We start from the raw sequence: 72,089 nt of genomic DNA on the forward strand, positions 1-72,089 counted from the left end.
TAATCCCCCCTAAGACATATGACGCATGCAGGTTATTAGTACCCAGATGCATAACTTTACATTTATCCACATTGAACCTCATTTGCCAAGTGGATGCCCAGACACTTAGTCTATCCAAGTCATCTTGTAACTTATGCACATCCTCTATAGACTGTACCGTGCTACAAAGCTTGGTGTCATCTGCAAAGATAGAAAAAGAGCTGTTAATACCATCCTCTATATCATTGATAAATAAATTAAACAACAGCGGTCCCAGTACAGAACCTTGGGGTACACCACTAATAACCGGGGACCAATCAGAGTACGAATCATTGACCACCACTCTCTGGGTACGATCCATGAGCCAGTGTTCAATCCAGTTACAAACTAAAATTTCCAAACCCAAAGACCTTAACTTACCTGTCAGACGTCTGTGAGGGACAGTATCAAACGCTTTAGCAAAATCCAGAAACACTATATCCACAGCCATTCCTCTGTCAAGGCTTCTACTCACCTCTTCATAAAAGCAAATTAGATTGGTTTGACAACTTCTATCCTTAGGAAACCCATGCTGGCTATCACTTATAATACAATTATCCCCTATGTATTCCTGTATGTAATCCCGTATAAATCCTTCAAACAATTTACCCACAATGCACGTTAGACTTACCGGTCTATAGTTTCCTGGAGAAGACCTAGTGCCCATCATGATAAGCAGAAAATATACGTGGACACACCCACTTTTACAGAACTGACGCGAACGGTGTAAACCGCGGCACAAAGCTCTTTGAAATGTGTTCAATACTTTTTGCGCCAAAATTTTGGCGCAAAATTGATTTTTTTGAGCCGCAAAATTCTTTGAGAATCTACCCTCTGTGTACTTTATAGATATTTATGATTTTACTATTGTGCAGAGTTTTGTTCGGCGCACACTGCTGCTCCAGCACTTCTAGCTATGTGAGCAGTGCCGTGGAGGTAGAGAAGGCGTGCACTGTAGAGCCAGGGGGGGAGGGGTTATATATTTACGCAAAATTTATCAAACGACGTGCACAACTTTTGTAAATTGTGTAAAGGGGCAGATCTGTGTCTACAACAGACCCTAATGAGAAATCTCCCCCAATGATTCTATAAACTGGCGGTCGATAATGAGTATATAGTTTATATACATTTTTTGTGTAGAGGTTTTTTTTTGTTTAATATAATTTTTAATAGGAAAGAAATAAAAGACATTTTTGAAAAGGTTTCCAATCTCAGTTTTCGTTACTCAATAAAAAAGATTTACACCATTTTCTGAACAATATAATTTCAGTAGTATGTACCGTATATAAAGTATACAAAAAATAAGGTTGCAGCAGCAGCAGCTCTCTTTATCAAAAAATTCGAGGCTCTTAGCGCACTTTTTGATCAAAACGTGTCCCCATCCACCACACGGAGGTGGCCTCTTGTCGGATGAGACCCTAACATGCCTAATCCACTCACCTCTGCTGGGCATATGGCCTCTGACATGCAGGATCCTTTTATATTATGCATGTTTTGTGTATATCTATGTATCTATCTATCTATATATATATATATATGCATTGTACTATATGCACTATATCTCTGCACTTTTTATATCTTTTGTATATGTATGTATTGTATTGCATGCTCTATATATTCCTGCACTCTTCAGGCACTGCTCCTATCCATTTGGATTTAGTATACATCATTCCTGCACACTAATCAAGATTCATTTACCGTATTTTTCGCCGTATAAGACGCACTTTTTATTCTGCAAAACTGGGGGGGGGGGGGGGGAAAGTTGGTGCGTCTTACACGGCGAATACACACACCTATCGCGGCGGTACCGGTGGCCATCAACGGCCGGGACCCGCGGCTAATACAGGACATCACCGATCGCGTGATGATGACGGCGACGGAGAGCGTGGATCCCAGGGAAGAAGACGTCCGGAGCGTCGGGGATACCACGGGGACGCGGCGACAGCGAAGGAGCGACATCCAGGGCAGCGGTGACGGGTCCGGAGCGGCAGGGACACGTGAGTATTACCTCCTATCCAGTGGTCTTCAACCTGCGGACCTCCAGTTGTAGCAAAACTACAATTCCCAGCATGCCCGGACAGCCAACAGCTGTCCGGGCATGCTGGGAGTTGTTGTTTTGCAACATCTGAAGGTCCGCAGGTTGAAGATAACTGTTTGGTTCAGAATTTTTTTTTTCTAGATTTTGCGCCTTTAAAATTGGGTGTGTCTTATATACCGATGCGTCCTATAGGGCGAAAAATACGGTATACACTTCTACAAATATATTTTTTTACAAAAATATTTTTCTCATTTTTGTTTATGTTGCATGCGCTATTTACGGTATTTGTTTTACCATTATGCATGTTATCACATCCTTGTCATTTTTTTATGCTTTCATATGCCCCTGGATTATTATAATAATCATTATTGCTATTATCTCAAATGTATATGCATTATTTATAGCCATGTTATTGCCTTCACAGTCAGTTCTCCCACTATATATTTTCATTCTTTGTATTATTTAGCCCTGGGTCTGATGTTCAACTTATTTTGTATATCCCTCCATTAGCAGCGATCTGTCTTTCCCCCTAGAATTTTTTTGTGCACGCATGCGCAGTATGAGTGACTGTGGCCATGTTTTCGTTGCCGAACCCACTCTATAATGTGAATGCGCGTTGCGTGCTCCATCACACGAGTGCCGCGGTGTCCAACGTCACTTCCGACCCAGCGGCTTACTATTTGGACAGGTGTGTTATTCCTTTTCTATTGGGTCACTATTATATAAATTCCGAACCTGTAGCCATTATTTGCAGCCAAATGTTTTAACACATATTGATATATATTTATTTTATTTAGTCTATTATGTACATTTTTAGAATCATGTTCTTTTATTAATAAAAAAAAATATACATTTTCATACATCGATTTGTACTTTATTTGGTGTCGGGGTTACGCTTTTGGCGTTTGTAGGTATATATGCAGAAGGAATAAGTTGCAATATATAGGGGAAAAAAAGAAACATGGTGGTTGGGGTGCTGGTGACTACTCCCAATGAAGCAGAGCTGTAGTGTTCTGATCAATTCGGGAGCTGTGTATTCTTCCCCCACCATCACTTTCCTCCTCCTCCTATTCTCAAAAATGAGGAATCCTCCTGCCAGACTACCCAAATCTGTAGATAACGTTGGACTTTTTGTCAGAATTTTATTAATATTTATATTTGTATATTATATTATATTTGTTTTGTCTATGTTATAAAGTGATGTTCGTTCCCACCCAAATACCCAGTCCTCCGTATAAAGTCACCGCCCCCCCCCCCAAAAAAAAAACACCCTATACCCCGAGTTTTCTATACCTTTATTTAATAATAAAAAGCTTATTTCACCCTATAAAACAAATGGATGTAAATGTCCATGTTTACACCTGTCCTCAGAGCAGTGACATTCCGTATGACATCACACATGTGACTTCACAAATGGTGATAGCTGGAAAAAGAGGTGCAGAGCCCCAGAGGCCTTACTCTGAGGACTGCAATCTAGCGAGCACTAGTGTTTCTATATTGTTTCCTTGCGCTTTTTATTTTATTTTATCATGATTCGAGGGGACCACATCAGCAGGGATGAGGTCAATTTGGCCTGTAGCATGTGCTGGACAGTTACCATCCTCCTGGGTTCCCTCTTCACCACCGGCCCGAGTTTCTGGTTTGAAATCACCAGCAACCAACCGAGCCGGAATATCACCTCCAGCCACCTGCAAGGGCAGAACGATACCATCAGAGATCTGCCCAGCTTGAATACTACCAGCAGCGACATGAAGTGTCCCATCTGGACGAGGACCAGGATCAGAAAGATCACCCCTGTCCTGGTGAGTAATCAAACCTCTGCCAGCAGCGACATGAAGTGTCCCATCTGGATCAGGACCAGGATCAGAAAGATCACCCCTGTCCTGGGGAGTAATGACACCACTGCCAGCAACGACGCGATCAACTGGGATTCCATTACCAACAACCTGCAGAGCGGGGCGGCCATCATCAAAAACTATCTTGGCTGGATCAGCACTTATGGTGACATGATCATCTGCCTGCTATGCTATATTCCCATCGATAACAACCTGCTGGACCGGTTCATAGATGCTGTTGACGACCTGATCTCGTTTGCTACTATCATCAGTGACCTGCTGTCCTGGATAGACACCACCACTGATTTGATCTTCTGGATCCCCACCATCACCAGCAGCTCCCTGCTTGCCTGGATGAACCCAGTCAATGAGTTTGTGACCTGGATTACCACCAACAGCACTATAGAGCTTCTTTACGTGATCTGTAACCCCACCGCCATCAGCTGGATCGGCTTCTTCAGTGACAGGCTCACCTGGATCGCCATCACACTCCAGCTTCTGACGTGGGTTATGCCAAGGGGGATAGTGACCAGCATCACCGGACCGATGGAATATATTAACTCGGTCAGACAGTTCCTGGGACGGGTCACCGTTGCCATCCTAATTGTCAATATCCCCGAGATTAAAGGTGTCATTACCATCATCGCCAGTATACTATGGGTATTCACCACCAACCTGTATGTATGAACACTGGAAAAGATGAATAAACATTTTTATTAGACAAATATTCCAATAGTTGTAATTATTGTTATAATAGACAAAGTAGGGAATTTATTATAAATCAGTGTTTTATATGTCAGTGAGAAACAAAAATATCTCGGAGTAAGGTGCCCCAAATGTATGAAGAGCCGCAGTTGAATATGATTTCACATAACTACAACTCCCAGCATGCCCAGACAGCCAATAGCACTGCTCAGCCTCTGATTGGTGGAGCACTTTGTCGTACGGTAATAACTCAACTAACCCCTTCCCACAGAATGCCTTATATAAACGGACGATTGGGCAGGTCCTTCGCGCATTCCGCCGTTTATAAAAGGCATTCAGTTAACCCGGCGATGCGCGGCATCGCATGGGTTAGCTGGCAGAAGTCCCGCTGTTACCAGCAGGAGACAACTTCTGCAAGCCTCCCCCAGGACCATCTGTGGATGGTCCTAGTCAGCAATCCCTGTGATTGGTCCCTGTGGACCAATCACAGTGTGTCAGCTGACTGGGGGGGGGGGTGTCTCAGCTGACTGGGGGGGGGGTTTAAAGTTCATTTCCCTCAGTCTGCCCGTTCCTAGAAGTCGGGCAGAGCGGGGGATGATGAGTGCTGTGGGGGGGGGGGGGGGGGGGGGGTGATGGGGTGGCCCACGGCACATACCTGGGACCGGCGGCAGGCACAAGTGGAGGAGGCAGCTGTGGCATCAGATGCAGCAGTGAAGATCGCTGTAATGTGATCTTCACTGTTGCTTCTAGGAGTTTTAAAACTACAACTCACAGCATGCCAAGCCTTTGGCTGTCTGGGCATGCTGGGAGTTGTAGTTTTGCAACATCTGGAGGGCCACAGTTTGGAGACCACTGTGCACTGGTCTCCAATCTGTGCTCTTCCAGATGTTACAGAACTACTGTTCTGCTCTCAAAACACTGACTATGTGTGGTTCTAAACGGACAGCTAAACACTTGTTAGAGACTCCAGTAAACAGAAGCCCATGCTTGTATTGTCCACCAGAGGACTCCAACTTTATTTTAGTCTGTGAAACTGCAATACAATACAATAACAACATATCAGTACACATGGAATCATTAGCCTAGCATAAATGACAAATAACTAAGCAAAAAGGCACTTACAGGTGATGATGTCCCAAACCTCATGGGAGAGATAGATACATGCTGCCTGCCCAGTGGAAGAATGACCTCAAGATGGTGGAAGAGCTTCCTGGAACAAAGGTCACTTCCTGTCTGTATAAACTATCTGTGTAAGTAAAGCTGATATTAACTTCTGCCACTAGATGGCAGTGGTACACTACACAACCTATCATTATAATGCAGTTAACCTAAAAAGGCAGCACACTCCCTGCCTGATATAATACATTATATCACTACCTATACATATCTGATGTACAGGGAAAAACATATTAATAAGATATTGTATTCCTGACCAGAACTAGTAACAAACTATAACATAAGTCCACAATATCAGTGTCTCTTGGCTGTGGCACTTCAAGCCGGTAATCCACATGAAGAAATAGTTCTGTCCATAAACCCATCTTCAGATAGGAGAAGCCGCACTAGGCCAAACTATCTCCTACCCCATTTGTAATCCACAGAATGGAATTCAGCTCGTGGCAAGTGTCACATTTGAAAACTCTCAGTGACAAGCTCTTAGTTATGTATTGAGCCAATAACAGAATAGAAATACTCAAAGGAGAACAATGACATCAGAAACTGGTCTGGCGTACACTTTAACAGTCCCTTGTTTCGTGACTTTTACTTCAACCTTTCTGACATTACCATCTTTACTTGGCAACGTATTTGTGACAATTCCCATAGGCCAGTTATTTCTGCTTTCTTGAATATCTTTAAATAACACAACATTTCCCACCTTGACATTGGGACCAGTCTCTGCCCATTTCTTGCGACTTTGTAAGGTAAATAGGTAATCTCTCCTCCATCTCTTCCAAAATGTATCAGCCAGACATTGGACTTGTTTCCATTGCTTTGCATGAAGTTCTGTTGTACTAAAGTCTCCACAGGGGGCTGATAAAGAGTCTACCTTTTGGGTCAAGAGCATAGCAGGGGTAAGAACTGTTGGGTTATCTGGATCTGTAGATATTGGTACCAAAGGTCTTGAATTAATGATGGCCATAACTTCTGCCATGAAAGTACTCAAAGTCTCATGAGTCAGGTGAGTGGGTTTGGATTGGAGCAACATTGCATCTAAAATTCGTCTAGCCACACCAATTAATCTCTCCCAAGCACCTCCCATGTGAGATGAGTGTGGAGTGTTAAAGAGCCATGTACATCCTTTGTCTTGGAGATAATCTAGAAGTTCTGCATCATTTGAACATATATGCAGCTCCTTGCATGCTCCTACAAAGTTCGTACCTCTATCTGAGCGAATCAACTTAGCCGGACCACGCACAGAAAAGAGTCTTCTCAGAGCATTGATGAAACTGGATGCTGACATGGACTCAATCAATTCTATATGCACTGCTCTTATAGAAAGACATGTGAAAAGAACAGCCCAGCGTTTGCTGTCAGCGCTGCCTCCTCTAGTTCGGCGTGTTACAACTTCCCAGGGACCAAACACATCAACACCCACACTAGTGAATGGAGGTTCAGGATTGACTCTATCTTTTGGTAATTCTGCCATCTTTTGGCTTTCAAATCTCCCTCTGAGCTTACGGCATACGACACATTTGTGAATGATTGCAGACACTAGACGTTTTCCACCAAGAATCCAGAATCCTGCAGCTCTGATTGCACCTTCAGTAATGTGTCGTCCTTGGTGTACTGTCTGACTGTGATAATATCTTATGATCAAGGTAGCAATGTAGTGATCGTGAGGAATGATGACAGGCTGTTTCTCTTCATCTGACAGCGTGGCATAAGATAAACGGCCACCTACTCTCAATAATCCATATTGATCTATAAAGGGACTTAGTTTTGTAAGACGGCTATGTTTAGGAAGCATCTTTTGCTGTTCAATACAGTCATATTCTTGTCTGAAACATGTGCGCTGTACAGAAGAAATTATAACTCTCTTGGCTAGTGAAAGTTCTTCTAAACTAACCCTTTCATGGAAAACTCTCCAACTTCCAGGTTGATCATCATTAGGTTTCTTTTGGAAGCTTTTGGTAACATGGATTAACTTCGCTATAACCCTGTTCAGTCTCTTCCAGTCCGAAAATCTTACAAAACGATGTGGCTGCAGTCTAGCGTCAAGGGCTTTAGTACTGAAGCTTACTACTTCTGACCTAATTTCAGGATCAGCTTCGGGCTCCACTAAAGGGTAAACATTGGTGTCAGGACTATCTACAGCCGTCTGATACAGAAAAGTTGGCCCTGAAAACCATATAGAGTTCTGAAGGCAAGCTATCTGTGTAGGCCTGGTAGCATAATCTGCAGGATTTTGTTCTGAGGGCACATAGAACCATTGCTCTGGACGTGTTGTTTGTCTGATCCTGTTCACCCGATTAGAAACATATAAAAAGAATCTCTTTGTAGTGTTGCAGATATAGCCTAGGACTGTTTTACTGTCTGTAAAGAATTTCACAGCATCTAGGTCTAGGTCTATCTCGTCTCTCACTAGCTCATACAGTTCAACCGCTAGTACAGCTGCACATAACTCTAGACGTGGGATTGTGTGTGCTGGCCTAGGACTTAGCTTGGATTTTCCCATAACAAATCCAACATGGCAGACATTTCCTACATCGCTTACCTTCAAGTAAGCAACGGCACCTATTGCTATAACAGATGCATCTGAAAAGATGTACAGTTCTTTTTTGCAGGCCTGTGACAATGAAAGAGGTACATAACACCTGGATATTTGTAAACATTGTAAGGCTTGTAAAGACTCTGTCCATTGGACCCACTCATGGAGTCTTTCTTGTGGAAGTAAGGCATCCCACTCACTTTCTCCACTTGATAGTTCACGAACTAAGGCCTTACCTTTTATGGTGACTGGTGCCACAAACCCGAGAGGGTCGTAGAGACTGTTAACAGTGGATAGGATCCCTCTTCTTGTGAATGGCTTTTCTGCTGAAGAAACCTGAAACACAAAACAGTCTTTATCTAGATCCCAGCTTAGGCCTAGACTTTTCTGCAATGGAAGGATGTCTGTTCCCAGGCAAAGGTCTTTGAGGTCTTTAGCTCTGTCTTCTGCGGTGAAAGCTTCCATGACTTGTTTGCTGTTAGAGGCAATCTTATGTAGTCGCAGATTAGACTCTGCCAGCATTTGTTTTGCTTTGTTGAGAATGTTAACTGCTCCTTCAGGTGTGTTCGCTGAAGCAAGTCCGTCATCTACATAGAAATGTCTCATCACAAAGTGCTTGGCATCTTGACCATAACGTTCTGCACCTTTCTGGGCAGCTTTCCGCATACAATATATGGCAACAGCGGGGGAAGGGCTATTACCAAAAACATGTACTCTCATTCTGTACTCTGTTACCTCTTTATCTATGTCGTTATCCTTGTACCACAGGAAACGCAGGTAGTCTCGATGGTCCTCTCTGACTAGAAAACAATAAAACATCTGTTGCACATCAGCTGTGAAGGCAATAGGCTCCTTCCTGAAGCGTAAGAGGACACCCAGAAGTGTGTTATTTAGGTCTGGGCCACTCAGCAGTACATCATTTAGTGAAATGCCTTCCTGTTGAGCACTGGAATCGAACACAACTCTTATTTGATCTGGCTTGTGTGGATGGTAAACGCCAAACATTGGCAGATACCAGTGTTCTTTACCTTTATCCAGTGATGGTGCTAATTCAGCATGATTATTGTCCAGCATCCTTTTGATAAATTCTGTAAAGTCTTTTTTCACTTCAGGCTTTCTTTGCAAAGTTTTGCGTAGTGTGTTTAAGCGCTTCATGGCTTGCTCTCTGTTACTAGGTAAATAACACCTTGGTTTGCGAAAAGGTAAAGGGGCTACCCAATTGTTGTTCTTATCTTGGAAAGTCTCTTTATCCATGATGTGGAGAAAGGTTTGATCATCTATGGACATTGCTTGTTTGTCATCATCTTTTGTCTTCTGGAACACTGAGTTCCCTAAATTGTCGGTCTTCAGACCACTACTAATATTCCTATCATAACTGGAAGGAGAGCCACAGTATGGTTTTAGGGTTTCTTTAACAACAAAGCTGTTTTGGCATGGACTGAGAAGGGACGTGCGTCCATTTGTTAACACAGATGTCTTAGAAGTGTTGACACTGTCAGGCCGATGAGCTGCTCCCAAACAAACTTCTCCTACTATAACCCACCCCAAGTCAAGTCTTTGCGCATAGGGGGCATTAAATGGTCCATTAATTTGTTGGCGTACCTTATGCACCTGTAGAATGTCTCTTCCAAGAAGTAGAAGAATAGAGACGTCTGTCTGGACAGCTGGAATAAGGTGAGATATTGCATTAAGATGAGGATGATGAAGGGCCACTTCTGGTGTAGGGATCTCTGATTTATCATCTGGTATCATATCACACTCTATCAAAGTGGGAAGTGAGAGATGGATCCTCTTGTCAAGAGACTCAATAGTAAAGCCAGTAGCTCTTCTCCCTGAAGTTTCTATCACTCCTGCACATGTCTTTAGGGTGTATGGAACTGCCCTTGATGTAATGTTGAAGGCATCAAAAAAGTCTGACCTTGCCAGCGACCTGTTACTTTGTTCATCCAGAACCACATACATCTTTACTGCCTTTTCTCTTTTCCCTGTGGGGTACACTGTTGCTAGGCAGATCTTGGAACATGAGCGTGGATTTGTACTGTCACCACAGATTTCAGTGCATTTGGACATTACTGGGATAGCTGATTTATCTTTTTGCTCCCTGCCCTCATCTTTTGGGGTTTCAGTGACCTCTAATGGTTGATGCAAAGTATTGGGGTGCAGAGCTGAGATGTGTCTGTCACTGCCACATTCTGAGCAATTTGCTTGTATTTTGCAGTCTTTAGCTATATGTTTGGTGGATTCACAACACTTGAAGCATATGCCGTTTTGTCTAAGAAAGGCTAACCTTTCCTTGATAGGTTTACTTTTGAACCCTTTGCACTTGTTTAGAGGATGGGGCTTTTTATGAAGTGGGCAAAGTCTGTCAGGGCCTTCAAAGGTGTTTACCTTGTAGCTGCTTGAATCTCCTGGGTCCTCAGAGGGAACTGTTGTCTTGTGGGTGATCACTGAAGTCCTATTGTAGGATCTAGGTGGCTTTTCTGCCTTAGGCAGTTGGCTGCTGGTGATGAAGGAAAAACTGGGATCGCACCTCATCTTAGCTTGCTGCTGTACAAACCTAGAAAACACAAAGAAAGGGGGGAAGGGGACACCATGTTCTTCTTTGTATTTAGCTCCAACACTCACCCATTTCTCTTGCAGGTGGTGAGGTAGTTTCTCTACTATAGGCTTAGTACCGTTGGCAGTATCTAAATGTGCAAGTCCCCTTAAATAACCTTCTTCTTTGGCACACTGGACTTCCCAAAGAATATCACCCAGCTCTTGCAGTTTTAAATTGTCTTTGCTGTTTAGCTTAGGGAAAGACTCCAGTCTTTTCATCAGAGCACCTTCAATTGCCTCTGGTGATCCATATCTTTCTTCTAGCCTTTGCCAGGCCATATCGAGTCCTACTGAAGGGTTAAATAGGTGTATCCTGCGCATCCTTCTTGCATGCTCTGCAGACTCAGACCCAAGCCACTTTACCATCAGGTCTAGCGTCTCAGCTGCTGTTAAGTCCAAGTCTTTGACTGCATTCAGAAAAGAAGCCTTCCATGCCCAGTAATTTTCTGGGCAGTCATCAAACTTGAGGAAGCCTGTATTAACCATTTCTTTACGGATAAGATATTTAGTGACGTCTTGCATGCTCTGGTGTTTGGGTTGCTGCGGTGAGGATTCTTCTTTTATCACTCTGGTACTGCCAGCCTCATGGGTTTGTTTTCGTGCGCTCAGGAGTTCTGATGGTTTTGGTTTAAATTCAGCTGACTTTGGATTGAGAAACGGTATTGTTGAGCTGCCACTTGAAATATCTTGGACATACGCCCTAGTGCGTTCTGCAGAGGAAAGCGGTTTCTCGGGCACATCTGGGCCTTCGTGGATAGATTCCATTCCAGACCGCTCAATATCCGCATAAGCTGCTGCTTCTGCTGCTGCAGCAGCGGCTGCACACTGACGTTGAAGAATATGCAACTTTGCTTCCTGTTCAGTTTTTTCTTTTATAATGGCAGCCTCTTTCTCTGATCTTTCCTTCATAATGGCAGCCTCTTTCTCTGATCTTTCCTTCATAATGGCAGCCTCTTTCTCTGATCTTTCCTTCATAATGGCAGCCTCTTTCTCTGATCTTTCCTTCATAATGGCAGCCTCTTTCTCTGATCTTTCCTTCATAATGGCAGCCTCTTTCTCAGCAAATTCTAGCTGAACGCGAGCAGCCTCTGCTTTGGCGCGAGCCCTGGCAAAAAGGGCACTTGCTGATGAAATCTGACTGGACCTTGCTGATCTAGATGAGCGTGAGCGTACATCATCCTGCTGGACACTTGGCGCGCTCTCCCTGCCTTGATGTGTCCCGGGTAGCTGATCTTCAGCATTATACTGACTTCCTGATCTTAGACTCATTCTGTCTGTGCAGCAACTACTATCTCCAGGCTTGTTGTGCTATCACCTTTTCACTGTTCCGCTCTCAAAACACTGACTATGTGTGGTTCTAAACGGACAGCTAAACACTTGTTAGAGACTCCAGTAAACAGAAGCCCATGCTTGTATTGTCCACCAGAGGACTCCAACTTTATTTTAGTCTGTGAAACTGCAATACAATACAATAACAACATATCAGTACACATGGAATCATTAGCCTAGCATAAATGACAAATAACTAAGCAAAAAGGCACTTACAGGTGATGATGTCCCAAACCTCATGGGAGAGATAGATACATGCTGCCTGCCCAGTGGAAGAATGACCTCAAGATGGTGGAAGAGCTTCCTGGAACAAAGGTCACTTCCTGTCTGTATAAACTATCTGTGTAAGTAAAGCTGATATTAACTTCTGCCACTAGATGGCAGTGGTACACTACACAACCTATCATTATAATGCAGTTAACCTAAAAAGGCAGCACAACTACAACTTTCAGCATGCCTAGACTGTCTGGGCATGCTTGGAGTTGTAGTTTTGCAACAACTGGAGGCACACTAGTTGGGAAGCATTGTCTGTTTCCTAACTCAGTGTTTCCCAACCTGTTTGCCTCCAGCTGTTGCAAAACTATAACTCCCAGCATGCACTGACAGACCATGCATGCTGGGAGTTGTAGTTTAGCAACAGCTGGAGACACATGGGTTGCGAAACACTGAGTTAAGTAACAAACTGTGTTTTGCAACCAGTGTGCCTCCAGCTGTTGCATAACTACAACCCCCAGCATGATCGGACAGCCAAAGGGCATGCTGGGAGTTGTAGTTTTGCCCGTCCCCCATGTGAATGTACATTCACATGGGCAGGTGTTTACAGCAAGTTTCCTTGCTGTAAACCCCTGCCCTTGTTACATAAACCCCTGCCCTTATTATGTACCTTGAGGGGTGTAGTTTCCAAAATAGTATGCCATGTGGGGGCTTTTCAGCTGTTCTGGCACCATAGGGGCTTCCTAAATGTGACATGCCCCCCAAAAATCCTTTCAGAAAAACTCACTCTGCAAAAACCCATTGTCGCTCCTTCCCTTCTGAGCCCTCTACTGCGCCCTCCGAACACTTGACATACACATATGTGGTATTTCCTTACTCGAGAGAAATTGGGTTACACATTTGGGGGGATTTATCTCCTTTTACCCCTTGTTAAAATTCAAACACTGGGTCTACAAGAACAGGTTAGTGTAAAAAATTGAGATTTTGAATTTTCTCCTTCACTTTGCTGCTATTCCTGTGAAACACCTAAAGGGTAAACAAACATTCTGAATGTCATTTTGAATACTTTGAGGGGTGCAGTTTTTATAATGGGGTCATTTGTGGGGTATTTCTAATATGAAGACCCTTCATATCCACTTCAAAACTGACATGGTCTGTGAAAAATTCCGATTTAGAAAATTTTGTGAAAAACTGGAAAATTGATGCTGAACTCTGAAGCCCTCTCATGTCTTCCAAAGTAAAAACATGTCAACTTTATGATGAAAACATATTATATTGTATATAATATAATAATATAAAGATATCTCCCGTATGATGCAAACATAAAGTAGACATATTGTATATGTGAATCAATATATAATTTATTTGAGATGCCTATTTTCCTTACAAGCAGAGAGCTTCAAAGTTAGAAAAATGCAAACTTTTCTAATTTTTCATAAAATTTTTGAATTTTTCACAAAGAAATGATGCAAGAATCGACAAAAATTTACAACTAGGATAAAGTTGAATTTGTCACGAAAAAACAATCTCTGAATCAAATTCATAAGTACAAGCATCCCAGAGTTATTAATGCTTAACCTCTTAAGGACTCAGGGCGTAGCCCGGTGTGAAAAACAGGGTCACACCGTGTCGGTCCCGGCTGCTAATCATAGCCGGGACCCTGGGCTAACAGCGCGCAGCATCGATCGTTGTGCCACGCGCTGTTAACCCTTCAGACGCGGCGATCAAAATTGAAGCCGCGTCTGAAAACGAAAGTAAACGCTTCCCGGCAGCACACTAGGGCTGATCGGGACATCGCGATAAAATTGCTATGTTCCGATCAGCTGGGACGCAGGCGGAGGTCTCCTTACCTCTCTCCGCGGCGTCCGATCGTCGATTGATTGCTCCAAGCCTGAGCTACAGGCTTGAGCAATCGAGCCCCTATCTGACTGATCCGTGCAAAGCTATGGCTTTGCAGGGATCTGCATAGGAGATCAGTGTGTGCAGTGTTATAGGTCCCTATGGGAGCTATAACACTGTAAAAAAAAAAAGTGAAAAAAGAAGTTAACAAAGGTCATTTAAAAGGGGTACTCCGGTGAAAACCTTTTTTCTTTTAAATCAACTGGTGGCAGAAAGTTAAACATATTTGTAAATTACTTCTATTAAAAAAATCTTAATCCTTCCAGTACTTATTAGCTGCTGAATGCTACAAAGGAAATTCCTTTTTTTTGGAACACTGATGACATCATGAAGACAGTGCTCTCTGCTGACATTTGTGTCCGTTTTAGCAACCATGCTGCCTTGCAGTGCTGGAGACTTGGATTCAAATCCCACTAAGGACAACAATAAATAAAGTGTTATTATTATTATAATAACGTCAGCAGAGAGAACTGTGCTCGTGATGTCATCAGGAAGTATAGGAAGGATTAAAAAAAATTTAAAAGTAGTAATTTACAAATATGTTTAACTTTCTGCCACCAGTTGATTTAAAAGAAAAAAGGTTTTCACCAGAGAACCCCTTTAACTCCTTCCCTAATAAAAGTTTGACCCCTTTTCCCATAAAAAAAAAACGAAATAAACATATGTGGTATCGCTGCGTGCGAAAATGTCCGAACTATAAAAATATATTGTTAATTAAATCGCTCGGTCAATGGCTTACACGCAAAAAATATTCCAAAGTCCAAAATAGTGTATTTTTGGTCACTTCTTATATCATGAAAAAATGAATAAAAAGCGATCAAAAAGTCCGATCAATACAAACATGGTACCGATAAAAACTTCAGAACACGGCGCAAAAAATGAGTCCTCATACCGGCCTGTATGCAGAAAACTAAAAAAGTTATAGGGGTTAGAAGATGAGAATTTTTAACATATAAATTTTCCTGCATGATGTAGTTATGATTTTTTTCCGAAGTAATACAATATCCAACCTATATAAGTAGGGTATCATTTTAACCGTATGGACCTACAGAATAAAAATGATGTGTTATTTTTACCAAAAAATGCACTGCGTAGAAACGGAAGCCCCCAAAATTTACAAAAGGAAATTTTTTCTTCAATTTTGTCGCACAATGATTTAGCCGTTTCGCCGTGGATTTTTTGGTAACATAACTAATGTCACTGCATAGTAGAATTGGTTGCGCAAAAAATAAGCCATCATATGGATTCTTAGGTGCAAAATTGAAAGCGTTATGATTTTTTAGAAGGTGATGAGGAAAAAATGAAAATGCAAAAACGGAAAAATGCTGAGTCCTTAAGGGGTTAAAGTGACAGTGGTCAGATCTGCAAAAAATGCTCTGGTCCTTAAGGCCAAAATCACCTCGGTCCTTAAGGGGTTAAAATTATGAAATATGGTCATAAAAATATTAATTATGAAAAATTATGAAAATGTATCATTAGGCAGGTAGTACCCCCAAATTAGACCCCCCCATTAGACAGGTAGTACCCCCAAATTACACCCCCCCAGTAGACAGGTAGTACCCCCAAATTAGACCCCTCCCCCAGTAGACAGGTAGTACCCTCAGATTAGACCCCCCCCAGTAGACAGGTAGTACCCCCAGATTAACCCCCCCCCCCCCCTCTCCCGCAGTAGGCAGTGATTCCCAAATGGGGTGCCGCGGGATTTTGACGGCAAATATTTTATTTTTTTATTCACCGGCCTGGCCTGCGCGTCTGAAATTTATGGCGCCGCAGGGGGGAAGGGAAGTATGTGTGCGCTTTGCTGTGCGTGCACACATCGCAACCCCCTGCATTCCTCTCACCCTGCGGCTCAGTGAGTGAGTGCACTGGCGGTGCTCTGCCGGATTACCGTGCCGGTGTAGTGACCCGTGCCCCAGCATCCCCCTCCCCCCCCAGCGGCCCAGTGAGTGAGTTCACTGGCGGTGCTCTGCCGGATTACCGTGCCGGTGTAATGACCCGTGCCCCAGCGTCCCCCTCCCCCCAGCGTCCCAGTGAGTGAGTGCCCTGTCGGAGCCCTGAGTCGCTGCCCTGCCGGAGAGGGGAGGAAGGTGGAAGCTGCGCCTGATTACTGTGCCAGTGTAGTGAAGAAAAATGGCAAAAAGGTACTGTACCCTTTCCTACCCTCTGTTACCCCTTCTTAACCCCGTCCACCCCCCCTCACCCCTGTCATTCATGTCCACCCCCTGTCTATCCCTGTCACCCATGTCCACCCCTCCCTATCCACCCCCCTGTAACACATGTCTACCCCCCTATTCACCCCTCTATCCCTTTGTCACCCCTCTTTTATCCCCCTTGTCATCCTTGTCCACCCTCGTTATCCCTGTTCACCCCCATATCTCCCGTGTCCACCATCCTGTCATCCATGTCCACCTTGGCCACCTCTGTCCATTCCTCTGCAACACATGTTTCCCCCCCCCATCCACCCCTCTGACCACCCCCCAGTCTACATCTGTCACCATTGTCCCTCCACCCTAATCACCCCTCTGTCCCTCCTGTCATCCATGTCCACCTTGGCCATCCCCCCTCTGTCACCCATGTACACTCCTCTACCCCCCATTCCATAGACTTGCATACGGGGGGCGGGGGGGTGACATCACACGGAGGCGGCGGGGGGGGGGGGGGGGGGTGGTCATGATACTCTGGCCCCGTGGTCGCCACCCGGCTGTTTGTGAGCTGGCACCGCTGTGTGCAGCTCAAACAGGTGGGTGGCGAATACAAGATTGCGGGGGTCCCCAGCGGCGGGACCCCCATGGGGAGACATCATATCCCCTATCCTTTGGATAGGGTATAAGATGTCTCAGGGCCGGAGTACACCTTTAAGATGTTAGCCGAGCTTTCTTACAATCTTACTGAGGAACCTTCTGACAATATTTTACCATTTCTTCTCACACTGTATGGTCACTGCAATTCTCTGTAAAGACGAGGTTACTCATTCCATTAACCCCTTAAGGACCCGGGCTTTTTCCGTTTTTTCATTTTCAATTTTTCCTCCTTAACTTTAAAAAATCATAACTGTAAACTTTTCACCTAAAATTCTATATGATGGCTTATTTTTTGCGTCACCAATTCTTCTTTGTAATGACATTAGTCATTTTACCCAAACATCTACGGTGAAACGGGAAAAAAAATCAATGTGCGACAAAATTGATGAAAAAACTCTATTTTGTACGTTTTGGGGGCTTCCGTTTTTACGCAGTACATTTTTTGGCAAAAATTACACCTTATCTTTATTCTGTAGTTCCATATGGTTAAAATGATACCCTACTTGTATAGGTTTGATTTTGTATCACTTCAGAAAAAAATCATGAATACATGCAGGAACATTTATACGTTTAAAATGGTCATCTTCTGACCCCTATAACTTTTTAATTTTTCTGTGTTCCGGGCGCTATGAGAGCTCATTTTTTGCGCCATGATCTGAAGTTTTTAGGTGTATCATTTTTGTTCTGATCAGACTTATTGATCACTTTTTATTCACTTTTTTGTGGTATAAAAAGTGATCAAAAATGCGCTATTTTGGACTTTGGATTTTTTTTGCGCATACGCCATTGAACGTGTGGTTTAAAAAGCAGTATATTTTTATAATTCGGACATTTCTGCACGCGATGATACCACATATGTTTATTTTTATTTACACTGTGTTTTTTTTATTCTTGGAAATGCCGGGTGATTCAAACTTTTATTAGGGGAAGGGATAATTGAAAGGGTTAATGATTTTTTTTTTTTTTTTACATTTCTCTTATGCAATATTATAGCTCCTATAGGGGGCTATAACATTGCATTAACTGATCTTTACCACTGATTGATCCATCTCCATAGGAATGGATCAATCAGTGTTTTCGGCGATTGGATGCTCAAGTCTGGATCTCAGGCTTGAAGCATTCATTCGGCCATTGGACAGTGCAGGAGAAGGTAAGAAGACCTCCTCCTGTGCTACAGTTGTTCGGGATGCCGACATTATACCGCAATGATCCCGAACAGCTCCCTGAGCTAGTCGGGCACTTTTACTTTCGTTTTTAGCTGCGCGGCTCAGCTTTGAGCGCGCGGCTAAAGGGTTAATAGCGCGCGGCACTGCGATCAGTGCCGCGCGCTGTTAGATGCGGGTCCCGGCTTCACTATGATGCCGGGCCCGCCGCAATATGATGCAGGGTCCTTAAGAGGTTAAAGTGGTACTCCAGTGGAAAACTAGATTTATTTTTTAAATCAACTGGTACCAGAAAGTTTAACAGATTTTTAAATTACTTCTATTAAAAAATTTTAATCCTTCCAGTACTTATTAGTGGCTATATATTACAGAGAAAATTCTTTTCTTTTAGGATTTCATTTCTTTCATGACCACAGTGCTCTCTCCTGACACCTCTGTCCATTTTAGGAACTGTCCAGAGCAGCATATGTTTGCTATGGGGATTTTCTCCTGCTCTGGACAGTTCCTGACATGGACAGAGGTGTCAGCAGTGGGCACTGTGGTCATGACAGAAAAGAAATCCAAAAAGAAAAGAACCTCTGGAGAATACAGCCACTAATAAGTACTGGAAGGATTAAGATTTTTTTTCAATTGAATTAATTTACAAATCTTGGCACCAGTTGACTTAAAAAAAAAAGGTTTTCCACCAGAATACCCCTTTAAAGTACTGTGCACAACGTATATGTGGTTTATTGCTGGGGTATGCGTGCTGTTTAACAAAACATGGTGGCCGGGAGCGACACATGGAGCGACATCAGCCACCATAGAGCCACATGGAGCGACATCAGCCACCATAGAGCCACATAGAGCGACATCAGCCACCATAGAGCCACATGGAGCGACATCAGCCACCATAGAGCCACATGGAGCGACATCAGCCACCATAGAGCGACATCAGCCACCATACAGCCACATGGAGCGACATCAGCCACCATAGAGCCACATGGAGCGACATCAGCCACCATAGAGCCACATAGAGCGACATCAGCCACCATAGAGCCACATAGAGCGACATCAGCCACCATAGAGCCACATAGAGCGACATCAGCCACCATAGAGCCACATGGAGCGACATCAGCCACCATAGAGCGACATCAGCCACCATAGAGCCACATGGAACGACATCAGCCACCATAGAGCCACATGGAGCGACATCAGCCACCATAGAGCCACATGGAGCGACATCAGCCACCATAGAGCCACATAGAGTGACATCAGCCACCATAGAGCCACATGGAGCGACATCAGCCACCATAGAGCCACATGGAGCGACATCAGCCACCATAGAGCCACATAGAGCGACATCAGCCACCATAGAGCCACATAGAGCGACATCAGCCACCATAGAGCGACATCAGCCACCATAGAGCCACATAGAGTGACATCAGCCACCATAGAGCCACATGGAGCGACATCAGCCACCATAGAGCCACATGGAGCGACATCAGCCACCATAGAGCCACATGGAGCGACATCAGCCACCATAGAGCCACATAGAGCGACATCAGCCACCATAGAGCCACATAGAGCGACATCAGCCACCATAGAGCCACATGGAGCGACATCAGCCACCATAGAGCCACATGGAGCGACATCAGCCACCATAGAGCCACATGGAGCGACATCAGCCACCATAGAGCCACATAGAGCGACATCAGCCACCATAGAGCCACATAGAGCGACATCAGCCACCATAGAGCGACATCAGCCACCATAGAGCCACATGGAGCGACATCAGCCACCATAGAGCCACATAGAGCAACATCAGCCACCATACAGCCACATGGAGCGACATCAGCCACCATAGAGCCACATGGAGCGACATCAGCCACCATAGAGCCACATAGAGCGACATCAGCCACCATAGAGCCACATAGAGCGACATCAGCCACCATAGAGCCACATAGAGCGACATCAGCCACCATAGAGCCACATGGAGCGACATCAGCCACCATAGAGCGACATCAGCCACCATAGAGCCACATGGAACGACATCAGCCACCATAGAGCCACATGGAGCGACATCAGCCACCATAGAGCCACATGGAGCGACATCAGCCACCATAGAGCCACATAGAGTGACATCAGCCACCATAGAGCCACATGGAGCGACATCAGCCACCATAGAGCCACATGGAGCGACATCAGCCACCATAGAGCCACATAGAGCGACATCAGCCACCATAGAGCCACATAGAGCGACATCAGCCACCATAGAGCGACATCAGCCACCATAGAGACACATAGAGTGACATCAGCCACCATAGAGCCACATGGAGCGACATCAGCCACCATAGAGCCACATGGAGCGACATCAGCCACCATAGAGCCACATGGAGCGACATCAGCCACCATAGAGCCACATAGAGCGACACCAGCCACCATAGAGCCACATAGAGCGACATCAGCCACCATAGAGCCACATGGAGCGACATCAGCCACCATAGAGCCACATGGAGCGACATCAGCCACCATAGAGCCACATAGAGCAACATCAGCCACCATAGAGCCACATAGAGCGACATCAACCACCATAGAGCCACATAGAGCGACATCAGCCACCATAGAGCCACATGGAGCGACATCAGCCACCATAGAGCCACATGGAGCGACATCAGCCACCATAGAGCCACATAGTGACATCAGCCACCATAGAGCCAAATGGAGCGACATCAGCCACCATAGAGCCACATAGTGACATCAGCCACCATAGAACCACATGGAGCGACATCAGCCACCATAGAGCCACATGGAGCGACATCAGCCACCATAGAGCCACATAGAGCGACATCAGCCACCATAGAGCGACATCAGCCACCATAGAGCGACATCAGCCACCATAGAGCCACATAGAGCGACATCAGCCACCATAGAGCCACATGGAGCGACATCAGCCACCATAGAGCCACATAGAGCGACATCAGCCACCATAGAGCCACATAGTGACATCAGCCACCATAGAACCACATGGAGCGACATCAGCCACCATAGAGCCACATGGAGCGACATCAGCCACCATAGAGCCACATAGAGCGACATCAGCCACCATAGAGCGACATCAGCCACCATAGAGCGACATCAGCCACCATAGAGCCACATAGAGCGACATCAGCCACCATAGAGCCACATAGAGCGACATCAGCCACCATAGAGCCACATAGAGCGACATCAGCCACCATAGAGCCACATAGAGCGACATCAGCCACCATAGAGCCACATGGAGCGACATCAGCCACCATAGAGCCACATGGAGCGACATCAGCCACCATAGAGCCACATAGAGCGACATCAGCCACCATAGAGCGACATCAGCCACCATAGAGCCACATAGAGCGACATCAGCCACCATAGAGCCACATGGAGCGACATCAGCCACCATAGAGCGACATCAGCCACCATAGAGCCACATGGAACGACATCAGCCACCATAGAGCCACATGGAACGACATCAGCCACCAGGCCAGTATTTTACCGGCACAGCCTTTATTTTGTCGACCCTGACGGTTATTTTTATATAAAAAAATACTGGCAATTCAATGGCCGGTATTTATCCAACCAATCCGACTCCTGGAATGGATCCAACCAATCAGATTCCCGGAATGTTGCACCATATACTATACCAGTGTTTCCCAACCAGAGTGCATCCAGCTGTCGCAAAACTGCAACTCCCAGCATGCCCGGACAGCTGTTGGCTGTCCGGGCATGCTGGGAGTTGCAGTTTTGCGACAACTGGAGGCACCCTTGGTTGGGAAACACTGGTTTAGAGTGGGCAGCAGAAGAGACAGCTGGAGCCGGGGGACAGACAAGTACCATCCGTGACATGAAAAGCACCTAAATAAGAATTGCTGAAGCAGCACAGGGACTACAAAGTGTTAACCCTGAAGTAGGATCATCTGAGAGAGATTAAGAGGTTGTATTATAATAGTCTGCCCCTGCTACGAGGGCCTAGAACTAGTATTAAAGGGGTTCTCTGGTGCTTACACATCTTTTCCCCTAACCAAAGGATAGGGGATAAGATGCCTGATCGCGGGACTCCCGCCGCTGGGGACCCCAGGATCTTGAACGCGGCACCCCGTTTGTAATCAGTCCCCGGAGCTGTCACGCCCCTTCCCGTAGGCTTGCATTGAGGGGCGGAGCGTGACGTCACACAGGGGCGGAGGCGTGACGTCACACGCCGCCGGCCGTGTGGTCGCCGGTAATCAGACCCGGAGCGAACACGCTCCGGGGACTGATTACAAACGGGGTGCCGCGTTCAAGATCCTGGGGTCCCCAGCGGCGGGAGTCCCGCGATCAGGCATCTTATCCCCTATCCTTTGGATAGGGGAAAAGATGTGTAAGCACCGGAGAACCCCTTTAATACTAGTTCTAGGCCCTCGTAGCAGGGGCAGACTATTATAATACAACCTCTTAATCTCTCTCAGATGATCCTACTTCAGGGTTAACACTTTTTAGTCCCTGTGCTGCTTCAGCAATTCTTATTTAGGTGCTTTTCATGTCACGGATGGTACTTGTCTGTCCCCCGGCTCCAGCTGTCTCTTCTGCTCCCCACTCTAAACCAGTGTTTCCCAACCAAGGGTGCCTCCAGCTGTCGCAAAACTGCAACTCCCAGCATGCCCGGACAGCCAACAGCTGTCCGGGCATGCTGGGAGTTGCAGTTTTGTGACAGCTGGATGCGCTCTGGTTGGGAAACACTGGTATAGTATATGGTGCAACATTCCGGGAATCTGATTGGTTGGATCCATTCCAGGAGTCGGATTGGTTGGATAAATACCGGCCATTGAATTGCCAGTATTTTTTATATAAAAATAACCGTCAGGGTCGGCAAAATAAAGGCTGTGCCGGTAAAATACTGGCCTGGTGGCTGATGTCGTTCCATGTGGCTCTATGTTGGCTGATGTCGTTCCATGTGGCTCTATGGTGGCTGATGTCGCTCTATGGTGGCTGATGTCGCTCTATGTCGCTCTATGGTGGCTGATGTCGCTCCATGTGGCTCTATGGTGGCTGATGTCGCTCTGTGGCTCTATGGTGGCTGATGTCGCTCTATGTGGCTCTATGGTGGCTGATGTCGCTCTATGTGGCTCTATGGTGGCTGATGTCGCTCTATGTGGCTCTATGGTGGCTGATGTCGCTCTATGTGGCTCTATGGTGGCTGATGTCGCTCCATGTGGCTCTATGGTGGCTGATGTCGCTCTATGTGGCTCTATGGTGGCTGATGTCGCTCCATGTGGCTCTATGGTGGCTGATGTCGCTCCATGTGGCTCTATGGTGGCTGATGTCACTCTATGTGGCTCTATGGTGGCTGATGTCGCTCCATGTGGCTCTATGGTGGCTGATGTCGCTCTCACATCTCTCCACCAGTGGTGTGACCTCACACAAGCCACGAATGCTGATGTCTCAACAAGTCACAGTTCACACCGGCAGTACACAGTCATCACTTTCCGCCTATTTTAAAATAAGCATATAGACCGGGGGTCTCAAACTGGTGGCCCTCCAGATGATTTAAAACGTCAACTCCCAGCATGCCTGGACATGCCCAGACAGCCATTTTCTGCAGCTAATGTCTGTCGGGAATGCTGGGAGTTGAAGTTTTGCAACATCTGGAGGGCCACCAGTTTGAGACATCTGATGTAGACCCAACAATGTAATGGTCATAGAATAAGTTCCTCATGCTATTGCCTGTTTACTACCAAATAGCCTCATGGTCAGACTTCCCGGCCACCATGTTTTGTTAAACAGCACGCATACCCCAGCAATAAACCACATATACGTTGTGCACAGTACTTTAAAGGGGTATTCTGGTGGAAAACTTTTTTTTTTTAAGTCAACTGGTGCCAGAAAGTTTAAAAGATTTGTAAATTAATTCAATTGAAAAAAAATCTTAATCCTTCCAGTACTTATTAGTGGCTGTATTCTCCAGAGGTTCTTTTCTTTTTGGATTTCTTTTCTGTCATGACCACAGTGCCCACTGCTGACGCTCTTTTTATTATAAATATATAAAAACTTAACAAAACAGAAAAACAGGCTTAACTAGCATTAACAAAACACAACACAACAAAACCTGCCTAACTGGCCAGCCCAACTTAACTAAACTAACTAAACACATAACATTATACCTACATATAAATTATCAAAAATACTAGCACACACACATACCCACACATTCTTTACATAAATATAAAAATAGCTTTACTTAGCTTTAACTAAAAACAACCAGACTTGGTAAAACTCAACCACACATTACATTCACAACTAACCCACCCCAAAACCCCCACCACCACCACCCCCCCCCCCCTTTTTTTTTTTTTTTTTTTTTTCATATGTTTATAAATTTTTTTTTTTTACTAAAATTTAATTTTTTCCCTCACATATATACACATATATACATATATACATATATACATATGTATATATATATACACATACACAAACATACATATACACACCCTTTTTTAATCTACACTACCATAATACAACCAATATTAAATTAAAGTAATATAAAAATGCTAACTAAATCTGATCCGACTGCCTATCCCCATCCCCTCAAATAAGATAACCAATCCATACTATATAATAATATATACAATACGAATATAAAAACACAAATACATAACCTAAATGCAAATACATACATAAACTATATACACCAACAAACCAAAATATACACCTACAAAACACATGACATCTTACACTAGACTAACCCATTACCCACACAACCACCCACATTGACATGGGTCAGAGTCCATAGTCCATGGATATCGAGTCCAGTCCACAACTGACCCATGCCAGCCCCTCCAAACATCCACCAACCCACCAATTCCCCCACCCAACCTAATCTATACCCAAAACCAACTATACAAATACAACTTCATAACATAACATATACAAAACAATACAACCCACCTTAGGCCCAAGTTCGGTCGCCTGTAAGCCCTTTACGCAATCCATATTCTGAAAACAAAACAAAAAGACTAGGGTGTACATGCATAGCCCACCACCAGGAAGAAGGATGGCAATCCTGATGTTACTTTATAAACTCTCTCCACTAACTTTTCCCTACGACTCACCCTACTGTTATCCCTTCAACAAACTGACCCTGCACTCACCCTCTCTCTGTCCCTACATTGCTATCCCTAACCAGAAAAAGGGGTACTCTACCCAAGAGGTCTAGTACCTAGGGCACATCAAATGAAAAACCTCTGCACAGGAGAGAAGCCCTGCTGGTACCAAGACTGCCATACTCCAAAGACCTGATCTTCCCGAGGTCACCGGTGATGTTCCTACAGACCTCCACCTCGGAGAGGACTTTCCGCTGTGTAGATACTAGACACCGTGCGTTCCACGTGTAGTACCTAACTACTAAGCTGATTACAAATAAAGTGCCCCGGTCTCGGCCACCCAGGTTCCTGAATGCCCCATAAGCCCACTCCGGATAGGTAAGGCCGGCAAGTTGACTCCAGCCAATGGAAGCACCCACCCGGTTGTAGACCCCTATATTAAAGGGACAATGAAGCAGGAAGTGGTCCATGCTTTCCAGCATGTCCTCGCACTCTTCTCTGGGACATCCCCGGTCATCAGAGCTCCTACACTTCAAATTGTCCCTCACATATAGCTTCCCCTGAAAGCAGCGCCAGGCCAAGTCCCAAAACTTCTGGGGGATCCTTTTCATGTTTAAAAGGTACAACCCCACCCTCAGATCCCGACCTGGGCAGTCCCTGAGCGCCAGAGGCTTCTGGAAGTGGGTCAACAGAACCCGTTTGTCAAGGAACTGCCTTGACTGGGTCCTGATCTCCCACACTCCCAGACCCCACCGACGTATCGCCTTCAGAGTTGGGGTAGCATAAGCCGGAAGATATCCGTGTGGCGTACGGAGGTCCTTCACTTGCCCTCCTGTCTCCCATTCCTAGAAGAAAGGCCGAAACCATTCCCTGCAGGAGATTACCCACGGAGGAGCCCTCTCTGACCAGAGGTTTGAGATGTTAGCTTTCAAGAAGGTGTTTGTTAAGAACACCACAGGATTTACCATAGATAAACCCCCTAGTCTCCTCGTGCGGTACGTAACCTCCCTCTTGACTAGGTTCATCCTGTTCCCCCATAACAGTTGGAAAAACAGGCTGTAGATCCTAGTGTAGTAAGCCTCTGGCAAGATACATACGCTGCCCAGATAGATAAACAAGGGGAGCAGGTACGATTTGATCAGGTGTACCCTTTCCCTGAGGGTCATAGACCAACCCTTCCATTGGTCCACCTTCTGAGCGGCATCCTGGAGCTTACCATCCCAGTTTTTGGTGGGATAATCATCCTGGCCGAAAGTGATGCCCAAAACTTTTGCTGACTCTTGGGGCCCTGGAAGGGTGTCCGGGAGATCAAACGTGGGATCTCCCCCTCCCAGCCAGAGACTCTCACACCTATCCCGGTTGATCTTAGACCCGGATGCCTCAGAGTAGCGGTCCACTTCCGACATCACCACATCGACCTCCTCTCTCGAGGACACGAAAATGGTGACATCATCAGCGTATGCCACCACTCTCTGGGCGACATCCAGCTCCGCCAGACTCATCCCGACTCCCGCCAACGGCCCACAATCTACCCTCCGGACGAAGGGATCGATCGCAAACACGTATAAAAGCGGGCTCAAAGGACAACCCTGACGGACTCCGGACCCCACCTCAAAAGAGCGGCCAGACCAACCGTTCACAAGCGGGAAACTCTCTGCCCCTGCATACAAGATCTTAAGCCAATTAACAAAAGTACTTGGTAAGCCATATCTCAGTAGGACGGACCAGAGGTAGTCATGGTTCACCCGATCAAATGCTTTGGCCTGATCCAAGGACAGCATGTACCCCTTCCAGAGACCCGCACTACTCCGCTCCACTGCCTCCCTGACACTGAGGACAGCACTTAAGGTGCCTCGGCCTGGAACAGAGCAGTGCTGGGCCCCCGAAAGGAGCCGGGGTGCAAACTTCACCCGCCGATTAAACAGTATCTTGGCCAGAAGCTTCCTGTCCGTATTGAGAAGAGCTATGGGCCTCCAATTCTCAATCCGGCTAGGATCTTTACCCTTTGACAGGAGAATAAGGGCGGACCTCCTCATTGACTTCGGCAGAGTGCCCGAGGAGAGACACTCATTGAATACCTCAGTCAGGGGAGCTAAAGACTCCTTAAAGGTCCTGTACCACTCGGATGTTAAGCCATCCGGACCTGGCGACTTCTTAGGGGCAAGCCCCTCGATCGCCAGTCTCACTTCCTCTTCCCTGATTTCTTCTGCCAAAACATCAAGAGAGGGGTCTACCCCTGGCTCAGGAAAGGTTTCAGCCAGGAAAACCGACATCCTGTCTCGATCTAGATCCTTCCTTCCCAAGAGGTGCGAGTAGAAGGATCTGACGACCTCCAAGATCCCCGATCTGGACCGATTCAGAGATCCTGTACTATCGATCAGTCCTGAAATGACTTTACTACTCACTGACATCTTACAGTTTCTGTAAGGGTCGGGCGAGCGGTACTTCCCGAAATCCCTCTCAAAAACCAAAGATGCGTGCCTATCGTACTGACACCTCATCAGCAAGGATTTCACTCTGGAGATATCCTCTCGGCTACCTCCAGTCGAGACAAGAAGCTCGAGTTTCCTCCTCAGACCCTGATACAAGCGATACCTGTTCAGGGACCTGAGGCTCGAGAGCTGGCGGAAGAACCCCGCAACACGCTTCTTGAATATCTCCCACCACTCCAGCTTATTACTACAAAGATCCAGTAAAGGTACCTGACTCTGAAGAAAATCCTCAAAGGACTGTCTTACCTCCGCTTCCACCAGGAGGGACGAATTCAGCTTCCAATAACCTTTACCCATGCGGGGGGTCTCTGAAACATTCAGGGAAAACAAAATCATACAGTGATCGGAGAACTCCACCTCAACCACGGACACTGCGGAAGAGACGGCTTCCTCCTTTAAATAAAACCTATCTATTCTAGACCTGCAGCTACCTTGATGATAGGTGAAACCCGCGTGGCCCGAGGGGCTCCGGATGTGGGCGTCCTCTAGGCGAGCTTCTCTAGTTATGCTAATTAGTGCCACACTATCGCAAGTCAGTGGACCATTGGAGCCTCTCCTATCCTGGGACCTCGTGACATTATAGAAGTCCCCTCCAAAGATCACCTGCCGACTCGTAAAAAGAAAGGGCTTAATCCTCATAAAGAGATCTTTACGGCCCCGCTTAGTTTGCGGGGCGTAGATGTTAATGAGCCGGAGCTCTTGTCCCTTCATGAAGACATCAATGATCAGGCACCTCCCCATTTCTAGCTCAATAACCCGTCTGCATTCAACAGGAGCGGAAAAAAAGACCGCCACCCCACTATACGGCTCAGCCGCAAGAGACCAGTGGGAGGGACCGCGCCTCCACTCTCTCCTGGCTTTTGCCAGAGAGGCAAGATCTGACAACCTGGTCTCTTGTAAAAAGAAAATGTTGGCTTCAACACGGCCGAGAAAATCAAAGGCTGCAAATCTAGCCGTATCCGACTTTATACTGGCACAGTTAATAGATGCCAGCGTCAGTGGGGTGAGTGCCGCCATCATGGGTGATTGAGTTAGATGGCCTCACCCCTTAAACCTTCTTCCTCTCCTTCCCTCCACCCCCATCGGAATCAGAGGAAGACCCTTTACTTCTTTTTAAACTCTGGGACATATCCATCCTAGGATCTTTACCTCCGGCACCTGGTGTTACCTCTCCCCCTGAGGAAACTACCCCAGAGGAAGGAGGCTCGGTACCTCCTGGAGGCCGCACTGCCTCCTGACCCTCGAGAAGAGGAGGGGAGATGGTATCCCCGAGGGCCTCATATCGATTCGAAAGGACGATCAGAGGGTCAGAGACTGAGTTGTTCCTTCTATGGTCTGAGGCTACAATTGAAGAGGAGGACAGCGCCACCTTACTCTTACACTTCTTCCTCCTCTTCTTTTTCTGGCCACCATTTACTGTCTGCCCCTCCTCCTCCTCCTCATCCACAGTTTCGGATTCAGAGGTATGACTTAAGGAAGGAGCATCTTGACCTTCTTCCCTACGCAGTCTCCCTATCTCCTCGTCCAGTTTGGCCTCACCCAAAGCCTCAGAGTTATTCTGACCTCCTTCTGAGCCAGTGTCTGGAGTGGGACCCCGAGCTACCCCTGGCACCTGGGCATTCTCAAGGGCCCTCTTCAACCTGCGCTTCTCCTCTCGCCTCCGCATAGAGGGGGTCTTATGTTTTTCCTTCACTGGCTTTGGTGCCCCCTCTCCTCCACTGGTCCCCTCCCCCGCCGGGGCAACTGTTAGGCTTTCCCCAGACGGGGCGGTCACAGCATTAGAGAACGAGCGCGGACACCGGCTGAACGGGTGACCTAAGTCACCACACAAGTTACACCGAATCTGCCCACAGGTGGCCGCCAGGTGACCCACCCCACAGCAGAGGGCGCATATCTGCTGAGTGCAGTTGGCACTAAAGTGGTTTGGGTCACCACACCTGTGACACAGCTTCGGCTGCCCCTGGTAGAAGATCTGAATACTGTCGCGTCCCAGGAAGGTGGCCGAAGGAATGTGGGTGACCGTGTTCCCGGAACGCCTGAGACGGACGGAAAACGTCCAGGCCCCAGACCATATATTGTGCTCATCAAAGTTTTTCCGGGGGATGTCCATCACCTCCCCGTACCTGCCCAGCCAGGTCATAATGTCATAACAAGAAAGTGACTCGTTACGGGTCAAAACGGTCACTTTCTTTACCATACTCTGGCGAGATACCGCTTTTACAGCGAAATCTCGCCATCCGGGCTCGTTTTTCACCAGCTCATAATTAGACCAGAAGAGATCTAGTCCCTCCGGCCTAACAAAGCTGACGTCAAACTCAGAGGAGCCGAAAGGGTGGATCAGGGCAAAGATGTCCCTAGCCCTGAAACCCATCTGGAAGAGAAGCTCCACCACCTTGCCCCTTTGGGGGCACGCATCTTCGCCTTTCCAGACCAGACGGGCCACATTCCTGCGACCTACCTCCTGCCCGGGTGTCTGGAGGGACCATACAGTCTCCCCATTTCTCTGTCGGAATGCTCCCAGATCATGTCTCTCCACCCAGAAAGATAGGTCCATCTCCTTTCCCTCTACCTGGAGCGTCCTTTCTCCTCTCTTTAGTGCCTCCAGGAGGCGCCGTTGCAATTGACCGTCACCAGATACAGGAGGTAAAGATCCCACTGAACCCCCGGCCGCCACGCTGGCATAACTCCTGGCGACCGAGGGGGCAGCCGGACCAGACCCTGTCCCTACGGCCCCACCTAAGCCCCCTGCACTGCCACAAACGTCACTATTATACACACCACTACTACTCCTCTCATTCACTCCACTATCACTCCTCCCATCTGCACCACTCCCATTCACTCCACTACCACCCCGCCCATCCGCACCACCACCACTCCTCCCATTCAATCCACCACCACCACTCACTCCACTACCACTCCTCCCATCTGCATCACTGCCACCCCGCCCATTCACTCCACTACCACTCCTCCCATCTGCACCACTACCACTCCTCCTATTCACTCCATTACCACTCCTCACATTCACTCCACCATCACTCCCACATACACTCCTTTCATCCACAGCACTACTACTCCCATCATTCACACACCTTGTAGTGACATTGCTTTTGGTTTTATTAGCAGTGTTTTTGGGATCAGCCGCTGCTTCACCCACTACCTCTGGGCTGGCCAGGACGTGCTTTAGCTGGATCTCTGTCGGCGATGCTGATTCCTCCTCCATGTGGGATGTCACCGCAGACATCACATGCCCCTCCAAGCGCACCTCTGCCCCTCCACCTGCCACTGACTTGCAGGGACCCTCCTCCCTCACAGGGGAAATCCCTACAGCGTCCATGCCACACACTGCGCCTGACTGCACGGGATCAGCAGCGGGTCCCGGTGCCTGGACACTCCCCCCCCCTCTCAGGGGAGTGCCCTACAGAGCTGATAACAATGCCAGGGACACCCACCATTAACCCATCCTGCTCTTCCCTACCAGCAGGATGCGTGACTGTAGCACCCACGGCCATGTTGGATGCAGCACTGTACCCCCGTGCTGGTCCCGTTCAACAGCAGAAACTGGATCTGGCAGGGTGGGGGGCCCAGCAGTCTGAACCAACTTCTCAGGTGGCCCAGACTGCTGGATAGGGGAGAAAACAAACATGACTTGCTCCTCAGCCTTTTTCTTCCTCCTGTTCTTTTTCTTCTTCTGGCTCTCCTCAGGGCCCAGGTCCTGGCCAAAACTGAAATTTTCCAGACGGGTGGGTGACTCCTGCATCACTATGGCCCGCAGGAGCCCCCCACCGACTGGGCCGCTGTCACCACCATCACTACTGTCGCTTTCCTCTGAGGTGGTTGGTAAGGCGACTTGGGCAGGGTTAATATATTCTGCAGTTGGGGTGACAGAGGTCTTAGGGGTACACGGGGTATCACACACATCCCCCTCACTCTCATCACCCTCACTGCCGCCATCTCCCTCACCACCTTCCTCCATCTTCTCCTCTATATCACACAGGTGTTCTTCCTCCCCCTGGCTATCCTCTTCCTCCTTCACAGGGGTCCGCATGATTTTATAGCGGTCCTCGTTTTTTAATTTTTCTTTAAACATACCCGCTCCCTCTATGATCTGCATTCGGGCTCTCACCACCTCCTGCTCCTCTGCCTTCAGCTCGCACACTCTAGCAGCAAACTTAGCCCTCATGGCCTTGGCAGAGTTATCTGTCTGGTAGCGGGCAAACTTCAGATCCTCCCTTAACACTTTCAGCTTCTTTCCCAGCTGTTCGTATTCCACCAGCTTTGCCTGCATGCGGGATCCAAACGTGGCAAGCGACTCCCTGGGTCCCTTCACCCCCCATTGCTGGAGTTCCGTAACATTAGAAACAGTCCCTGAAGACACAACAGTTATCTTCCTACCGTATGCCTTGCGGTTTCCAGCGATGGACGGGGGAGTGGTCTCCACATTACTGCGGAGCCTGCTGGATCTTCTGACCCCGTCCGTGGAATCGGCTGTAACTCTCTCACTCCCACCCCCCGCCGGCCTAGTACGGGAGGTGGAAGGCCGTGGGTCCATAGCAGGAGGCTCTTCCCAGGAGTCTGCCACCCTCCTGGGGAAAAGGTTGCTGGAAAAAACTCCTTCTCTCCTCTCTCTCTGGACAACTCTGGAAGTGAGACACACCCAACAGCTGCTGTGTTCCACAGGAAGTGATCTCTGCTGACACCTCTGTCCATGTCAGGAACTGTCCAGAGCAGGAGAAAATCCCCATAGCAAACATATGCTGCTCTGGACAGTTCCTAAAATGGACAGAGGTGTCAGCAGAGAGCACTGTGGTCATGAAAGAAATTAAATCCTAAAAGAAAATAATTTTCTCTGTAATATATAGCCACTAATAAGTACTGGAAGGATTAAGATTTTTTAATAGAAGTAATTTACAAATCTGTTTAACTTTCTGGCACCAGTTGATAAAAAAAAAAGTACCCCTTTAAATGTTTCGTATATAACAGTCTGCAATCTTTCCTGCAAAGACCCGAATGGTTAACACAAATGTAAGATTTCTTGGCATTGCAACAAATAAGCTTTTTGTATGGAGGGCACCTGTCAATTCAAGGGGTTCTTGCACATTTTGCTGACCCCCCTCCTCACATTTCTTCCTCTCTAATATTCACTGTCTGCAGTGGTCTGTTGGTGATAGCTGGCCCTTGATTGTCCCTCACCCTGTCCTATCTGGTTACCAGTGCTCTCTCTGACGTGCCCACTGGCAGAAACCTTAACACTGACAGACAAACAGGCCTCCAGGTTCCACCACGTTGACTGCCCCATTGCTCAGTGCATTTTCCACCAACACAAACTGTACTCTTTTGGTTGGTAGTGTGGTAACCACGAGTGAAACCCGTGACCGCCACTATGCTGGGGTTAGCTACTTGGTTCTTGGGGGGGGTTATGAACCCAGGGTCGGATGGTATTAATCCTTAATGTCACGTGAAGCCACTGTAGTCTTGGTATCTCCCGGGGTACTACAGGTCCAGGGAACTCCGTCTCCCCACAGGCTAGCAAGGAAAGAATTGATTCCACACTAGGTTGCAGTTTAACGGAGGCTTTACTAACTTGAAGATAGGTGGTACAATCTCCACAGCGCTCAACCAAAGTCTCCCAAAGGTTTAACAGACAGTCTCTAGAGGACCACACAGCTTGCAGTGCCTGGACTTGATATTGCATATATGCTTGGCTCTTACGGCCGGACTAGGAGTTTTAGGTCTGCGCTATATTAGGTTTGAGATCAAAGTCACTTACTGAAGTGTCCGTAGATTTGTGGCTTTTCGCCGAAAGATAATGAATTGTCCTTTAGGAATTCTCTGATCAAGGCTGAAGTAAAGGCTTGATATTAGTTGGGGTTTCTTCATGCTTTTCTTATCTCTCTCTCTCTCATCTTTGCTCTCACTCCTCTGCGGATTCTTCACTCTGTACTCTGAACTGAATGAATTGCTTTACTCCTCCTCTATTCCTCTCACAGGAAATGCCACCCTTTATAAGGGAAGGCTGAACTAAAGCCCATTGGCCAGGCAGCTGTGGATCATAGAGTTGTCTGTATCCCCTTTAGGATTTACAATAAAGTTACATACAAGTGATAACATAATATAACACCTTACACAAAAGTTCATTCTAGCCCTCAGTCCTCCACTCTCACATACCCTAACTAAGCCTGAGGTTGCTAGGCAACATACTTAAAGCTACAGACACCTATTAACGGATTGCTAAATTATAACAGTGAAAATACAGATTAGAAATGGTTGAGTCCCTGCAGGGGAGCCCCCAGGACACTGGAGGTCTCAATCTGACAGGTCCTAAAATGCCTTGACACAATGTACCTTTACTGGGACACCACAGTAGCATGGTAGACATAAACATAAGGCATAACCTCCCATGGACACTCATAAGTAACTGTGCTTCTCCCATAAAGAACTTCACACCCCTAAAGGCGTATTCCACTGGAAATTAGTTCTATAAAAAAATCCTAATCCTTCCAGTACTTCTCAGCTGCTGTATACTACAGAGGAAGTTCTTTTCTTTTAGAATTTCCTTTCTGTCTGACCACAGTGCTCTCTGCTGACACCTCTGCCCATGTCAGGAACTGACTGGAGCAGAAGCATATTCCAATAGCAAACCTATCCTGCTCTGGACAGTTCCTGACATGGACAGAGGTGTCAGCAGAGAGCACTGTGGTCAGACAGAAAGGAAATTCTAAAAGAAAAGAGATACCTCTAGAGCATACAGCAGCTTATAAGTACTGGAAGGATTAAGATTTTTAAATGGAAGTAATTTACAAATCTGTTAAACTTTCTGGTACCAGTTGATTTAAAAAATAAATCTAGTTTTCCACTGGAGTACCACTTTAACCTCTTAAGGACCCCGCATCATATTGCGGCGGGCCCGGCATCATAGTGAAGCCGGGATCGGCATCTAACAGCGCGCGGCACTGATCGCAGTGCCGCGCGCTATTAACCCTTTAGCCGCGCGCTCAAAGCTGAGCCGCGCAGCTAAAAACGAAAGTAAAAGTGCCCGGCTAGCTCAGGGAGCTGTTCGGGATCATCGCGGTATAATGTCGGCATCCCGAACAGCTGTAGCACAGGAGGAGGTCTTCTTATCTTCTCCTGCACTGTCCAATGGCCGAATGAATGCTTCAAGCCTGAGATCCAGGCTTGAGCATCCAATCGCCCAAAACACTGATTGATCCATTCCTATGGAGATGCATCAATCAGTGGTAAAAATCAGTTAATGCAATGTTATAGCCCGCCCTGTAGGAGCTATAATATTGCATAAGAAAAGTGTTAAAAAAAAAAAATCATTAACCCTTTCAATTATCCCTTCCCCTAATAAAAGTTTGAATCGCCCGGCATTTCCAAGAATAAAAAAAACACAGTGTAAATAAAAATAAACATATGTGGTATCATCGCGTGCAGAAATGTCCGAATTATAAAAATATACTGCTTTTTAAAACGCACGTTCAATGGCGTATGCGCAAAAAAATTCCAAAGTCCAAAATAGCGTATTTTTGATCACTTTTTATACCACAAAAAAGTGAATAAAAAGTGATCAATAAGTCTGATCAGAACAAAAATGATACAGCTAAAAACTTCAGATCACGGCGCAAAAAATGAGCTCTCATAGCGCCCGGAACACAGAAAAATAAAAAAGTTATAGGGGTCAGAAGATGACCATTTTAAACGTATAAATGTTCCTGCATGTATTCATGATTTTTTTCTGAAGTGAAACAAAATCAAACCTATACAAGTAGGGTATCATTTTAACCATATGGACCTACAGAATAAAGATAAGGTGTAATTTTTGCCAAAAAATGTACTGCGTAAAAACGGAAGCCCCCAAAACGTACAAAATAGAGTTTTTTCATCAATTTTGTCGCACATTGATTTTTTTTCCCGTTTCACCGTAGATTTTGGGGTAAAATGACTTATGTCATTACAAAGAAGAATTGGTGACGCGAAATATAAGCCATCATATAGAATTTTAGGTGAAAAGTTTAAAGAGTTATGATTTTTTAAAGTTAAGGAGGAAAAATTGAAAATGAAAAAACGGAAAAAGCCGGGGTCCTTAAGGGGTTAATGGAATGAGTAACCTCGTCTTTACAGAGAATTGCAGTGACCATACAGTGTGAGAAGAAATGGTAAAATATTGTCAGAAGGTTCCTCAGTAAGATTGTAAGAAAGCTCTGCTAACATCTTAAAGGGGTACTCCGGCCCTGAGACATCTTATACCCTATCCAAAGGATAGGGGATATGATGTCTCCCCATGGGGGTCCCGCCGCTGGGGACCCCCGCAATCTTGTATTCGCCACCCACCTGTTTGAGCTGCACACAGCGGTGCCAGCTCACAAACAGCCGGGTGGCGACCACGGGGCCAGAGTATCATGACCTCCCCGCCAACCCCCAACCCCCCCCCCCCGCCTCCGTGTGATGTCACCCCCCCGCCCCCCGTATGCAAGTCTATGGAATGGGGGGTAGAGGAGTGTACATGGGTGACAGAGGGGGGATGGCCAAGGTGGACATGGATGACAGGAGGGACAGAGGGGTGATTAGGGTGGAGGGACAATGGTGACAGATGTAGACTGGGGGGTGGTCAGAGGGGTGGATGGGGGGGGGGAACATGTGTTGCAGAGGAATGGACAGAGGTGGCCAAGGTGGACATGGATGACAGGATGGTGGACACGGGAGATATGGGGGTGAACAGGCATAACGGGGGTGGACAAGGATGACAAGGGGGATAAAAGAGGGGTGACAAAGGGATAGAGGGGTGAATAGGGGGGGTAGACATGTGTTACAGGGGGGTGGACAGGGAGGGGTGGACATGGGTGACAGGGATAGACAGGGGGTGGACATGAATGACAGGGGTGAGGGGGGGTGGACGGGGTTAAGAAGGGGTAACAGAGGGTAGGAAAGGGTACAGTACCTTTTTGCCATTTTTCTTCACTACACTGGCACAGTAATCAGGCGCAGCTTCCACCTTCCTCCCCTGTCCGGCAGGGCAGCGACTCAGGGCTCCGACAGGGCACTCACTCACTGGGACGCTGGGGGGGGGGGGGGGGGGACGCTGGGGCACGGGTCATTACACCGGCACGGTAATCCGGCAGAGCACCGCCAGTGCACTCACTCACTGGGCCGCAGGGTGAGAGGAATGCAGGGGGTTGCGATGTGTGCACGCACAGCAAAGCGCACACATACTTCCCTCCCCCCTGCAGCGCCATAAATTTCAGACGCGCAGGCCAGGCCGGTGAATAAAAAAATAAAATATTTGCCGTCAAAATCCCGCGGCACCCCAGTTGGAAATCACTGCTCTAGATAGTCTGTATACGATATCCGAACCAAAGTAGCTTATGTTGTAACAAGTTACTTGCTACTCAATTGTATTGTTCTACTATAGTCAATTAACTAATAAGCTTGTAATGCTTTCTTACTAATGATATCTAATTGATATTCATTTATATATATCATTGTGTTTGTGAGGCTTCTTCCACCCTACAAAATTCTCAGTTTTTAAACATCCGTTCGAAGTTCCGTCTGAAAATCAGCTGAAAACGTCAGTTACAAAATCCTATACTGTCGTTAGAAAATCCCTTCATAGTCTATGGGGTTTTTCTAATAGCCATTTTAACCCGTTATAGCCCGTTATTAATAACGGACGTTATTTTGTGACGGAAGATAGACACGGGAGAAATAGTTCATGAACCTGCATATCTTTATAATACCTGTCAGGGCCGCAGGCTGGGCCGTCCTCCTGCCCTGTACAGTAACACGGGCCGGACTGGCCTATTTGTCAACCAGGAAATATCCCATTTCAGCCGCTTACCCTGTGGGCCAGGCTGGATAAGAGCAAGCACCGCTACGCGCGTAATGACGCTCGGTCACGTCACGCTCCCAGAACTCAAGGGCCTACGTTCTGACGCCGGCCCTAGGTATTCTGAGAGTGTGACGTGACCGAGCATCATTACGCGTGTAGCTGTGCTTGCTCTTATCTAGGGGAAGGTGCTGCCCTGAATCCCCGGCAACTAAAAAGGTACCAGCCGCGGTGGGGGTTGTCTAATCAGGGGGTAGTATCTGTCTACTGGGGGGGGGGTCTAATCTGGGGGTACTATCTGTCTACTGGGGGGGTCTAATCTGGGGGTTCTACCTACCTACTGGGGGGGGGTTCTAATCTGGGGGTACTAACTGCCCACTGGGGAGTTCATCTGGGGAGACTACCTGCCTACTTGTGGGTTAATCTGGTGGTACTACCTGCCTACTGCGGGGGGTTAATCTGAGGGTACTACCAGTCTACTGCGGGGGGGTCTAATCTGAGGGTACTACCTGTCTACTGGGGGAGGGGTCTAATTTGGGGGTACTACCTGTCTACTGGGGGGGGTGTAATTTGGGGGTACTACCTGTCTACTGGGGGGGGTGTAATTTGGGGGTACTACCTGTCTAATGGGGGGGTCTAATTTGGGGGTACTACCTGCCTAATGATACATTTTCATAATTTTTCTTAATTAATATTTTTATGACCATATTTCATAATTTTAACCCCTTAAGGACCGAGGTGATTTTGGCCTTAAGGACCAGAGCATTTTTTGCAGATCTGACCACTGTCACTTTAACCCCTTAAGGACTCAGCATTTTTCCGTTTTGCATTTTCATTTTTTCCTCATCACCTTCTAAAAATCATAACGCTTTCAATTTTGCACCTAAGAATCCATATGATGGCTTATTTTTTGCGCAACCAATTCTACTATGCAGTGACATTAGTTATGTTACCAAAAAATCCACGGCGAAACGGCGAAATCATTGTGCGACAAAATTGAAGAAAAAATTTCCTTTTGTAAATTTTGGGGGCTTCCGTTTCTACGCAGTGCATTTTTTGGTAAAAATAACACATCATTTTTATTCTGTAGGTCCATACGGTTAAAATGATACCCTACTTATATAGGTTGGATATTGTATTACTTCGGAAAAAAATCATAACTACATCATGCAGGAAAATTTATATGTTAAAAATTCTCATCTTCTAACCCCTATAACTTTTTTAGTTTTCTGCATACAGGCCGGTATGAGGACTCATTTTTTGCGCCGTGTTCTGAAGTTTTTATCGGTACCATGTTTGTATTGATCGGACTTTTTGATCGCTTTTTATTCATTTTTTCATGATATAAGAAGTGACCAAAAATACACTATTTTGGACTTTGGAATATTTTTTGCGTGTAAGCCATTGACCGAGCGATTTAATTAACAATATATTTTTATAGTTCGGACATTTTCGCACGCAGCGATACCACATATGTTTATTTCGTTTTTTTTTTTATGGGAAAAGGGGTCAAACTTTTATTAGGGAAGGAGTTAAAGGGGTACTCTGGTGAAAACCTTTTTTCTTTTAAATCAACTGGTGGCAGAAAGTTAAACATATTTGTAAATTACTTCTTTTAAAAAATGTTTTAATCCTTCCTGTACTTCCTGATGACATCACGAGCACAGTTCTCTCTGCTGACGTTATTATAATAATAATCCCAGAAGAAGAGAGAAAGCTAGCAGCCATATATAAATTGCACACCACAAATATTCAATATGTTCCAAAAAATATATATAAATCTTTATTTATCACAAAACAGACAGATGAGTACATACAATTAAAAACAATTAAAAACACATGATCCAAAAGCGGAGGAATATAATCCTACTACGCCCACCCTGCAGTGGGTACACATAACCCTAAGATGTAAACCAGTCCCGGACCAATGAAACACAAACCAATCTATGCAGCAATTTCTAAAGATTGTACCAATAAGTAGCACCTGGCAAATGTAAATATAATATATAAAACGCCTAGCAGCCTAACCAATGTCAGTGTAATGAAAAATATATGTGAGTCTCAGTGCATATAAATCTGACCAATGTAAGGTGCAAAAAACTAAATCTCAGTGCATATAATAAATCTGACCAATGTAAAGTGCAATACTACGACCTGAGAAAAGTGCTGTATGTCCATCAAGTCTGGCTGTCAGGCTCAGTGCTAAAGTGCTGCTACCGGGACTCCTCACATCCAAAGCAGGGAGAAGCTGACCCTTTTTTTTTCTATTTAATTATAATAATAATAACACTTTATTTATTGTTGTCCTTAGTGGGATTTGAATCCAAGTCTCCAGCACTGCAAGGCAGCAGTGCTAACCACTGAGCCACCATGCTGCCCTTAGCATACATCTGCTATGCATGGTTGCTAAAACGGACACAGATGTCAGCAGAGAGCACTGTGTTCATGATGTCATCAGTGTTCCAAAAAAAAGGAATTTCCTCTGTAGCATTCAGCAGCTAATAAGTACTGGAAGGATTAAGATTTTTTTAATTTTGTAATTTACAAATCTGTTTAACTTTCTGCCACCAGTTGATTTAAAAGAAAAAAGGTTTTCACCGGAGTACCCCTTTTAAATGACCTTTGTTAACTTCTTTTTTTCACTTTTTTTTTTTACAGTGTTATAGCTCCCATAGGGACCTATAACACTGCACACACTGATCTCCTATGCAGATCCCTGCAAAGCCCTAGCTTTGCATGGATCAGTCAGATAGGGGCTCGATTGCTGAAGCCTATAGCTCAGGCTTGGAGCAATCAATCGACGATCGGACGCCGCGGAGAGAGGTAAGGAGACCTCCGCCTGCGTACCAGCTGATCGGAACATCGCAATTTTATCGCGATGTCCCGATCAGCCAGAGTGTGCTGCCGGGAAGCGTTTACTTTCGTTTTCAGACGCGGCTTCAATTTTGATCGCCGCGTCTGAAGGGTTAACAGCGTGTGGCACAACAATCGATGCTGCGTGCTGTTAGCCCAGGGTCCCGGCTATGATTAGCAGCCGGGACCGACACGGTGTGACGCCCTGAGTCCTTAAGAGGTTAAGCATTAACCCCTTAAGGACCCAGCCATTTTACACCTCAGGACCCGGCCATTTTTTGCAATTCTGACCACTGTCACTTTAAACATTAATAACTCTGGAATGCTTTTAGTTATCATTCTGATTCCGAGATTGTTTTTTCGTGACATATTCTACTTTAACATAGTGGTAAAACTTTGTGGTAACTTGCATCCTTTCTTGGTGAAAAATCCCAACATTTTATGAAAAATTTGAAAATTTTGCATTTTTTTAACTTTGAAGCTCTCTGCTTGTAAGGAAAATGGATATTCCAAATAATTTTTTTTTTTCATTCACATATACAATATGTCTATTTTATGTTTGCATCATAAAATTGACGTGTTTTTACTTTTGGAAGACACCAGAAGGCTTCAAAGTTCAGCAGCAATTTTCCAATTTTTCACAAAATTTCCAAACTCACAATTTTTCATGGACCAGTTCAGGTTTGAAGTGGATTTGAAGGGTCTTCATATTAGAAATACCCCACAAATTACCCCATTATAAAAACTGCACCCCCCAGAGTATTCAAAATGACATTCAGTCCGCGTTTTAACCCTTTAGGTGTTTCACAGGAATAACAGCAAAGTGAAGGAGAAAATTCACAATCTCCATTTTTTACACTCGCATGTTCTTGTAGACCCAATTTTTTAATTTTTACAAGGGGAAAAAGGAGAAAATGTATACTTATATTTGTAGCCCAATTTCTCTCGAGTAAGCACATACCTCTTATGTCTATGTAAAGTGTTCGGCGGGCGCAGTAGAGGGCTCAGAAGCGAAGGAGCGACAAGGGGATTTTGGAGAGTACGTTTTTTTGAAATGGTTTTTGGGAGGCATGTTGCATTTAGGAAGCCCCTATGGTGCCAGAACAGCAAAAATCCCCCACATGCCATACCATTTTGGAAACTAGACCCCTTGAGGTACGTAACAAGGAATAAAGTGAGCCATAATACCCCACAGGGGTTTCACGACTTTTGCATATGTAAAAAATATAAAAATAAAATTTCACTAAAATGTGTGTTTCCCCCCAAATTTCACATTTTTGCAAGGGTTAATAGCAGAAAATACCCCCCAAACATTGTAACCCCATCTCTTCTGAGTATGGAGGTATCCCATAAGTTGACCTGAGGTGTACTATGAGTGAACTACAATGCTCAGAAGAGAAGGAGTCATATTTGGCTTTTTGAGAGCAAATTTTGCTCGGGGGCATGTCGCATTTAGGAAGCCCCTATGGTGCCAGGACAGCAAAAAAAAAACACATGGCATACCATTTTGGAAACTAGACCCCTTGTGGAACGTAACAAGAAATAAAGTGAGCCTTAATACCCCACAGGGGTTTCACGACTTTTGCATACGTAAAAATAAAATAAAAAAAATCACTAAAATGTGTGTTTCCCCCCAAATTTCACATTTTTACAAGGGTTAATAGCAGAAAATACCCCCCAAAATTTGTAACCACATCTCTTCTGAGTATGGAGGTACCCCATAAGTTGACCTGAAGTGCACTACGGGCGAACTACAATGCTCAGAAGAGAAGGAGTCATATTTGGCTTTTTGAGAGCAAATTTTGCTCGGGGGGCATGTCGCATTTAGGAAGCCCATATGGTGCCAGGACAGCAAAATAACCCCCACATGGCATACCATTTTGGAAACTAGACCCCTTGAGGAACGTAACAAGGCATAAAATGAGCATTTACCCCCCACTGGTGTCTGTCAAATCTTTGGAACAGTGGGCTGTACAACATTTTTAATTTGCACAGCCCACTCTTCCAAAGATCTGTCAGACACCTGTGGGGTGTAAATTCTCACTGCACACCTCATTACATTCCGTGAGGGGTCTAGTTTCCGAAATGGGGTCACATGTGGGGTTTTGTTTTTTTTGCGTTTGTCAAAACCGCTGTAACAATCAGCCACCCCTGTGCAAATCACCTCAAATGTACATGGTGCACTCTCCCTTCTGGGCCTTGTTGTGCGCCCCCAGAGCACTTTGCGCCCACATATGGGGTATCTCCGTAGTCGGGAGAAATTGTGTTACAAATTTTGTGGGGCTTTTTTCCCCTTTACCTCTTGTCAAAATGAAAAGTATAGGGCAACACCAGCATGTTAGTGTAAAAAGTTAATTTTTTTTACACTAACATGCTGGTGTAGACCCCAACTTCACCTTTTCATAAGGGGTGAAAGGAGAAAAAGACCCCCAAGATTTGTAAGGCAATTTCTCCCGAGTACGGCGATACCCCATATGTGGCCCTAAACTGTTGCCTTGAAATACGACAGGGCTCCAAAGTGAGAGCGCCATGTGCATTTGAGGTCTGAATTAGGGATTTGCATAGGGGTGGACATAGGGGTATTCTACGCCAGTGATTCCCAAACAGGGTGCCTCCAGCTGTTGTAAAACTCCCAGCATGCTTGGACAGTCAACGGCTGTCTGGCAATACTGGGAGTTGTTGTTTTGCAACAGCTGGAGGCTCCATTTTGGAAAGAGTGGCGTACCAGACGTTTTTCATTTTTATTGGGGAGGGAGGGGGGCTGTGTAGGGGTATGTGTATATGTAGTGTTTTTTACTTTTTATTTTATTTTGTGTTAGTGTAGTGTAGTGTTTTTAGGGTACAGTCACACGGGCGGGGGGATTACAGCGAGTTTGAGCTGCCGCGCAAAATTTGCTGCATCGCAAACTTGCAGCCCGATACTCACTGTAAGCCCCTGTCCATGTGAATGTACCCTGTACATTCACAGGGGGGGGACCTCCAGCTGTTGCAAAACTACAACTCCCAGCATGCCTGAGAATGTTTGGGAGTTGTGGTTTTGCAACAGCTGGAGGCACACGGGTTGGGAAACACTGAGTTAGGAAACAATGTTTCCCAACCAGTGTGCCTCCAGCTGTTGCAAAACCACAACTCCCAAACATTCTCAGGCATGCTGGGAGTAGTAGTTCGGCAACATCTTTAGAGCCAGATGTTGCCGAACTACAACTCCCAGCATGCTTGGAGTTGTAGTTTTGCAACATCTGGAGGACTACAGTTTGCAGACCACTAATACAGTGGTTCCCAATCTGTGCCCTTCCAGATGTTGCAAAACTACAACTCCCAGTATGCCAAAACTGTCCAGGCATGCTGGGAGTTGTAGTTCTGCAACATCTGAAGGGCCAGATGTTACAGAACTACAACTCCCAGCATGCCTGGACAGTAAGGGCATGCTGAGGATGTGTAGTTTTGCAACATCTGGAAGGGCACAGTGGTCTCCAAACTGTGGACCTCCAGATGTTGCAAAACTGCAACTCCCAGCATGCCCAGACGCCAAGGGCTGTCTGGGCATGCTGGGAGTTGTAGTTTACAGGGTCCTATTACAGCAATGCATGTCGCTTTACGGCGACGTGCATTGCTGTAAAGGGCCCGACCGCGGCTGAAGTTCCACTCACCTGTCGCCGCCGCCGCCGTCTTCATCGTCTGGATCCGGGTCTTCAGGGACGAGGTAAGTACCGGGGCCGGTCCCCAGCACTCCCCCGTCCCCCGCCGCGTCCTCCGGTCTTCCTCCCGTCCTCTCCGGACTTTCAGGGGCCGGACAGGACGGGAGGAAGTAACCGCCCCCCCTCCTGCGATTGGTCGGTTAACTAACCGACAGATCGCAGGGGATCGGAGGAGGTGGCCGGCTTGCCACCTCGCTCCGATACTTCAGCATGGTCCTGGCTGTCTGTGACAGCCGGGATCATGCGAAATTACCGGGCGGTCGGGTCCCAGAGACCCGATCAGCCCGGTATCGCCGCAGATCGCAAGGGCGATTTCCCTTGCGATTTGCGGCGATCGCCGACATGGGGGGCCTACATGGCCCCCCTCGGCGTTTGCCCTGGATGCCTGCTGAAGGATTTCAGCAGGCATCCAGTTCCGATCTCTGCCCGGCGAGCGGCAGAGACCGGAAAACGCCATGACGTATGCATACGTCATGGGTCCTTAAGACCCAGGGTGTGAAGACGTATGCATACGTCATGGGTCCTGAACAGGTTAATAACTCTGGGATGCTTGTACTTATGAATTTGATTCAGAGATTGTTTTTTCGTGACAAATTCAACTTTATCCTAGTTGTAAATTTTTGTCGATTCTTGCATCATTTCTTTGTGAAAAATTCCAAAATGTTATGAAAAATTTGAAAAGTTTGCATTTTTCTAACTTTGAAGCTCTCTGCTTGTAAGGAAAATAGGCATCTCAAATAAATTATATATTGATTCACATATACAATATGTCTAATTTATGTTTGCATCATACGGGAGATATCTTTATATTATTATATTATATACAATATATTATGTTTTCATCATAAAGTTGACATGTTTTTACTTTTGGAAGACATGAGAGGGCTTCAGAGTTCAGCATCAATTTTCCAGTTTTTCACAAAATTTTCAAAATCGGAATTTTTCACAGACCATGTCAGTTTTGAAGTGGATATAAAGGGTCTTTATATTAGAAATACCCCACAATTGACCTCATTATAAAAACTGCACCCCTCAAAGTATTCAAAATGACATTCAGAATGTTTGTTTACCCTTTAGGTGTTTCACAGGAATAGCAGCAAAGTGAAGGAGAAAATTCAAAATCTCAATTTTTTACACTAACCTGTTCTTGTAGACCCAGTGTTTGAATTTTAACAAGGGGTAAAAGGAGATAAATCCCCCCAAATGTGTAACCCAATTTCTCTCGAGTAAGGAAATACCACATATGTGTATGTCAAGTGTTCGGAGGGCGCAGTAGAGGGCTCAGAAGGGAAGGAGCGACAATGGGTTTTTGGAGAGTGAGTTTTTCTGAAATGATTTTTTGGGGGCATGTCACATTTAGGAAGCCCCTATGGTGCCAGAACAGCTGAAAAGCCCCCACATGGCATACTATTTTGGAAACTACACCCCTCAAGGTACATAATAAGGGCAGGGGTTTATGTAACAAGGGCAGGGGTTTACAGCAAGGAAACTTGCTGTAAACCCCTGCCCATGTGAATGTACATTCACATGGGGGGCGGGCAAAACTACAACTCCCAGCATGCCCTTTGGCTGTCCGATCATGCTGGGGGTTGTAGTTATGCAACAGCTGGAGGCACACTGGTTGCAAAACACAGAGTTTGTTACTTAACTCAGTGTTTCGCAACCCATGAGCCTCCAGCTGTTGCTAAACTACAACTCCCAGCATGCATGGTCTGTCAGTGCATGCTGGGAGTTATAGTTTTGCAACAGCTGGAGGCAAACAGGTTGGGAAACACTGAGTTAGGAAACAGACAATGCTTCCCAACTAGTGTGCCTCCAGTTGTTGCAAAACTACAACTCCAAGCATGCCCAGACAGTCTAGGCATGCTGAAAGTTGTAGTTCTGTAACATCTGGAAGAGCACAGATTGGAGACCAGTGCACAGTGGTCTCCAAACTGTGGCCCTCCAGATGTTGCAAAACTACAACTCCCAGCATGCCCAGACAGCCAAAGGCTGGGCATGCTGTGAGTTGTAGTTTTAAAACTCCTAGAAGCAACAGTGAAGATCACATTACAGCGATCTTCACTGCTGCATCTGATGCCACAGCTGCCTCCTCCACTTGTGCCTGCCGCCGGCCCCAGGTATGTGCCGTGGGCCACCCCATCACCCCCCCCCCCCCCACAGCACTCATCATCCCCCGCTCTGCCCGACTTCTAGGAACGGGCAGACTGAGGGAAATGAACTTTAAACCCCCCCCCCAGTCAGCTGAGACACCCCCCCCCCAGTCAGCTGACACACTGTGATTGGTCCACAGGGACCAATCACAGGGATTGCTGACTAGGACCATCCACAGATGGTCCTGGGGGAGGCTTGCAGAAGTTGTCTCCTGCTGGTAACAGCGGGACTTCTGCCAGCTAACCCATGCGATGCCGCGCATCGCCGGGTTAACTGAATGCCTTTTATAAACGGCGGAATGCGCGAAGGACCTGCCCAATCGGACGTTTATATAAGGCATTCTGTGGGAAGGGGTTAGTTGAGTTATTACCGTACGACAAAGTGCTCCACCAATCAGAGGCTGAGCAGTGCTATTGGCTGTCTGGGCATGCTGGGAGTTGTAGTTATGTGAAACCATATTCAACTGCGGCTCTTCATACATTTGGGGCACCTTACTCTGAGATATTTTTGTTTCTCACTGACATATAAAACACTGATTTATAATAAATTCCCTACTTTGTCTATTATAACAATAATTACAACTATTGGAATATTTGTCTAATAGAAATGTTTATTCATCTTTTCCAGTGTTCATACATACAGGTTGGTGGTGAATACCCATAGTATACTGGCGATGATGGTAATGACACCTTTAATCTCGGGGATATTGACAATTAGGATGGCAACGGTGACCCGTCCCAGGAACTGTCTGACCGAGTTAATATAGTCCATCGGTCCGGTGATGCTGGTCACTATCCCCCTTGGCATAACCCACGTCAGAAGCTGGAGTGTGATGGCGATCCAGGTGAGCCTGTCACTGAAGAAGCCGATCCAGCTGATGGCGGTGGGGTTACAGATCACGTAAAGAAGCTCTATAGTGCTGTTGGTGGTAATCCAGGTCACAAACTCATTGACTGGGTTCATCCAGGCAAGCAGGGAGCTGCTGGTGATGGTGGGGATCCAGAAGATCAAGTCAGTGGTGGTGTCTATCCAGGACAGCAGGTCACTGATGATAGTAGCAAACGAGATCAGGTCGTCAACAGCATCTATGAACCGGTCCAGCAGGTTGTTATCGATGGGAATATAGCATAGCAGGCAGATGATCATGTCACCATAAGTGCTGATCCAGCCAAGATAGTTTTTGATGATGGCCGCCCCGCTCTGCAGGTTGTTGGTAATGGAATCCCAGTTGATCGCGTCGTTGCTGGCAGTGGTGTCATTACTCCCCAGGACAGGGGTGATCTTTCTGATCCTGGTCCTGGTCCAGATGGGACACTTCATGTCGCTGCTGGCAGAGGTTTGATTACTCACCAGGACAGGGGTGATCTTTCTGATCCTGGTCCTCGTCCAGGTGGGACACTTCATGTCGCTGCTGGTAGTATTCAAGCTGGGCAGATCTCTGATGGTATCGTTCTGCCCTTGCAGGTGGCTGGAGGTGATATTCCGGCTCGGTTGGTTGCTGGTGATTTCAAACCAGAAACTCGGGCCGGTGGTGAAGAGGGAACCCAGGAGGATGGTAACTGTCCAGCACATGCTACAGGCCAAATTGACCTCATCCCTGCTGATGTGGTCCCCTCGAATCATGATAAAATAAAATAAAAAGCGCAAGGAAACAATATAGAAACACTAGTGCTCGCTAGATTGCAGTCCTCAGAGTAAGGCCTCTGGGGCTCTGCACCTCTTTTCCAGCTATCACCATTTGTGAAGTCACATGTGTGATGTCATACGGAATGTCACTGCTCTGAGGACAGGTGTAAACATGGACATTTACATCCATTTGTTTTATAGGGTGAAATAAGCTTTTTATTATTAAATAAAGGTATAGAAAACTCGGGGTATAGGGTGTTTTTTTTTGGGGGGGGGGCGGTGACTTTATACGGAGGACTGGGTATTTGGGTGGGAACGAACATCACTTTATAACATAGACAAACAAATATAATATAATATACAAATATTAATAAAATTCTGACAAAAAGTCCAACGTTATCTACAGATTTGGGTAGTCTGGCAGGAGGATTCCTCATTTTTGAGAATAGGAGGAGGAGGAAAGTGATGGTGGGGGAAGAATACACAGCTCCCGAATTGATCAGAACACTACAGCTCTGCTTCATTGGGAGTAGTCACCAGCACCCCAACCACCATGTTTCTTTTTTTCCCCTATATATTGCAACTTATTCCTTCTGCATATATACCTACAAACGCCAAAAGCGTAACCCCGACACCAAATAAAGTACAAATCGATGTATGAAAATGTATATTTTTTTTATTAATAAAAGAACATGATTCTAAAAATGTACATAATAGACTAAATAAAATAAATATATATCAATATATGTTAAAACATTTGGCTGCAAATAATGGCTACAGGTTCGGAATTTATATAATAGTGACCCAATAGAAAAGGAATAACACACCTGTCCAAATAGTAAGCCGCTGGGTCGGAAGTGACGTTGGACACCGCGGCACTCGTGTGATGGAGCACGCAACGGGCATTCACATTATAGAGTGGGTTCGGCAACGAAAACATGGCCACAGTCACTCATACTGCGCATGCGTGCACAAAAAAATTCTAGGGGGAAAGACAGATCGCTGCTAATGGAGGGATATACAAAATAAGTTGAACATCGGACCCAGGGCTAAATAATACAAAGAATGAAAATATATAGTGGGAGAACTGACTGTGAAGGCAATAACATGGCTATAAATAATGCATATACATTTGAGATAATAGCAATAATGATTATTATAATAATCCAGGGGCATATGAAAGCATAAAAAAATAACAAGGATGTGATAACATGCATAATGGTAAAACAAATACAGTAAATAGCGCATGCAACATATACAAAAATGAGAAAAATATTTTTGTAAAAAAATATATTTGTAGAAGTGTATACCGTATTTTTCGCCCTATAGTACGCACCGGTATATAAGACGCACCCAATTTTAAAGGCGCAAAATCTAGAAAAAAAAAATTCTGAACCCAACAGTTATCTTCAACCTGCGGACCTCCAGATGTTGCAAAACAACAACTCCCAGCATGCCCGGACAGCCGTTGGCTGTCCGGGCATGCTGGGAGTTGTAGTTTTGCAACAACTGGAGGTCCGCAGGTTGAAGACCACTGGATATGTGGTAATACTCACGTGTCCCTGCCGCTCCGGACCCGTCACCGCTGCCCTGGATGTCGCTCCTTCGCTGTCGCCGCGTCCCCGTGGTATCCCCGACGCTCCGGACGTCTTCTTCCCTGGGATCCACGCTCTCCGTCGCCGTCATCATCACGCGATCGGTGATGTCCTGTATTAGCCGCGGGTCCCGGCCGTTGATGGCCACCGGGACCGCCGCGATAGGTGTGTGTATTCGCCGTGTAAGACGCACCAACTTTCCCCCCCCCCCCCCCAGTTTTGGAGAATAAAAAGTGCGTCTTATACGGCGAAAAATACGGTAAATGAATCTTGATTAGTGTGCAGGAATGATGTATACTAAATCCAAATGGATAGGAGCAGTGCCTGAAGAGTGCAGGAATATATAGAGCATGCAATACAATACATACATATACAAAAGATATAAAAAGTGCAGAGATATAGTGCATATAGTACAATACACACATATATATATATATATATATATATATATATATATAGATAGATACATAGATATACACAAAACATGCATAAAATAAAAGGATCCTGCATGTCAGAGGCCATATGCCCAGCAGAGGTGAGTGGATTAGGCATGTTAGGGTCTCATCCGACAAGAGGCCACCTCCGTGTGGTGGATGGGGACACGTTTTGATCAAAAAGTGCGCTAAGAGACTCGATTTTTTTGACAAAGAGAGCTGCTGCTGCAACCTTATTTTTTGTATACTTTATATACGGTACATACTACTGAAATTATATTGTTCAGAAAATGGTGTAAATCTTTTTTATTGAGTAACGAAAACTGAGATTGGAAACCTTTTCAAAAATGTCTTTTATTTCTTTCCTATTAAAAATTATATTAAAAAAAACCTCTACACAAAAAATGTATATAAACTATATACTCATTATCGACCGCCAGTTTATAGAATCATTGGGGGAGATTTCTCATTAGGGTCTGTTGTAGACACAGATCTGCCCCTTTACACAATTTACAAAAGTTGTGCACGTCGTTTGATAAATTTTGCGCAAATATATAACCCCTCCCCCCCTGGCTCTACCGTGCACGCCTTCTCTACCTCCACGGCACTGCTCACATAGCTAGAAGTGCTGGAGCAGCAGTGTGCGCCGAACAAAACTCTGCACAATAGTAAAATCATAAATATTTATAAAGTACACAGAGGGTAGATTCTCAAAGAATTTTGCGGCACAAAAAAATCAATTTTGCGCCAAAATTTTGGCGCAAAAAGTATTGAACACATTTCAAAGAGCTTTGTGCCGCGGTTTACACCATTCACGTCAGTTTTGTAAAAGTGGGTGTGTCCACGTATATTTTCTGCTTTACATGATGGGCACTAGGTCTTCTCCAGGAAACTATAGACCGGTAAGTCTAACGTGCATTGTGGGTAAATTGTTTGAAGGATTTATACGGGATTACATACAGGAATACATAGGGGATAATTGTATTATAAGTGATAGCCAGCATGGGTTTCCTAAGGATAAAAGTTGTCAAACCAATCTAATTTGCTTTTTTGAAGAGGTGAGTAGAAGCCTTGACAGAGGAATGGCTGTGGATATAGTGTTTCTGGATTTTGCTAAAGCGTTTGATACTGTCCCTCACAGACGTCTGACAGGTAAGTTAAGGTCTTTGGGTTTGGAAATTTTAGTTTGTAACTGGATTGAACACTGGCTCATGGATCGTACCCAGAGAGTGGTGGTCAATGATTCGTACTCTGATTGGACCCCGGTAATTAGTGGTGTACCCCAAGGTTCTGTACTGGGACCGCTGTTGTTTAATTTATTTATCAATGATATAGAGGATGGTATTAACAGCTCTTTTTCTATCTTTGCAGATGACACAAAGCTTTGTAGCACAGTACAGTCTATAGAGGATGTGCATAAGTTACAAGATGACTTGGATAGACTAAGTGTCTGGGCATCCACTTGGCAAATGAGGTTCAATGTGGATAAATGTAAAGTTATGCATCTGGGTACTAATAACCTGCATGCGTCGTATGTCTTAGGGGGGATTAAACTGTCAGAGTCACTGGTAGAGAAGGATCTGGGTGTACTTGTAGATCACAGACTACAGAATAGCATGCAATGTCAGGCTGCTGCTTCCAAAGCCAGCAGGATATTGTCATGTATCAAAAGAGGCATGGACTCAAGGGACAGGGACATAATACTCCCCCTTTATAAAGCATTGGTACGACCTCACCTGGAATATGCTGTTCAGTTTTGGTCGCCTGTACATAAAAGGGAGGACACTGTGGAGCTGGAAAGGGTGCAGAGACGCGCGACTAAACTAATATGGGGCATGGAACATCTTAGCTATGAGGAGCGATTAAAGAAGTTACAATTGTTTAGTCTTGAGAAGAGACGTTTAAGGGGGGATATGATAAACGTATATAAGTATATTAATGGCCCATACAAAAAATATGGAGAAAAACTGTTCCAGGTTAACCCCCCCCCCCCCCAAAGGACGAGGGGGCACTCCCTCCGTCTGGAGAAGAAAAGGTTTAGTCTCAAGGGGCGACACGCCTTCTTTACCATAAGAATTGTGAACTTATGGAACAGTCTACCTCAGGAACTGGTCACAGCAGGAAAAATTAACAGCTTTAATCTCCCTGGCAGTATGATTCTGTCTGGAAATGTGTACCAAAAGCGGTACAATTTTTTTTAACTGAATTTCACATCTCCCTCCGCCCATTTCACATCTCCCCCGTCACATTCCCCTCTCCCTTGTCACATCCCCCGTCACATTCTCCCCCCTCCTTGTCACATTCTCCCCCCTCCTTGTCACATTCTCCCCCCTCCTTGTCACATTCCCCCCCTTGTCACATTATCCCCCTTCATGTTACATTCCCCTCCCCCTGTCACATCCCCCCTTCATGTCACATCCCCCCTGTCACATTCCCCCCTTGTCACATTGCCCCCCTGTCACATTCCCCCCTCTCACATTCCCCCCCTCTCACATTCCCCCCTTGTCACATTCCCCCCTTGTCACATTCCCCCCTTGTCACATTCCTTCCCTGTCACATTCCCCCCCTGTCACATTCCCCCCCCTGTCACATTCCCCCCCTGTCACATTCCCCCCCTTGTCACATTCCCCCCTTGTCACATTCCCCCCTTTGTCACATTCATCCCCCCCTGTCACATTCCCCCCCTGTCACATTCCCCCACTGTCACATTCCCCCCCTGTCACATCCCCCCCTTGTCACATTCCCCCCTGTCACATTCCCCCCTGTCACATTCCTCCCCTCTCACATTCCCCCCTTGTCACATTCCCCCCTTGTCACATTCCCCCCTTGTCACATTCCCCCCCTTGTCACATTCCCCCCTGTCACATTCCCCACCTGTCACATTCCCCCCCTGTCACATTCCCCCCTTGTCACATTCCCCCCTTGTCACATTCCCCCCTTGTCACATTCCCCCCTGTCACATTCCCCCCCTGTCACATTCCCCCCTTGTCACATTCCCCCCCTTGTCACATTCCCCCCTTGTCACATTCCTCCCCTGTCACATTCCCCCCCTGTCACATTCCCCCCCCTGTCACATTCCCCCCCCCTGTCACATTCCCCCCTTGTCACATTACCCCCTTTGTCACATTCATCCCCCCCTGTCACATTCCCCCCCTGTCACATCCCCCCCCCTGTCACATTCCCCCCCCTGTCACATTCCCCCCCTTGTCACATTCCCCCCTGTCACATTCTCCCCCTGTCACATTCCTCCCCTCTCACATTCCCCCCTTGTCACATTCCCCCCTTGTCACATTCCCCCCCTGTCACATTCCCCCCTTGTCACATTCCCCCCTTGTCACATTCCCCCCTGGTCACATTCCCCCCTTGTCACATTCCCCCTTGTCACATTCCCCCCCTGTCACATTCCCCCCTGTCACATCCCCCCCTGTCACATTCCCCCCTTGTCACATTCCCCCCTTGTCACATTCCCCCCTTGTCACATTCTCCCCCTGTCACATTCCCCCCCCTTGTCACATTCCCCCCTGTCACATTCCCCCTGTCACATTCCTCCCCTCTCACATTCCCCCCCTTGTCACATTCCCCCCTTGTCACATTCCCCCCTTGTCACATTCCCCCCTTGCCACATTCCCCCCCTGTCACATTCCCCCCTTGTCACATTCCCCCCTTGTCACATTCCCCCCTTGTCACATTCCCCCCCTGTCACATTCCCCCCCTTGTCACATTCCCCCCTTGTCACATTCCCCCTTGTCACATTCCCCCCTGTCACATTCCCCCCCTGTCACATTCCCCCCCTTGTCACATTCCCCCCCCTCTCACATTCCCCCCTTTGTCACATTCATCCCCTGTCACATTCCCCCCTTGTCACATTCCCCCCTTGTCACATTCCCCCCCTGTCACATTCCCCCCTTGTCACATTCCCCCCTTGTCACATTCCCCCCTTGTCACATTCCCCCTGTCACATTCCCCCCCCTGTCACATTCCCCCCTTGTCACATTCCCCCTTGTCACATTCCCCCCCTTGTCACATTCCTCCCCTGTCACATTCCCCCCCTGTCACATTCCCCCCCTGTCACATTCCCCCCCCTGTCACATTCCCCCCTTGTCACATTCCCCCCTTTGTCACATTCATCCCCCCCCTGTCACATTCCCCCCTGTCACATCCCCCCCCCTGTCACATTCCCCCCCCTGTCACATTCCCCCCCTTGTCACATTCCCCCCTGTCACATTCCCCCCCTGTCACATTCCTCCCCTCTCACATTCCCCCCTTGTCACATTCCCCCCTTGTCACATTCCCCCCCTGTCACATTCCCCCCTTGTCACATTCCCCCCTTGTCACATTCCCCCCTTGTCACATTCCCCCCCTGTCACATTCCCCCCTGTCACATCCCCCCCCTGTCACATTCCCCCCTTGTCACATTCCCCCCTTGTCACATTCCCCCTCTGTCACATTCCCCCCCTCTCACATTCCCCCCTTGTCACATTCCCCCCTTTGTCACATTCATCCCCTGTCACATTCCCCCCTTGTCACATTCCCCCCCTTTGTCACATTCCCCCCCTGTCACATTCCCCCCTCTGTCACATTCCCCCCCTGTCACATTCCCCCCTTGTCACATTCCCCCCCTGTCACATTCCCCCCTTGTCACATTCCCCCTCTGTCACATTCATCCCCTGTCACATTCCCACCTTGTCACATTCCCCCCCTGTCACATTCCCCCCCTGTCACATTCCCCCCTTGTCACATTCCCCCCTTTGTCACATTCCCCCCCTGTCACATTCCCCCCCTGTCACATTCCCCCTCTGTCACATTCCCCCCCTGTCACATTCCCCCCTTGTCACATTCCCCCTTGTCACATTCCCCCCCTGTCACATTCCCCCCCTTGTCACATTCCCCCTCTGTCACATTCCCCCCCTGTCACATTCCCCCCCTGTCACATTCCCCTCTGTCACATTCCCCCCCTGTCACATTCCCCCCCTTGTCACCCATTCCCCCTTGTCACATTCCCCCCTTGTCACATTCCCCCTCTGTCACATTCCCCCCTTTGTCACATTCCCCCCCTGTCACATTCCCCCCCTGTCACATTCCCCCCTTGTCACATTCCCCCCTTGTCACATTCCCCCCCTGTCACATTCCCCCCTTGTCACATTCCCCCCTTGTCACATTCCCCCCTTTGTCACATTCATCCCCCCTTCTCACCTTGTCCTGCAGCAAATACACTAGGTTTGCCGGCAGATTTCATACCTAGTGTATCTGCTGCAGAACAAGCCCTTTCCCCTTCAGCCAATCACAGGCTTTACACCACTGCGGCCTGTGATTGGCTGAAAAGTGAAAGGTCCTAGAAGATGAATAGTGAAGAGAGGACACCCCGGGACCGCACGGAGGGGAACGACATCTGCAGGGACCGGGACTAGGTGAGCAAAAGGTTTTTTTATTTTACTACTTCTTCCTTTTACACTTAGCTCAGTGTTTATCTACCAGGGGGCCTCCAGCTGTGTGAAACTACTACTCCCAGCATGCCCGGACAGCCTTTGGCTGTTCGGGCATGCTGAGAGTTGTAGTTTTGCAACAGCTGGAGGCCCCCTGTAGGGAAACACTGACTTTTAGTATTTTTCTTTACCTGCTCTGGCCGGCCCCCGCAACGGGAGCCGACCAGAGCAGATAATCGCATGTTTTCCCGGGGGGCCGCATCGCTATATCACATTGCTTTTGCGATATATCGTGCAGGCCCCGGCCGGGAACTCTGCAATTCTACCCCGAGCGTGACTCGGGGTTACCGATCCTGGCAGGGAAAATTAACCCCGAGTCACGCTCGGGAATACCGCTCAGGAGGTTAAAACAGGATTAGATACATTCCTGGAACAAAATAACATTAATGCTTATGAAGAAATATAAAATCCCATCCCTTCCCCAATATCGTGCCACACCCCTACCCTTCAATTCCCTGGTTGAACTTGATGGACATATGTCTTTTTTCGACCGTACTAACTATGTAACTATGATATTTTCAAAGGGGTGAGAGTCCAGTTTACATAAAAAATTTCATACCGGAAATCACAGAAATTGTGTTGCAGTTTTACTGTTTTTGGGGGGGTTTTTTCTTTGCTTTTGTGGGAAAAGGTGTTATTTAAGTAATTATAAAAAAAAAAATTTTTAAAAAAACTATTATTGAAAATGGCATTAAAAAAAAAAATATATATATAGAATTTTATTTTTTTTTTTATTGGTCACTGCACCTGCACTCACATTTAAGCTCAGAAATGTTTTATTTAACGCACATTGACAGGATTGTGGAGCCGGATGGTACCCAACACGTAGACACTGGCCCTATAGCAACGGCTTTCCGGGACTTCTACTATTCTCTTTATAACATACACCCAACTAACCCCACGCCATTGCCACGCACGCAGGCAATCCAAACTTTCTTGTACCGATTGAATTTACCTACCCTCACCACACTGGAAGGGGAAACATTGCTGGAGCCTTGCACTGCTGAGGAGGTTGAGGCAGTAATAAAGTCCTTCCCCATAGGGAAGAGCCCGGGACCAGATGGCCTGAGCTTACAATACTATAAAAAGTTGGGCACAGTCTTGCTGCCTCGGCTTACTCAGTGGTGCAACGCGTTACTTGGAGGCACCCATTTGCCGCCCCAATCCCTAGAGGCACACATCACTATTCTACCAAAAGAAGGTAAAGACCCTCTACTGTGCTCGAGTTATAGGCCCATTTCACTTTTGAATATGGACCTAAAGATCTGGGCTAAGCTGTTGTCCATGAGACTTCGCCCTCTCCTCCCTGGCCTCATTCATGTGGACCAGACTGGTTTTGTGAAGGGCAGGGAGGGGAAGCATAATGCATTACGAGTCATGCACGCTATTCACTATGCCACACAAAAAAAGATCCCTCTACTCCTTCTCGGCACAGATGCCGAGAAGGCGTTTGATAGGGTAGCGTGGGACTACATGAACAAGGTGTTAACCAAATATCGCATCCCTGATCGCTTCATCCGAGCTATCATGTCCCTATATAGTGAACCCAGCGCACGGGTTAGGGTCAATGGCACTCTTTCTGAACCTTTCCCCATATGTAATGAGACGCGACAAGGGTGCCCCCTATCACCGTCACTGTACGTCCTCGTGATGGAGACTCTTCTCCAGGCCTTGAGGCAGGATGGGGCGATTAGGGGATTGCAAATAGGGGATAGGCCTCATCTTACGGCAGCATTCGCTGACGATCTGCTCATAATGATCACTAATCCTACTGAAGCCCTGCCTCGTGTCCAATGCGTTATTGAAGAGTATGGAACCCTATCCAATTTCAAAGTAAATTATAGTAAGTCGGAGATACTGAACATCACGATACCCCCTTGTATAGCCTCGAGTCTACAATCTTCCTCGTCTTATAGATGGCCATCTAAACACATCACATACCTGGGCATAGCCCTTCCCTCGTCGCTGAGCAACTTGTTTGACCTTAACTATGTACCCTTACTGACTAAAATGAAGAATAAAATTGACTCCTACAAGTTACCCTTCCTTTCATGGGTGGGGCGACTCAACCTCCTACAGACATACATTGTACCGTCCATACTCTACTTACAGCGCATGGTACCCATAGAACTACCTAAATGGTATCTCCTGCAATGGAAACGGCTCTTTGGGGCTTTCCTTTGGTCAGGGAAGCGCCCATGTTTAGCACATTCCCTTCTTACTAGATCTAAGAGGAGCGGTGGCATAGGTATGCCAGACATTTCTATGCTTTATACAGCTAACCATATTCATAGATGGGTTGAGATCACTACTAGAACTAGCCTACTGGGTAGCTCAGAACTTGAATGCTCACAAATGACTTCTCGAGGCTTTGGGGTGGACCGTCATGTCTGGCTGCCTACGCGCCGCTCCCTCTCGCATGTTAATAATCCCCTGTTGAAAGGTACACTCACTATCAAAAGAGCTTATGATAAAGGCACAACACAAGGAAACCACGGAAAAACACTGATTTCTCCATGCTTTCCAAGTTCTCTGATTCCATATGCAGTTCACCCTGACATGCAAGAGGCGGACGACTTGTGGTCCCATTTTCAACACGTCCCTGTCAAAACCCTATGTGCCCGAAATCAACCACCCACAGTTGAGACACTATCCACAATAGTCCCACACCTTAAAACTAACTTTCTACATCTTCATATGCTCAGGGAGATGTGTGTTGCATTTCTAAAGGTGTATGTCATTGGTGAAAAGCCAACCTGGATAGATAAGTTGATGCAATTCTCACCGAACTGCAAGCCAAAATTTTCCACATTTAATGCCTGTTTGAGAGATGAGAGGCAAACTTCTGACCCGTTGTACTTGAGATCCTGGGAGGAGGAGTTGGGGCGCAAGTTCACGGACCAGGAGAGGAAATCCATTCTAACAGGCTCCCATGGCTTCTCTAGGTGCGTTAAGCTACAAGAAGGTCATTATAAACTAGTAGCCAGATGGTATAGGACGCCCGAGTTATTATATCATTGGGGTCTGAGTGCTTCCCCTGCATGCTGGAGATGCCATGGGCTCTTTGTCTCACATTTGGTGGTCATGCCCCAGGATAACGTCTTACTGGAGTGAAGTGAATCGCATCATAGATAAGGTGATGGGACGGCATGTCCCTCTCTCACCAGAGGTGGTTCTCTTGGGCTTATCGACTAGGGATTGCACCTTGTCGAAGAGGTCTCTGATTGCACACTTGCTAACTGCAGCCAAGGCATTAGTCCCACTACATTGGTTAGATGAAACACCTCCTACAGTTCAACAATGGATCTCTAAGGTCTCCCAGTTGTGTAGAATGGAGGAGCTCTCCAGTTGGAGTGATCGCTCACATGACAGATACTGGAGTATATGGGCTCCTTGGCTGGGCTTTCGTGATGCTGACACTGCTCTCCCTCTCTCGCATCAGACATAGCAACTGGGTTCCAGCAAATGACCCCATAGACAACCCCCCCACCCCTCTTTCCCAGCCCACCCTTCCCCCCCTCTCCACCTCCTCACCCACGACCAAAAACCTTATATCTATTCTTTATCCTCCACTCGTCTCTCTTTCTCCCTATTTTCTCTTTCTTCTGCCTCCCACCTTGGAGAATTCCTACGCCTTTTCATTTCTCCTCTTTCTTTCTTCTCCGTCAATGCTCTAACACATTGTGCTCGTGTTCATTGACCCTACTATGTTCAGTACCATACTCCTATTACAGTTCCACCTAATTAACTGGGCTCCTAGGTGACAACACCTCAGACTTATAGGATGCTTATAGGTATGACTGACCTGTTTTATGTATGTCTTAAGTAGATGTTGGCCAATACTTCTCTTGATAGATTTGTCTTATTGATTTTACAATGATACATCAACACAGGAGCCCAATGGTCCTTTTAAATGTTACCTGGGGCCTAGCCCACACGACCCCTTTATCTTGCTTTTCTCTCTTTTTCTTTCTTCTTGATTAGCATTATGTAATGTACTTCATATTACATTTGTATGTTCTGTTGTATTGCAATATTCGAAAATAAAGAATTGAAAAAAAAAGAAATGTTTTATTTATACAGTTATCACTGGACACTAGTAACCATGGAATATTTTGTGAGATGTTTCCGCCAGAATTTTCTGTAATGTAAAATTTGGCGCCAAAAAAAAATCCAATGTGGCTGCAAAAAAAAAATTGGGGGTGCGAAAATGAATTTTCACATACTTTCAAAGCAGCACAAGAGATCTTTGAAAATGTATAAGCATGACCACGCACACACTCAACTTGGCTACATACACCTGATCACTCACTCAGCTCTGCTGCATTTACAAAATCACACACTCAGCTCTACTACATATACACAATCACACACTCGGCTCTGCTACATAGACACAATCACACACTCAGCTCTGCTGCATTTACACAATCACACACTCAGCTCTGCTACATACACCTGATCACACACTCAGTTCTGCTGCATATACACAATCACACACTCAACTCCTGCTACATATACACACACACTCAGCTCTACTGCACATACACACACACAAACTCAGCTCTACTGCATATACACACACTCACACTCAGCTCTACTGCATATACACACACACACTCAGCTCTGCTGCATATACACACACTCAGCTCTGCTGCATATACACACACTCAGCTCTACTGCATATACACACACTCAGCTCTACTGCATATACACACACTCACACTCAGCTCTACTGCACATACACACACACACACTCAGCTCCTGCTACATATACACACACTCACACTCAGCTCTACTGCATATACACACACACTCAGCTCTACTACATATACACAATCACACATATACATTGGGGGAAATTTATCATTGTTGTAGGTACATGTTTTTTGTAGATTGTTTTGGTTGGTCTAAATTTGGTGCAATTGCAAGGCACATGATAAATTTTGTGCAAAGTTCTAAATCTCCACACAGAGTACACCTGAGCTGCACCTCACAGGAAAAGTGGACATAGGGATTTTGTTCTATTGCTTTGAGGCTTGGATTCCATTGAGGTTTTTTGTTCACCAGCAAAAACGCCAGAAGAACTGTCACAGCTTTTTCCTGCATTTTTTCAGTTTTTCTTGTGTTCTTTTTCTTGCGTTTTTGCTGGTGTGTGGTAACAATCATTTTTGGATCCTGTGGCAATTTTTTTTTACTGCCTTCAGGTACCACTCCATGGGTCAGATGCAGAGGGCCCAGTCCAGAGTGTAAGGAGGTGAGGAGTGATATATAGCGTATACAGGGTGCAGAGCATCACTACTTACCTACGCCAGCTGTATAGCATACTGGGGTACATAGTGTACCCATCAGGGATGTGGAAATCCTATCGCCCGACGCCCGGGACAAGTAGTTTTGGGCGCCGGGCAGGTGAATTGTTCATAGATTTAGCCCTGTATCGGGCGAGCAGGGACAGACAGACTTCCCCCTTATTTTTCTTTAATGTCGGTGTAAGGCGCAGGAGCCGATGGAAATCTCACACCGGCACTCAGAGTGTATGGAGGGGGCGGTGGCCTCCAGCTGACATAGAGTCCACTTATCTCCCCTCCTGGAGGATGGACGGAGCTCAGAAGACACAGCAGGGTGAGAGAAAGGATGTAGACAGCTCCGTGCACAGCTCTATCCCTCCCCCTCCCCCTGATCTGTCTCCCCAGGACCTAATCCACCACGGGGAGGTTGCTAGTTTGCACAGGGAAAACACAGAGCAGGGGGGAGGGGGAGGACGGAAATCTCACCTCACACCGGCGGTGACTACAGCTCTGATGTCCACTCATGGCCGGATCAGGTGAGGAGGCCGAGAATGCAGGCGGCGGCAGGAAGGGTGGTTGTATATGTATGGTGTGAGTGTATGTGTGATGTGTGTATGTAATGTATGATGGGGGGGCAGCGGCAGGTGTATGTATGATGTGTGCATATGTATGGTGTATATCAGTGTTACCCAACCAGGGTTCCTCCAGCTGTTGCAAAACTACAACTCCCAGCATGCCCTGGGCATGCTGGGAGTTGTAGTTTTGCAACAGCTGGAGGAACCCTGGTTGGGAAACACTGGTGTATATGTATGGTGTGAGTGTATGTGTGATGTGTGTATGATGTCTGTCTGTGTGTGATGTGTATGTAATGTGTGATGTGTGTATGGTGTATATGTATGGTGTGAGTGTATGTGTGATGTGTGTATGATGTCTGTCTGTGTGTGATGTGTATGTAATGTATAATGTGTGTATGGTGTATATGTATGGTGTGAGTGTATGTGTGATGTGTGTATGTAATGTATGATGGGGGGGCAGCGGCAGGTGTATGTATGATGTGTGCATATGTATGGTGTATATCAGTGTTACCCAACCAGGGTTCCTCCAGCTGTTGCAAAACTACAACTCCCAGCATGCCCTGGGCATGCTGGGAGTTGTAGTTTTGCAACAGCTGGAGGAACCCTGGTTGGGAAACACTGGTGTATATGTATGGTGTGAGTGTATGTGTGATGTGTGTATGATGTCTGTCTGTGTGTGATGTGTATGTAATGTGTGATGTGTGTATGGTGTATATGTATGGTGTGAGTGTATGTGTGATGTGTGTATGATGTCTGTCTGTGTGTGATGTGTATGTAATGTATAATGTGTGTATGGTGTATATGTATGATGTGAGTGTATGTGTGATGTGTGTATGATGTCTGTCTGTGATGTATGTGTGATGTGTGTATGATGTCTGTCTGTGTGTGATGTGTATGTAATGTATAATGTGTGTATGGTGTATATGTATGGTGTGAGTGTATGTGTGATGTGTGTATGATGTCTGTCTGTGATGTATGTGTGATGTGTGTATGATGTCTGTCTGTGTGTGATGTGTATGTAATGTATAATGTGTGTATGATGCCTGTCTGTGTGATGTGTATGTAATGAGTGATGTGTGTATGTAATGCATGATATGTGGGGGGGGGGGGGGCAGCAGCAGCAGCAGGCCTATGTATGATGTGTGCATATGTATGGTGTATATATATGGTGTGAGTGTATATGTGTATGATGTCTATGTGTGATGTGTGTATGATGTCTGTCTATGTGTGATGTGTATGTAATGTGTGATGTGTGTATGGTGTATATATATGGTGTGAGTGTATGTGTGATGTGTGTATGATGTCTGTCTGTGTGTGATGTGTATGTAATGTATAATGTGTGTATGATGTCTGTTTGTGATGTGTATGTAATGTGTGTATGATGTCTGTCTGTGTGATGTGTATGTAATGTAATGTATGATATGTGGGGGGGGCAGCAGCAGCAGGCCTATGTATGATGTGTGCATATGTATGGTGTATATGTATGGTGTGAGTCTATGTGTGTATGTAATGTATGATGTGGGGGGGGGGGGGGCAGTGGCGGGGGTGTGTGTATGGGGATATGGGGGCAGTGGCTGGTGTATGTATGATATGTGTATGCATGAATGTTTTGTATAGGAGCGGACTGTCACGTCGGGCATTAGGGCAGTTGTGCCATATAATTTTATTTATTTTCAGTGGCACCCGCACTATATTGCACCCCCAGAATCCCGCCCCCTTCATACTCACCCGTCAACCAAGAGCCCCACGGATGCACACAAACACGCCCGAACCAAAACTACAACTCCCAGCATGTTACACCATAACCTAAACTGTAGAACTATAAAGTGTAACATGCTGGGAGTTGTAGTTTTGGTTCGGGTCAGCTGCAGAGCCATAGGCTGCATCAGGGCATGCTGGGTGTTGTAGTTACTAACTGCAATTCCCATTATTCCTTGACACAGCCTATGGCTCTGCAGCTGACACAAACCAAAACTACAACTCCCAGCATGTCCTACAATAACCTTAACTGTCCTACTATACAGTGGAACATGCTGCAACACCCATACAACCATAGGCTGTATCAGGGCATGCTGGGAGTTGTAGTTATCTAGTATCTAAATGCAACTTCCAGCATTTTCTGACACAAAATGCACCACATAAACTGGAGAAGCAGAACCCCCCCCCCCCCCCCCCCCCCCCAGTAACACATAAGTCCCTATTTAGACTGAAAAATAGTGATTAAAATATTTTAAAAAGTGCGTATATATGTGAATAAGCCCCTTTCCTAATAAGTTTCCAATTTTCTTTAAATAAAAATAATGTAGAAAAATAAACATAAGTGATATCGCTGCATGTGGAAATCTCCAGACTATTAAAATATAATGTTAATTAAACCGTATGGTGAACGGTGTAAATGTAAAGAATAGTCCAGAATTGCTCATTTTTGGTCACTTCATGTGAGAAATATTTTATAAGGTGATCAAAAAGTTACATCTAGACTTATCTGGTCTTGTCTCGGGTGTAAGAGGCGCTACAGCTCTCCCGCCACTAATAGTCTGACATACTGCGATCACCTATTAACCCATTAGATCACCGCTGTCAGCAGTGTCTAAAGGATCTTATATCCATCCCTGGTGGTCTAGTGGGGGGGATCAGACTATTTTGGTTGAAATTATTTCATTAACCAGGACAAGTGGATTTTCTTGAGGGACAAGTAGATTGTGTTCCGCTTTAGTCCCTTGGACAAGTAGTTTTTTTTTTAATTTCCACACCCCTGACCCATGCAGTGGCGGATCCAGGGGGGGGGGGGGGGGGTACAACGGGGCAATTATCCCCCCCCCCCCCCCCCCCCCCGAGATTGCTGCCCCCTAGAATGGTGGGGTGGTGGGGTGACACCCTGTCCCAGCGCTCATCCCTGTCACAAGCTATATTTGTATACTCAGTCTGCAGTGCAGAGGGAGCGTGCACACAGCGTGTCTGTGGAGTTATCGGCACTTACTCGGCTTCTCTTCCCCCTGATTGGCAGCTTTCTACTGCTCTGCTTGGGTCATGTGACACCAAAACATCACATGACCCCAGCAAGCAGGAAGTGTCTGGAGGATACAGGAGCCCAGCAGTGTTCTAAGGCAGGTAAGATAAACTACCCCCCACCATCCATGCCCACCCTTTTCCAGCATCATCCCTCCCCCCTTCCCAGCACAATCCCTGCTCACCCCCCCCCCTTTCTCACCAGAGGTGCCCCCAGCTGTTGCAATACTACAACTCCTAGCATGCTGGGAGTTGTAGTTTTGCAACAGCTGGAGGGTTGGGAAACACTGACATAAATAAGTGTTTCCCAACCAAGGTGTCTCCAAAGCAAAGCTACAATGCTGTCCAGGCATGCTGGGAGTTGTAGTTTTGTAACAGCTGGAGGCACTCTGGTTAGGAAACATTGATCTATGTCCTATATCAGGGGTACTGAACTGGCAGACCACGGTCCAGATCCGGACTGCGTCCCCCAGTCATTCGGACCATCCGCTGGATCTCCCCTTATTCATTTGTAGCTGTGTCTTTAAGACGCCAATACAAATGAATAGCCGCGGCCCGGAGCGAGGGAGCGATGTGTCCCTGCCCTGCGCTTCTCCTATGATGCAGGTAGCACCATTAGCTGCCTGCATCATCTGCTCTGGCCAGGCCTGACTAGAAGAGGCCAGAGCAGCGGAGCAGTGCGGGACCTGGGACGGCGATTCTAAGCTCTCAGGTAAAAATTTGTGTTCCCCCATCTGTGACTCTCCAGTTATTGTAGAACTACAGCTACCATGATGACCTTTTGTCTGTGCATGATGGGAGTTGTAGTTTTACAACAGATGGAGAGTTACAGTGGCAAAGTTCATATGGGGGCACAGTGGCATTAATTCTGGGGCACAGTGGCATAATTAATTCTGTGGTCACAGTGGCATCATTAATTCTGTGGTCACAGTGGCATGATTAATTCTGTGGTCACAGTGGCATCATTAATTCTGTGGTCACAGTGGCATCATTAATTCTGTGGTTACAGTGGCATCATTAATTCTGTGGGTACAGTGGCATCATTAATTATATGGGTACAGTGGCATCACTTATTTGGTGGTCACAGTGGCATCATTAATTCTGTGGGGCACAGTGGCATCATTAATTCTGTGGGTACAGTGGCATCATTAATTCTATGGGTACTGTGGCATCATTAATTCTGTGGGTACTGTGGCATCATTAATTCTGTGGGTACTGGGGCATCATTAATTCTGTGGGTACAGTGGCATCATTAATTCTGTGGGTTCAGTGGCATCATTAATTCTGTGACCACAGAATTAATGATGCCACTGTACCCACAGAATTAATGATGCCACTGTACCCACAGAATTAATGATGTCACTGTGCCTACAGAATTAATTATGCCACTGTGCCTCCAAAAGTAATGATGCCACTGTGCCCCACAGAATTAATGATGCCACTGTGCCCCACAGAATTAATGATGCCACTGTGCCCCACAGAATTAATGATGCCACTGTGCCCCACAGAATTAATGATGCCACTGTGCCCCACAGAATTAATGATGCCACTGTGCCCCACAGAATTAATGATGCCACTGTACCCACAGAATTAATCATGCCACTGTGACCACAGAATTAATGATGCCACTGTGACCACAGAATTAATGATGCCACTGTACCCACAGAATTAATCATGCCACTGTGACCACATAATTAATGATGCCACTGTACCCACAGTGACATCATTAATTCTGTGGGTACAGTGGCATCATTAATTCTGTGGTCACAGTGGCATCATTAATTCTGTGGTCACAGTGGCATCATTAATTCTGTGGTCACAGTGGCATGATTAATTCTGTGGTCACAGTGGCATGATTAATTCTGTGGGTACAGTGGCATGATTAATTCTGTGGGTACTGTGGCATCATTAATTCTGTGGGTACTGTGGCATCATTAATTCTGTGGGCACAGTGGCATCATTAATTCTGGGGTCACAGTGGCGTCATTCATTCTATAGGCACAGTGGCATCATTCATTCTGTGGGTACAGTGGCATCATTAATTCTATGGGTACTGTGGCATCATTAATTCTGTGGGTACTGGGGCATCATTAATTCTGTGGGTACAGTGGCATCATTAATTCTGTGGGTACAGTGGCATCATTAATTCTGTGACCACAGAATTAATGATGCCACTGTACCCACAGAATTAATGATGCCACTGTACCCACAGAATTAATGATGTCACTGTGCCTACAGAATTAATGATGCCACTGTGCCTCCAAAAGTAATGATGCCACTGTGCCCCACAGAATTAATGATTCCACTGTGCCCCACAGAATTAATGATGCCACTGTGCCCCACAGAATTAATGATGCCACTGTGCCCCACAGAATTAATGATGCCACAGTACCCACAGAATTAATGATGCCACTGTACCCACAGAATTAATGATGCCACTGTACCCACAGAATTAATGATGCCACTGTGACCACAGAATTAATGATGCCACTGTGACCACAGAATTAATGATGCCACTGTGACCACAGAATTAATGATGCCACTGTGACCACAGAATTAATGATGCCACTGTACCCACAGAATTAATCATGCCACTGTGACCACAGAATTAATCATGCCACTGTACCCACAGTGACATCATTAATTCTGTGGGTACTGTGGCATGATTAATTCTGTGGGTACAGTGGCATTATTAATTCTGTGGGTACAGTGGCATCATTAATTCTGTGGTCACAGTGGCATCATTAATTCTGTGGTCACAGTGGCATCATCAATTCTGTGGTCACAGTGGCATGATTAATTCTGTGGTCACAGTGGCATGATTAATTCTGTGGGTACAGTGGCATGATTAATTCTGTGGGTACAGTGGCATCATTAATTCTGTGGGTACAGTGGCATAATTAATTCTGTGGGTACTGTGGCATCATTAATTCTGTGGGTACTGTGGCATCATTAATTCTGTGGGTACTGTGGCATGATTAATTCTGTGGTCACAGTGGCATGATTAATTCTGTGGGTACAGTGGCATGATTAATTCTGTGGGTACAGTGGCATGATTAAATCTGGGGTCACAGTGGCATGATTAATTCTGGGGTCACAGTGGCATCATTCATTCTATAGGCACAGTGGCATCATTAATTCTGTGGGCACAGTGGCATCATTAATTCTGGGGTCACAGTGGCGTCATTCATTCTATAGGCACAGTGGCATCATTCATTCTGTGGGCACAGTGGCGTCATTCATTCTGGGGTCACAGTGGCGTCATTCATTCTATAGGCACAGTGGCATCATTTTATTGTTTTAAGAGACACAGAGGTGCAATTAGTCAGCGTTAGAGCATAGCATCTGCAAGTAATGTTGCAGGGGAATAGTGTGTGGCAGTAATATAACAGGGGCCCAGTGTGTGGCAGAATTATTTTCAGGGGTACAGAGAATGGCAGTATTTTAAGGGGCACAGTGGGTAGCAGTAATATACCAGGGACACAGTGGGTGGCAGGTTTATATTCAGGGCAAAGTATGTGGTAGTATTATATTCAGGGATACAGTGTGTGGCAGTAGTATATTCAGGGGTACAGTGTGTGGCAGTATTATATTCGGGGGTACAGTGTGTGGCAGTATTATATTCAGGGGCCCTGTGTGTGGCAGTATTATATTCAGGGGCCCAGTGTGTGGCAGTATTATATTCAGGGGGTACAGTGTGTGGTAGTATTATATTCAGGGGTACAGTGTGTGGCAGTATTATATTCAGTGGGTACAGTGTGTGTGGCAGTATTATATCCAGTGGTTACAGTGTGCAGCAGTATTCAGGTTATACATCCTCCACACTTCAGTTGTTAGTTTGCTATTGCCTTCATGGCGCTGAGGCCGCTAGGTGTGCACCAAGCATTAGCATACAGCTTGGACCTTTACCGGATGGCAGACCTGGATAAGCGGACCCTCACTAAAAATAGGTGAGAACCCCTGGTCTATATATATTCCCTATCTATCTATGTCAGTGTTTCCCAACCAGGGTGCCTCCAGCTGTTGCAAAACTACAACTCCCAGCATGCTGGGGTGACACCATTTTCTACCGCAACGGGTGACACCAACCCTAGCAACGCCACTGGCTGTGAGTACACAGCGTGTGAGCTGCGGGGTCGCGATCCACTGCAGGCCGGCGCGATGACTTCACATCATCGCGCCGGCCCCCGGAAATCCCGTCCCCGCGGCCAGCATACTGTAAGTACTAAGAGTATGCTCAGGGCCCAGGGGATTTGGGGGACAGAATATGTGCCAGGAGGATAGGGATTTAAAAACTTAGGGGAATTTTTAATGTGAGGTGCTGCAAGGCAAAGCACTGGGGGCACTATATGTGAAGAGCACATGACAGGGGGGCCCTCTGTGCTGTGCCCCTCACATATAATGCCCCTTGTGCTGTGCCCACACATATAAATTATATGTGTGGGGGGCACAGCACAGGGGGTATTATATGTGAGGGGCACAGCACAGGGGGCATTATATGTATGGGGCACAGCACAGGGGGCATTATATGATATAATTCCCCCTGTGCTGTGCCCCACACATATAATGCCCCCTGTGCTGTGCCCCACACATATAATGCCCCCATCATGCGCCCCTCATATATAATGCCCCATCATGCGCCCCTCATATATAATGCCCCCATCCTGTGCCCCTCATATATAATGCGCCATCATGCGCCCCTCACATATAATGCCCCCTGTGCTGTGCCCCTCACATATAATGCTCCTGTCATGTGCCCCAAACATATAATGCCCCCTGTGCTGTGCCCCTCACATATAATGCCCCCTGAGGGGACAGGACATGGGGGCATTATATGTGAGGGGCGCATGATGGGGGCATTATATGTGAGGGGCAAAGAACGGGGGCATTATATGTGAGGGGCAGAGAACGGGGGCATTATATGTGAAGGGCACAGCATGGGGCATTATATGTGAGGGGTGCATGATGGGGGCATTATATGTGAGGGGTGCATGATGGGGGCATTATATGTGAGGGGCAAAGAACGGGGGAATTATATGTGAAGGGCACAGCACAGGGGGCATTATATGTTAGGGGCACAGGGCATTACTATGTGGGGGGAACGGGACGGGTCATAATTATTATATGAAGAGGCACAAGATGGAGCATTATTGCTATATGTGAAGGCACAGAGTGTTCTGCATTTCAGAAGTATAGTGTATATTATGAGGAATTTCTGGGGTGTTACATTTTTTTATGGGCAACAATACATTTGGGTATTTTATTTAGAGGGAGCACTGCACAGCAAGTTATATTCAGAGAGTGCAGTGTGTGGTAGTATTATATTCAGAGAGTGCAGTGTGGGGTAGTATTATATTCAGAGAGTGCAGTGTGTGGTAGTATTATATTCAGAGAGTGCAGTGTGGGGTAGTATTATATTCAGAGGGTACAGTGTGTGGTAGTATTATATTCAGAGGGTACAGTGTGTGGTAGTATTATATTCAGAGAGTGCAGTGTGTGGTAGTATTATATTCAGAGAGTGCAGTGTGGGGTAGTATTATATTCAGAGAGTGCAGTGTGTGGTAGTATTATATTCAGAGAGTGCAGTGTGTGGTAGTATTATATTCAGAGAGTGCAGTGTGGGGTAGTATTATATTCAGAGAGTGCAGTGTGGGGTAGTATTATATTCAGAGAGTGCAGTGTGTGGTAGTATTATATTCAGAGGGTGCACTGCACAGCAAGTTATATTCAGAGAGTGCAGTGTGTGGTAGTATTATATTCAGAGAGTGCAGTGTGTGGTAGTATTATATTCAGAGAGTGCAGTGTGAGGTAGTATTATATTCAGAGAGTGCAGTGTGGGGTAGTATTATATTCAGAGAGTGCAGTGTGTGGTAGTATTATATTCAGAGAGTGCAGTGTGTGGTAGTATTATATTCAGAGAGTGCAGTGTGTAGTAGTAGTATTAATTTTAGAGGGCACAGTGTGGTAGTATTATATTCAGGGGCACAGTGTGTGGTAGTATTATATTTAGAGGGTGCAGTGTATGATAGTATTATATTCAGAGGGTACGGTGTGTGGCGGTATTATATTCAGAGGGTACAGTGTGTTGTATATTCAGGGGGTACAGTGTGTCAGAATTATATTCAGAGGGTGTGTGCCAGTATTATATTCGAAGAATACAGTGTCTGGCAGGTTTATAATAATTATTGTTTTCATATAGAGGATCAGAATCATAGTGAGGAGACGTCTGGGCGTCTGCAGAGAGAAGATTTAGCTGGAACAAGTCCCGTGGTAAGTACATCTGAATTAGATAAGGAAAGACTATAGAGAAGACGTCACCTGTAGTCACTCATATCATTCTGTATCCTCCTCACTATGTCCTATCAGAGCTGGAGTGACTGCAGTTATGATGGGTGAAACAACAACTCCCAGCATCCCCTCACAACTGCTTAGGTCATACTGGGAGCTGTAGTTTTAAATGGTAAAAACCTCTTTAGCACTTTCCCATTCTGTGGCAATTGGTATATTTGATTATTATTCTGACATGTGAACATGGCCTAAGAGTCTTAAAGAAGGTTAGGACTGTATGATACATTTAATAATATTGTAAGTTCCGTAAGCAACACCTTGTTTTCTGTCCGCCAACACAAAATACTCTAATAGTGCCCCTCCCGAGACTCGACTCTGGATCCGCCCCTGGACCCATGTATACCATTCAGGAGCCAAGCAAGGAAAGAGTTAACTCACGCTGCTGCTGAGCAGCAGAACTACGGTTCTAGGTCAGGAAACCGGAGAAATGAATGGAAAAAGAGTTCCTCTCAATGACGGCGCTGGTCCAGGATTGAATGAAATTGTTTTATTATATACAGTGCAACGCGTTTCGATCCCGAACAGGGATCTTCATCAGGCATAGTGTACATACTGGAAAATACTTGCTTTTATAAGACAACAATTGAAGAAAAAAAAAAAAAAGGGGGGGGCGATGACAACTTCCGGAGTGCCGTAGAAGCTGTGTGCAAAAAACATACACATTAATAAAACTAAAATAGCATAAAACAATTGAATAAATAAGTAAAATAATTGTAATGAAAGGCCTGATATATTGTCTAAATAAAAACCAATATAATACATTTATTTAATTAACCCCTTAAGGACGCAGGACGTACTCAAACGACCCCTTTTCCGAGTCCTTAAGGACTCAGGACGTTTGAGTACGTCCTGTCATATCCCGGCCCCCCGCCGCTAGCCGGAGGGGCGCCGGAGCCGGATGCCTGCTGAAATCGTTCAGCAGGCATCCCGGCATATCGCCTAGGGGGGTCATGATGACCCCCCATGTCGGCGATCGCAGCGCATCGCTCGCCAATTCAGACGAGCGATGCGCTGCGATTCCGTTCCCCGCCGCTCGCCGGGCGGGGATCGGAGCCGGATGTCTGCTGATTTCTATCAGCAGACATCCCGGCAGTGTGCCGGAGGAGGTCCGGAGGACCTCCTATACCGGCGATCGCTGCAGGACGCCGGTAACTACTAACCGGCGTTCTGCAGCGGTTCCAGGTCATCAGGGTCACGTGTGACCCTGTGACCTGGATATAGATGGTGACTGGTGGTGTAGTATACACCACCAATCACCATCCATGCTGTACTGGGGGCTGGCATTGTGGCCACCCCCCTCAGTACAGCTGTG

The 72,089-nt window shown here is 46.3% G+C and overlaps 1 protein-coding gene across 1 annotated transcript; it reads right to left on the minus strand.

The window, feature by feature from the left end:
• Nucleotides 1-5,505: 5,505 nt before the first annotated feature.
• LOC130284727 (uncharacterized) lies at nt 5,506-12,663 on the minus strand. Its single transcript, XM_056535403.1, has 3 exons — nt 12,449-12,663; nt 5,719-12,359; nt 5,506-5,629 (listed from the first exon to the last, which is right to left on the minus strand). The coding sequence occupies exon 2, from the start codon at nt 12,170-12,172 to the stop codon at nt 6,290-6,292; it is 5,883 nt and encodes a 1,960-aa protein (XP_056391378.1). The 5' UTR covers nt 12,173-12,359; nt 12,449-12,663; the 3' UTR covers nt 5,506-5,629; nt 5,719-6,289.
• Between the last annotated feature and the right edge of the window lie 59,426 nt (nt 12,664-72,089).

This window comes from Hyla sarda, chromosome 8, assembly GCF_029499605.1.
Source record: "Hyla sarda isolate aHylSar1 chromosome 8, aHylSar1.hap1, whole genome shotgun sequence".
In the NCBI taxonomy this organism is placed as follows: Eukaryota; Metazoa; Chordata; class Amphibia; order Anura; family Hylidae; genus Hyla; species Hyla sarda.

Coding starts and splice junctions, on each gene's coding strand:
- LOC130284727 (XM_056535403.1), bottom strand. CDS start 12,172: ATGAGTCTAAGATCAGGAAGTCAGTATAATGCTGAAGATCAGCTACCC.